Source organism: Crinia signifera, chromosome 5, assembly GCF_055691185.1.
Source record: "Crinia signifera chromosome 5, ASM5569118v1, whole genome shotgun sequence".
NCBI lineage: Eukaryota > Metazoa > Chordata > Amphibia > Anura > Myobatrachidae > Crinia > Crinia signifera.
Window position 1 is genome coordinate 73,669,973 of NC_139221.1, and position 72,089 is coordinate 73,742,061.

At 41.7% G+C, this 72,089-nt stretch overlaps 1 protein-coding gene across 1 annotated transcript; it reads left to right on the forward strand.

The window, feature by feature from the left end:
• The first annotated feature begins 6,061 nt into the window (after positions 1–6,061).
• Positions 6,062–41,062, forward strand: LOC146080323 (beta-1,4-galactosyltransferase 6-like). The gene is made up of 7 exons (XM_083187472.1): positions 6,062–6,469; positions 9,955–10,076; positions 17,247–17,363; positions 30,368–30,555; positions 32,677–32,799; positions 33,676–33,777; positions 36,688–41,062. Exons 1-7 carry the CDS (start codon positions 6,283–6,285, stop codon positions 36,833–36,835), a joined length of 987 nt encoding a protein of 328 aa, XP_083043598.1. The 5' UTR covers positions 6,062–6,282; the 3' UTR covers positions 36,836–41,062.
• Positions 41,063–72,089: the final 31,027 nt, after the last annotated feature.

Genomic DNA, 72,089 nt, shown 5'->3' on the forward strand with positions numbered 1-72,089 from the left:
GGTGTGGACCATTAGACAGACCGCAATTAGGTTGACATGCAGGAAGGACGACAGGGTCATTAGGTCGACATGGGGAATGTTGACATGTTTTTTTTTTACTTTATTTGGTTTAGAATGTCGACAGTTGACATGGACACTAAAACGTAGCACCGCGTCCTCGTGCTTTGGGCACGGCGCCTCGCTACGCTCAGCACACTATTTTATTCTCCCACCATGCCCGGCACATGGTTAAAAAAACACCCCATGTGGACCTAATGACCCTGTCGACCTTCTTCAGTCATGTCAACCTTCCTGCATGTCAACCTAGTGGTGTCGACCCAATGCTTGTAGACTTAGTGACCATATCCCTCTGCAAGCTAGCAGCTTATGTGTAACAAAAAGGCTAAAATGTGAACGTCACAATAATCTCCAACCACTTCCAACGTCACATTTTTTTAAATAAAACTGGCATTTTTCTTGTGAAATGCTGATTTACAGCGCAGATGAATGCTGAAAGTCAGGGTATTTTATTATGTCTGTTGTGTTTTACGTGGGAAGTATTTTATTGCATGACTTGACTTGTGCTTTGAGATTAATTTCTCCAGTGAAGGGCAACACTAGCATGCAAAGTGCACCCCATTTTAAAACCAACGAGAGCCTCTGCGTTTTGGAAAACCAAAGTCCTTCTGATGTCCCTACCTGCCTCATTGTCTCCTTCCTGTAGATTCATTGAACAACATAAAAATCTTCTTTTCAGACTGCTCCACAAACGTAGGCAAATCTCCATTCTTGGTAACCCCAGCCCCCACATCCCCGATCTAAACTTCTGCTTCTCCACATTCTCCAGCACTTGGCTCTGTTTTCCTAATCCGCTTTAGGAAAAGCTTGGCGCGCTGACACAGAACTGGAAGTGCACAAATGAATGTTGTGCTGCACGTTAGTCATTTTCTGCAAGGTTCCTGCGAATGGGATTACTGTAGAGACACTAAATCGCATCTCTGCTGTGGCTGCCTGGAAAACACCATGCTCTGATGAGTAATGGGATAAGCAGGGAGCATGTGGTGCTCGCAGTATTTCCTTAGAAGAAGAACAGACTTTTTTTATATTGTCCTACAGTAGCTACTGTTTAATGCCTTCTCATGAGAAGAGGGGAACTATTCATCTAATGTAATGGTCTATACACACTGGGTGATTTTGCCCAGCGTGTATGCAGTGCCGAATTTCCCATTAGGCACGTGCCTAGGGGCGGCACATGTTTGGGGGCGGCACTTGGATGCTTCTGTTGGTGCTATCAGCCTGAAATGTACCAGTAACTGCACAATATCCACTGTACTGCTCCATATTTCATATTGTATAGAGTGTACATGGATAGGGCATGCAGATACTGACCCTGTAAACTGTCCTACTTACCTATTCTATCAAATGAGGGCTTAATCAATAAAAATAATACAATTAGGCAGGGGTCGGCCATTATTGTTGTGCCTACGTGCGCCCTCACTCCTAAATCCGCCCCTGCGTGCATGGACATCGATGATCGGGAGGGGGGGGGGGTCAGTCTATACACACTGAGCGGCTTTCCCCCTGCCCGGTGCTGTCAGCAGGGGGTGGACGGCTTTCCATAGCGCTCATCGCTGCCATGTACACTCTGGGCGGCTTTCATGGTGAAAACCGTTCAGGCGAGAAACCTGAGCGGCTTCCACATGAGTCGCCCAGTGTGTATGGGCCTTTACTCTCTGCTTAACTTCTCTGTTTTATAAAACAGTGATTAAAACCACTTCAGTTACAGAAGACACATTTATTATTCTGTTATTATTTGTTTTCCACAGCTGAACTTTCAAGAAGACTGGACGCCTACTGTATTTTTCTTGATAGGGATTTTGGTGTTTTTTTATAGGTGTCTTGTAGGGATAAACAGGTGTACAGTATAAACGCTTTGGCCATTAGTGCTGAGATTTGTGCACAGAATAGTATACAAAGCATCACATAAAAAGGTGCCCTTCAAAATGATGTGCCCTCAGCAGAATGCCCTATAAATCCTCCAGTGAACACTGTTCTGCATGTATGCTTTCCTGGTAGTGCCAGCCTAGATTATGATTCATGGTATGTGTTGCCAACTTGTTGAGTGCAAGGTTTTTATGGAGATAAATTAACTTTCCCTGATTAGCATTTACTGCTCCTGCTTACCAGTTGTCCCAGTTTGGCTTCTGTTGTAACCAGTGAAAGCTGAACAAACAGAGGACTCATTCTGATTGTTGTACAGCATGTGAGGCTTTGCTGAATGGAACTACTGAGGCAGAGGGAAATCGGAGATAAACAACCATTGCTGGGGGAACTCTAGGCAAAGAAAATATATATATATTAATGTTACATGCTTGGTTGCTTCCAGTAGTTCTGCATCTTCTCTGTCTGGCTATCGGATGCTCCTTTTTATTTTTGCAGGGTTAAGTTCAAAAGTTGATCTACGACAACCTACCACAACCTTGCCACGACTAGCTGATTTTATAGCACTGGTGCACAGCTTCATGGATTAGACAACAGCCAAACCAAGTGCCAAGTGTAACCAATAATGGTGCTGAGGCGGTCTTTTGTTGTGAGGATGGTAGCATGATTGCGTGTTTGTGATGGGATAGTATTCTAAGTGCTGTACAGTATGCTGGATATGATAGTGAATGCAATGGAAGTGGGGGAGATATATCAAACTTTCTAGTAAATGCAGTGCTCTTGTCCTTATGGCAGAAGAAGTAGATCAGTTGAACTGTGACTGTGTACAACGCATGCTACATACAGGGTTTGTATAAAAATTAATGAAATGTTTATGGTAGATATCGCTACAAACAATTAAAATTCTTCAAAATAAGAACCTTGTGTGTCAACACACTTCTGGCAATGAGTTGTCCATACTTGGAAGGCACCCTGGAATTAATTTTCCGGAACGTCCTTCAAGCAGCCCGTCAAAGCTGCTTTGACCTCTGCTACATTCCCATGGTGATGTCCATTGAGGGCTGTCTTCACTCAGGGAACAGGAAAAAGTCTGCCAGGGCCTGATCGGGACTGTAGACGGGCCAGGGAACAGTTGGATGCCATTTCAGGCCAGGTTGTTGTTGACTACGAATCAGGCGTGGCTAGGTGCAGTGTCATGATGCAGCTTCCAATTAGTGGCAATGCCCTTTCTGGATCATGGCCAACGTCTCCATATTCAATTTTCCGAGTCCCACACAGAATTTAATGGCGTAGCGCTGTTCAATAGAGCGTTGCATTTTTAAGCTTCGAACCGAGCCTAGGAACAGGGGTTCACTAAAACACAATACGAACCACACTGAAGCTCGTAGGCAACTGCCGCTTGGTGCGTGTTGAAGGTGACTTCCCCCTCCATCGAACCCGCCTGGGGCATGCGTGCTGCGACACAGTCGCGTCAGAAAAAATAGGTCTCATTACTTTTTATACAAACCCTGTATTTACCTATGCATCATATTGTATGAAATGCTAAATGTTCTTCTGTGTATGGACTGTCAATACATCACTAAGGCTACTTGTGTTATGAAACACCGCACCAAAGACACACAGGAACCCTGCTCCAAGGCCTTACAGTCAGATAGGAAATACTGCAATTGATAGTTTCCCAAATGCTGCCATTGAAGTTTAGGTTTTAAGGATATCTTTGAGTCATTAAGTCACCTGTGCTCCGTTATGGATATCCTGAAAACCTGTACTCTAATGGCAGTGTTTGGGGGAACTCTGAAGTAAGAGATTGATGTAGAAGTATGAGTGCATGTTTTCTGCAATGGGCCTGTGGTTTATGGGACAAATGTAAGTGCTCAGGAGTAGTAGATAAACGTATAACATCTCTATCCACACATGAGCATTCTAGATTTGGAGAAAGTAATGGAAATTATAGCTTGAATCAATAATGTGATGAGGTTACATAGCAAATACATCTAGTATTCAACATTAATATATAGCAAACGTTTTGGATTACCGAGCTGTTATATAGCTGAAATAATTGAATATGTTGACGTTTCTTTTTTACTCCTCAGCAGCTGTTGTGTGGAGGTTGTGTGGAGGTGCCTCTCCAAGGAAACAGTGACTGACAGTATATTTCTGCACAGCTAATCTGTGGATTGCTTTAGTCAAACGCAGTGGCCAGTGATGTCACAGCAGCTCTAATGCTGCTGCATTTGTGACTCTGTGAATGGTGAACACATTGCAACATTTACCAGCCCACCAGGTCCTATCAGCACTTCATTTTCGATCTGGGACAGGAGTTTTAGTGATACCTGGCTGTGCACAGGTGGATATGTGCTGCAAATGCTGCAGAGGAAGTGGCTGATTACATGCATGAAATGCATCTCTAACAAGCAACCAGAAAGTTTAATGCAGCCTTTAATGGACAAAAAGACTCTAGAACTGAATTCTGTGTTTAAATAAAATGAATACATATTTGTAAATATATGATGGACCATTTGCCACTTATGTGTTTTGCTATGTATTTTCAAATGTACCCATTTTGCAATAGTTATTTTTACTAATAAGCATCAGTGTTCAGGGAATTTTTGTGTTTCCTGCTAGATTGCTCCTCCCTCTCCAGCACCTGCAGTTATTTATCAGTTGACGGCAGAGCTTCCTATTGGAGCAAATTAGGTTACATTACTAAAACTGAATATGCCTATAGAATCCCCACAAGGCATATTTGTAAATCTGATTGAAAGATGACTACTTATCAGCCTATGTGCGCAGTCATTGTCCTGATCTGCTCATGCACCCAATGGCCAGATCTTATTTGTCCATCTACACGTGTTCAGGCACAGAAGCAGCATGGTCCCTGTGTGTTGCTGCCTCTGCATATAACCTGTATCCAACTTAAAATTACATTCTTTCTATTTAACAAATATACACAAAAATATTTGGGTGGATGATGAAAACTTGTAGAGATGCAGGTGGTATTCTTTTTTTTCTAGTTGATCTGTACATTAAATATATCTGAAAGTTTGACAATATATGAAAAGGACATTAATGTGAATGTTTTCAAGGGGGCTTACATTATTTTTAAACTGCTATTTATATAGCAGTACTTTGAGGCAGCAATACTACCAATACTTGGCACTCTGTCATCAGTCAACATAAGATGCAGAATTGAATCGCCGTCTATTGTTTAGGACAGTGGTTCCCAACCCTGGTCCTCAAGTACCCCCAACAGTGCACGTTTTCCAGGTCACCCGGTAGGTGCACTCATTATTCAGACACATTTTAAAAGATCCACAGGTGGAGCTAATTATAGCGCTTGTGATTCTGTGTGGAGACCTGGAAAACGTGCACTGTTGGGGGTACTTGAGGACCAGGGTTGGGAACCACTGGTTTAGGACATTGGGGGAGGGGGGTGAATTCTGTTAGTCCTGTTTTTATGCATGTGAAAAAAAGCAGTAGCCTTGGGATTTAATGCCCAGGCCTATACAATTCGAGCCCCCTTGTTTCACCCAGTAAATTAACTGCTTTCAGGTCTTAACACACAGGTTCAGGAACTTATCCCAGATTCTATTTATTAATTGGTTCCCTGAGCCCGCAAACTGCCAATGACCTCAGACTGCAGGCTGTCTTTAAGGCAATTTGAATGGTCACAGAGTATCGGTTGGCCCGCAGGATAATTATCACCACTAATTGAATTCCCCCCACTGTGTGATATGCTGTTGAGTTATTTCTTGTCCTATATAATTATTATTAACCATTTCTTATATAGTGCAGCAAATTTCCATTGCACTTTACAATTGTAAACACTGAGAAAACAAACTGGGTAATTATAGACAGTCAAAATGGTAGGAAGGCCCTGCTCGCAAGCTTACATCCAATCAATAGCATTTATTACAAAGCATTTACCAACACAAAAGCATGATGAATGATCGCTATGACTAGGACTAAAAGTAGAACTCTGCTTTGCTCTAATAGCAGTTTGGTGGTTCGGTTGAGTATCCCTTATCCAAAATGCTCGGGACCAGGAAAATTTAGCATAACGGATTATTCCGTATTTCGGAATATTTTAATATTTCAATGATGTATCTTGCATTTATGTTGTACATATACATCAAACACTTGAAATAAACACAAATATATTTTATTTGTGCATAAAACAAGGTTTCAAAACATGGAACAAAGTTTGTGTACAATCTCAGCCACTGAATTTAAATGCCAAGCAATCATTGTCTTGCACAGATATAATGGCAGTTACATATCATTCCCTCAGTAGTGCTGTTACAGATGTCCCCAGTAAGTTTTTAGCAAAAAAAAAATTTTTTTGTTCACTTTCTGGAATGTATGGTTTTCGGAATAATTTGGATACGGGATACTCAACCTGTATGTCATTTTAACTTTGACATTTTTTTTCCAGATTATCCAGATGGTACAAATTCTACAGATTTCACTGCGCAGTCAACAATGTATCTGCCTGAAAACTTCACATTCTCACCTCACCACCTCTGTCCAGAAAAGCTGCCTTTTATGCGTAAGTTTTTTTTATTTCTGTATTTAATATTTAGTATTGTAACCTGACCCCTTTAGAAGGATTTTTCAGGAAAATTCCAAAGTTAACATCCTATACTTTCTAACGTAATAATAGACCGTCAATGGGGTATGCTTTTTCCTATGCAGCTTATTGTTTTTGACTACAAACATACATGGCTTGCTAATCACACCGTGGACTATGGTCACGAAGGATGGCCAGTTGCCATAGTCTATAATCAAGTAGCACATAACAAAAGTGTTATCTTATTCTATTCAGTGATTCGTATTTTATCTTTAAAAAAATAAGTTTTGCCAAATCTTTGTTGGTAGACCCATTTATTTTGTATAAATATTTTCCACCCTTTTTTTAAGAATCGGTTGGGGGAATTTAATTCCTAGTATTGCTGCCATTTACAATTCAGAAACAATATATATCTCTCTCCTGGCATGTGTTTTTCCCTTGAATCTCCATAGAGTCCATGAGAAAACATGAGATGATGAAACTACCATATGTGCCTAATATGTACACAGCTGGGCAACATGCCCGATGGCACTTCCTGCACAGATTAATCTAGCCATTCCCATTGCTCATGTTCTGATTACTATGTGTAGCAATAATATGGTAGACAATGTGTTCTGAAACTTTATTTTTTTTTTGTAATTTAGAGGGTATCCCTATTTTTTGACCTAAGCTGTATTGATTTTTTTTATTTGCATTACATTTATTAACAAAAAATGAGAAGACAATTCAAATCAATATTTAAGGTGTGTACACACGGTGCAATTTGGTCGCTGAGCGATTTTGACTTAATGCATCTCGGCGATATATCACTACGCCACAATCTCGCAGTGTACTCATGTCATCAGCGACTATCAATTTAAAAGAATACAAATTTAAGTCCTCTATTCTAGTCCGAGGGAGGCACTGATGACCTTGTTTTGACTAGAAGTCGCTGGTGCACACTTCTCCATGCCTCTTCCCACAGCTTTACTCTAACTGCTGCTTGCCCTTAATCCTGCCCAGCTCTCCCCAAGCTGCCACCTGACCACAGCCCTGTCTCAACTGCTACCTGCCCTTATAACTGCCCTTAGGTATATAAGTGAAAGGAGAAAATCAAAAAGTGGAATAATAAGACTAAAGTCAGAGAGCGGAAGTCTTCTTGAGGGGGACAATGTAATAGCAGATCATATTAATAACTATTTCTTCTCAGTATTCACTGCTGAAAGAGAGGGGAAGGGGCCACATTTAAGTTGCAAGTATAGTCAGAAAACTGGGGGAGAAACCAGTACATTTACAGAGCAGAAAGTCCTCACAGAACTCTGAAAACTGAAAGTGGATAAATCAATGGGGCCAGATGGGATACATCAAAGCATACTAAAAGAGCTTAAAGCGAAGCTGTTAAAACCAACAACAGAATTTTTCAACCAGTCACTAGCTACTGGAATAATCCCAGAGGACTGGAAAGCAGTGAATGTAGTTCCACTGCACAAAAGTGGAAGAAAGGAAGAGGAAATTGATGGAAACATTCTTAAAACAAAGAGTTGTAGAATATCTCAAAACCAGCAATTTACAGGATCCGAAACAGCATGGGTTTACTTGGGGAAGGTCATGTCAAACAAATCTTATTGACTTTTTTGACTGGGTGACTAAAGTAATAGATCAAGGTGGGGCTGTAGATGTAGCTTATCTAGACTTAAGTAAGGCTTTTGACACTGTCCCACATTGCAGACTGTTAAATAAACTTGAATGCTTGGGATTGGATTTTATGATGGTTGAATGGATAAGAGCGTGGTTGCAGGACAGAAAACAGAGTTGTCGTAAACTGAGTACAGTCAAAGGAGGAAAAGGTTACAAGTGGGATACCCCAGGGATCTGCACTTGGACCAGTGCTTTCTAATATCTTCATTGGTGATATTGCAAATGGAATTGAGGATAAAATGTGCCTTTTTGTAGATGACACAAAGGTATGCAACAGGGTAGACACACCAGGAGGGGTAAAACAAATGATTGATGATCTAGGTCAGGGGTGGCCAAACCTGTCCTCAAGATCTACCAACGGTGCATGTTTTCCAGGCAACCTGTGGATCTATAGTAGGAATGAATGCAGCATGTTTGAAAATGTGACCGTTAGTATTGACTACAGCTGTGCACCAGCTAGGTGATCTGGAAAACATGGACCGTTGGTAGATCTCGAGGACCGATTTGACCAGCCCTGATTTAGGTAGATTAACAATATTCAGTGATTGCACTGAGAAAAAAAATTGTGAGTAGTACCCAAGTTTTTTAAAGCGAGTCCCTTCAATTTAGAAACTGGGGTCTTTGGCTACTTTTACTCACATTGGGGGATAAGAAACACTTATCTACTAATCTTTCTGTGAAGTAACAGGGGCACGCTAGTTGGACCAAGTGTTTATTCTCTGCCGTCAAGTTCAATCATTCTATGAAAAAAACATTTGATAACTGTTACCTTCAATTACATTAGGCAAAAAAGGTAAACCCTGTATAGTAATGGCATTTTATTGAATGTCATTAGGGTGATATATAATTAGAATTTCTTAAAGGGGCCTGCGGGAGGGAGGATGGGGAGCCAGTGCTACAGATGTATCGGGGCTTATCCTTGCTGACGATCCGCCAGCAACACGGCGCCTCTATCTGACTGAGACGCGCATGCGTCCCCCACGCACGCGCGTCTCAGTATCCGGGCGGCGGGGCGGACGCAATACTGTCCGCCTCCCGCTCGACAGGGCTGGGGGGGACCTCTGGCCACTGTGGGGGGGGGGGGGGTTGCGGTCGCCCGGTGACCGAGGGCAGCACCTTCGGAAGGGGACGCGCTCCCCCTTCCGGCATACAGATGGCGGCGGGGCAGGGGATGGCGATGCCATCGCCATCCCCTGCTAAGATGAATCCCGCTACATCTGTAACATGAAGAGTGATAACCAACCAATCAGCTACTGTCTGACATTTTTCAAACACAGCCTGTGACATGGCAGGTAGGAGCTGATTGGCTTGCTGTTTATCACTCTCCATTTTATCACTTTTGAAGCTTAGTGCATCTGGCCCAAAATATTACCTTTATGGGACATCTGTGCGGAATGCCTTGTGATGTGTGCCATGTTATCTATGAATGTAATGATCTAGAATTTAAAATATACTGTACAAACTGGGACATTAATACATTACACATGTTCTATGGCTGGCATCTCGGCCTATGAGAGAGCTAGACTTGTCTGTTATTTTTTTTCTCTCTCTCTCTCCATATCCTGTCCTGAATTATCTAATTATTATTATTTTATTTGTCATTACTAGGTTATCTGTTTCCAAATGGTATAATGATTTAGATTTACTGAGCCTTTCAGGAAGTCATTTATTGTGGTTACATGAGGTTAGAAATAGTTTTTTCCCTTTTTTTTTTTTTCACTTTCTTCCTCCTTTAAAAAAAAAAAAAAAAATGATTTAACTGAACTGAGACTGTTGTTTCAATGCAGGCGGGCCTACAGACATTAACATGAGCGAGATCACCCTAGAAGAAATCCACCAGCGATATGCTAATATGAATATTGGGCCAGGAGGTCATTGGAAACCTACAGACTGCACTCCTCGCTGGAAGGTGAGACAGAAGTGTATGCAGTAACTGTGTGAGAGTGAAATGAGTCACTGCCTGGCTGTCTTCATAACACTCGCAGTCATGAGACAAACATTCTTGGGAGTGCCCTTATAATGGACATTTATTTGTATTTCTGTAAATATTGAGCGGAGAACTGTATGCTCCGAAAAGTTCTGCCTACTGAAGGGTGTGGAGGGGAGACTGTACGTGTTCTTTTTTTTTTTTTTATGACTCCAAAAAGCCAAAAAATATTTTATATATATATATATATATATATATATATATATATATATATATATATATATATATATATATATATATATATATATATATATATATATATATATAAAGTAGAGAGCGCTAGAGGTTCTAAACCACCTAGAAAAGTAGTCACCACTATGATTTATGGTGCAAATGGAATAACCAAATACAGTTAATCTTTTATTAAAATTCAATAATTCACATCAGGATTTCATCTTTAGGATGTAGCTTCAATAACCCAACGCGTTTCGTTGTTGGAAATCAACAAATGTGCAGAAACATATGTCCTTAAAATGGATGGTATTTCCGAGATGTTGTAATCCCAAAAAATAAGTGAAAAAACTACGAAACACTCCAGACAGGTTTTTTGTACGCAGGAGATAGCAAGCAACCTTCAAACAGGATGGTACCTGACCCTGTCCATGTGGGATATATATAGATAGATAGATAGATAGATATATAGATAGAGTGTTGGAAATATCACTGTATGGAACATTTGCCTTGACACATTTGTGAGAGACCTGGTATACAGTTGCAGTTATTGTATGGGGATCTTCAGAGAAAAAGATGGTCAGGCTTGTACCTCAGTTTTGAATCAGTACTGGTCCCTAAGCAACACAAGAGTGGCTAGGAAGCTGTATCTAGGAGACCCAAGGTGCATAGTGTTATGTTACTATAGGTAAGAGGGAATTTCCCTGGGTTACTTCCTGCAGTATAAAAACACTTGTCGTTTCCAGTAATAGGCTCTGCCCAATGTTTCCGGAAAAGTAGATTTAAAAAGGAATGTAGTAACACGGGGTCACTGTATTTTATTTACATAGTACTTGACACTTAAAGAAATGCTGTTTAAAAAAAAAAGAAAAACAAACAAAAAAAAAATTACATTTAACTAAACAACTGAGTTTTACTTTTTTTTTTTGCAATGTCTTATGTAAAAGGGGAAAAAGGGACAGCACTTTAAAACAGAACATGACTTAAAAATAATAAAGTAGGCGCCCTGTAATAGAAGTAATATATTTGAATACACTTGGTAAAGTGGGGAGTAAACCCATGTTCTACTAAAGGAATGTTGTTTGGATAAACTGCACATTTGTGTCTATCATAACTGTAACAAGTAGAATAAACAATTTACACCTTGATACAACACACATCTACTTTAACTATTTCATTGTAATCAAACAATAAATTATGTTAATTTAATGGCCAATTTCTGTCTGTCCGTTATACATCTTAAAAGGTTACCTAAATAACACTAGGGGAGATTCAATTATTTGAATGCACCCAATCACCCATCACTTTAGACAGGCGGTGCTCAAGTGTGTGTTCCAGCGTTGGGCTCCTGCTGCTATTCGCACATGAAATAGATCCTATTCACATGGAGCAATGTGTCCATGATCCTACAGTACTGATCGTTATCAGTGGGCTCAAATGACCCGGGGGCACCCACATCGGATAGTCATCGAGCCCACTCAGTCATTTTTTACATTTTTAATTTTTGTAATTTTTCCGATCGGTTGGAAACTGCCATATCATTTTAAAAATCTTACCATGTGTGGGCACTTTTAGTAAAGGGAATGCCCCAGACCCTTCTATGGGATTCCTAAGTGTATTAAACTACTGGCCCCTCATGCAGAACTGCTCAATCTGTTTGTGGTATGTGGAGAATTTTGGAAATGGTTGGGACTTGTGCAGATTGTCTTTGCAATTCAAAATTTCAGGGTCTCGGTAAGTTTCCTTTTTTTAACTGGTTTTAGAGAAGGACTTGGCTGTGTAGATGACAGGTGCAATTTTACATCCTCTTACTAATATTGGAGATATGCAATGTTTTGACACACATTTTCTAAGCAACGCTGTGCAAGAATTTGTGATTGTTTTATACTTGCATTTCATCCTTGCTTTAACTTTAGAAGATATCTTTGCAAAAAATGTCTGTGTCCAATGGAGTTAAATGTTTGCAGATCTCTATGGAAAGGGAAGTGAATATATGTAGTTTCCATATTTGCAGTAATAATGTAGTGTAATGACTTTGAGCAAATGATTATTACTTTGCAAATGCCTAGGGACATGCATTCTAAGCCTGGGGCTGGCTCGGGTTGACAGCAGGCAGTGGCAATTTGTGGGGCACCCAGGGCTGGGGGGGACGACGACAAGTTATTACTTAATGAGCATACAGTATGTATGGCCCATTATCTATCTATCTATCTATCTATCTATCACTATAATATTTCTTATTACAATATTGCCGGCAGCACAATGGACATGGGGTTGTTTTACCAAAGTTCCTACTTACCCCTTCTACTTGGAAAGCAAACAGTTTATTTCTATGCTGCTAATTTAACAATTTTTTAAAAACCTTTCCTTGCATAGTGCCAGATTTTGCTTTGCATATTTTGTAATGTGTGTGATGCCTGTGTGCATTTCTCAGACTGCCTTTTACTGGTGTAAGGTTACTTCCTTATGAAGAGGTTATCTGGAGACTCGCCTTATATGATAACCTATCTCAGACTTAACTATTTATGGAATATCTTTGCAGTTTCTAATTTAACTGCAGTGGTTTTTTATTGCTTTCACAATGGATAAAGGGTAAGGGGGTGTGCGTTGCTGTATGGCATTTTTTATATAAAGGGAGATATTGCTGTGTGGCACTGTGTATAAGGTGCACTTTGTTTTTATATGTAATTAACAAGCGATAAGATGTGTAATGTGAATAGGGAGCAATACAGTGTAGAGCGTTGTGAATAATTTACACTGTGTGATGTATTTGGAATAAGGGACACTATTTACTGTGTAATGTAATTAGAATTTAGGGTACTATTGTGTTTCAGGCCCTTTCCAGCAAGATCTCTCCGTTATTGGGCCGGCATGTGTTAAGCATCCTCTGTATCTACATATTAAAATGAAAGGTGGGGGCACCAATGCTTTTACTGATAAGGGCACCAAAATAAGCATGGCTGTGGTTAAGATAATGCATGATTGTATAATGGAATTTAATGCAACAAATGTTCTTTTATTTTTTTAGCTGTCATAATGGAAAAGATGGTGTTAAATCACACAGTAGATTATCATGTGACTTTTAAAAAGTTCTATAAAGAACTGTTAAAAAGAAGTGTGTAGTTATTGTACCCTACATTATTGCTGCCATCCTGCCTGTACATTAATAGCAACTTTGACTTTCTGTGGACTCTGGGATGAGCTTGGTTGGTGTTCCCATCAAATATATGTCAGAAGAGTGCCCCTGCTAGTATCCGATAGGCAGGGCACCAGGTTTGTGGGGCACACGAAAAGGGGGTGCAACCTGACATGGAGGGGATGACACCCGACTGGTACTACTATTGGGGGAGGTTTAGTCCCTCTATGTCACTGATGGGTGCATGCTCCCGGGGGTGGCGTGCATGATGGGGGTGTGCCTAGCAACTATGGAGGTGCAGAGCTTCCCCCAAGCACTATCTTGTGAAAAGATGCTGTGCTGTTTTAGCAGGGCTCATTTTGCCCTTTAAAAATCGAGCAGATTAATGTGAATACTCTGAAACCTTGTCTCTCCAAAGCTTAGTACAACGGCCCCATATCACCATCCGATCTGCTTCTAATTGCCATTTTTTCCAATCACCACCTGTGGCATGACAGTTAGGAGCTGGTTGGCTGGTACTTTCTCTCTCTCTCTCTCTCTCTAGGGCTTTGTACATCTCCCCACTGACAGCTCAATAAGGTCTATATAGTGAACTTGCAACCACAGGTGCTCTGATATTGTGCATTTGAGGCTGTAGTCGTGGTTTTGTATGGAGTACAGACTACTAAACTGTCTTGCTGCAATAATTGGGAATAGGGGCCAGATGTTAGTAGCCTCCGAGTTTGGCGGCTGTGCAGGATGCCGGCGGAAATCAGACATTTTTTAAAGGGGCAATCCTTTACAAAGCATGGTTTTGACGGTTATGGTAGTGTCTAGGTCAACAGTCAAAAGGGAAACCTCTATTGGTCAACAGGCAGAAGATCGGTGCCTGAAAAATGTCGATACAGAGAAAAGGGTTGACGTGAGCTTTTCAAGTTTTTATGTATGTCGACATTCACACTGTATTAGTGTACCCCTGTGCTCACCATGCTTTGGGCTCGGTGCCTTTCTGCTCTCGGCACTCTATTCTATTCTCCCTCAATGCTCACTGGAATGATAAAGTCGGTTGAAAAAACTCCCTGAGAGAGTCAAGTTGAACGTTTACCATGTCGATCTTTTGATTGTGTTGACCTTTTGACCATGTGGACCTAATTCATGTTTACCTTTTTCATGTGTCGACCTTCTGCCTGTCAACCAATAGTGGTCTACCTTTTGACTGTGTACCTAAAGACCAGATACCGGTTTTACCTGGTTAATGATTGCTCTTTCAAAAAAAAAGTTCCTAGTTCTTCGGCCGGCATCCTGCACCGCTGCCGAACCCGGAGGCGATGACATCTGACCCTAGGAGTTATTTTTATTGGAGAAAATTGCCTTTGCACAGTTTACCATTTATTTGACAAATTCAATTATAATAATCCAGGGAAGATTACTTAAAAAGGTATTTGTATAATTATTTGATCCCTTTGCTTTCATCTGGTTTGATGGCGCAGTCATTGCTGTAAACTGGATTACATCAAATGGATGTGTATGTAGTTTGTAGTGTGATTATTTTACTGCTCCGAGACATTACTTGTGTGATGACTTTTACTGTCTCATCCTCCGCACGTGAGCGAGGCTTGGTTCTCTGCTGCGTTTAGTCTGGGAATTGTTTGAATAATAATAATCTGCAGCGATCTTGGAATTATCTAGACTTCGGCTATTTCGTTTTAAATAAGCAGATGGCTAATTCACTTTACAAAGTGTCTTTTACATTCTGAAGTCATTTCCATTTGACTGTTGTGTGCAGAAATTCTGCTTGGCCATAGACAGACCAGCAGAATTTTCATTGTAGCCAGTATCCAAAGTAGCAACTGTGTTACTTGAACACTGGCATGCTGCTATATTTTTGTTCAGATACGTTTGTTAAATCGCATTTATTTACTTAAACAGTTCTTCTGATCAACCATTGTCTGCTTTCCAGTGTTTGGGAGCAAATGTTCGAATCTCATATGAAAGGATTACCAGCTTTTTCCACCAGACAGATTGGACCGAAATCTTTAGGTGTGTACCCAGCTTTACTCTAAACCAGTGGCGTCAGACTCATGGCCCTCCAGCTGTTGTGGAACTACACGTCCCAACATGCCCTGCCACTGTTTTAGCAATCCACTATATAAAATCTGGGGAAGGGCATGCTGGGACGTGTAGTTCCACAACAGCTGGAGGGCCATGAGTTTGACACCACTGCTCTAAACAAAGCTGGTAGAAATACTATCACTTAATTTTCTGTTGGTGTTTGAAATCCATTTACACAATGCTGTGATAAACCCGATAGTTAACCTGCATTTCCGATGGTCGAGTGGTTATGCATGTGCGTGACACATTGTACGCAAGTGCTAAATCTTTCCTGCATGCTCACACCAAGTGCCCCTAAGACGCTGCTAGCGTTTGGGGCTGGGGAGGGTGGCACATGCCAGCATTCAGAAAAACAAGTATGTATTACCCTAGATTTCTGGGAGTGGTGGTGCGGTCCGGTCCTCCATCTTCAGACACAGATTTCCTGGCGTCTGCAGTGGGAACAACATGACCATACCACTGCTTTTTGCATATTTTTTTCAGGCTCTTAATCTCTATATAGCTTTGACTTACTGAATAGTTCTACAAATGCATGATTGATGTTGTGTACTGCTGCACATGTTTAAAATCTTTAGGTTAATCCATTGGCCGTTTCTGAAGACTAGTGACAGGGAAAAAAGTGTTCGCTATCGATCATATTTGAAGCATTTTCCGAACTCTGTTAGAGAGATTAAACTGGTTGCAACACCTTTTCCTTTGAAGAGATATTCATTAAGATATTCATTAATGTGCCCTCATATAAGAGGAACCTATTTCATGTTCTGTTTAAAAAGCACAGATAATCCTGTCCTACAGCTGGTAAGTAATCGGTTCTACTTACGTGCCACGGCGGTACAATTCTCACTAGAAAGCAGAAGTATTGTTTGGTGAGAAGAACTATCCTGAAATATAGGGGTGTATTCAATGATTTTTGCGAGCTGTGACAGCGAGTGGTGCTGACTGCTTGCTGACACAGCTTGCAGGGTCAGTATTCAACTGACCCCCTGCACACGCCGTTTCCCCCTTGTTAGATTTTTTGTAGCGACGGGAAAATGGCGTAGAAAAATAAAATGTAGTTTTGGATGGAAGCCCTCAATGTCTAACGCTGGCGTACCTTGGCAGCATCTAGGAAAGTTACCTGAAAGTTGGCAGACCTAACGGGTCACTCCTCACATCTGTCTGTACGTTAATTACTTTTTATTCAGAGTGTAGCGAACGCCATTGCCCCACGGGAAATATCACATGGCTTTTGCCAGTATCGGAGGACTTCAGGTTGTAATCTACATAAATTTATGGAAACCAAACAAAGATGAATTTTCACTGCTCATCTCGGTTGTGATGGGCATGGGTGCCGGAAGGGGTCCGACAGTCGGGATCCCGACAGTCATTTACCTGACGTCGGGATCCCGACTTTTTAAACAGACAGACAGACAGTTTCCTGACGGCCACCGGCTATTCTCCCTTGTGGGGGTCCATGACCCCCATAGAGGGAGAATAGAATAGGTGGCGAGCGTAGCGATCCCCTAAGGGGCTTTGTTGTGCTCGCCATGCTGTCTGAGTCCGGCCAGTCAGGATCCGATGTCGGGATCCCAACTGTCAGAACCCTATACCACACCTGATGGGCATTACTGTCTACAAGAACCTATTTTACTAATACTACATTTGTTTCACCTCTGACATAAGTTAATGGTTCTGCTTTTTTCTCATGTTTGCAGGTAGCAATCCTTATTCCATTCCGTAACCGCCATGAACATTTACCGATCTTCTTCAGACATCTTATACCTATGCTTCAGAGACAACGTTTAGAGTTTTCCTTCTATGTAATTGAACAGGTAAGTTATATAATCCTGTTACTACCTCTTACTGCAATTCTACATAATGACCTTCTTTAGTGGACATTTTATAAATCCACAGCAATTTCCTGCTGCTAACAATATTGTTCTGGTTCTATAATTCAGGCGTGCTAGTCTTACTATACAAAAATGATATACAGATGGGTCTTGTCCCATCTTTGCAGGGGATGGCGCTGGCGTCGCCAGCCGCCATCCCCCGCCAGCGCCATGGCGATGGTGAGAAGGGGACGCGCGCGCACGTCCCCTTCCGACGGCGCTTCTATCCGTTCCCCCGGGTCCCCGCCGGCTTGCCGGCGGTAACCCGGGGTCCCCGCCGCCTGCCCGCACCCCCCCTAACCCCCCCTAACCCTGTCCGTCTCCCTGAGGCGGAGACGGACAGGGTTTCCGTCGCGCTAGCGACGGAGACTGAGACGCACGCGCGTCTCAGTCTCCTCGCTGGCGAGGCTGCTGGCGGGTCGCCAGCGCGTACGTTCTGGCGACCCGCCAGCAAGGATGTAATACAGCACATACTGTACAAATGCTGAAATCTCATCACTTTCAGTAATCCAATAGATAGTGCACATTTACAGCATTCTCAAAAAAGTCCGGTATTAGCACGGCGCCCAGCTGTCAGCATAGGCCAACGGCTGCCTAGTGTAGGGACTCCGCGGCAGCCTGGCTCTGTCCTCGGCGTCCATAGCTCTGTCCCCGTCGTCCATGGCAAGCCTAGTGAGCGCCTCTCACACAGCGCCGGGAACAGCCAGATCCCCTGCACTGGCGGACGCCGGCGGAGAGGCGCTCCAGCTGTCAGAGACGCAGGCGCGTCTCAGACACTCCTGCATCTCAGACTCTCTTGCGTCTTAGTAATTATTGCAGCAGGGTACAGCAACCCTGCCCGTGTCCGCAAGTGCGTCTTATGCACAATAAAGGAGGCATTTGCCACTCCTCTATGTTATATACTGACAAATGCCTCCTTTTCAAACCCCCACTATCCACACCAGCCCAAAGCATGGCGAGCGCACGCGTTACGCGTCCTCCCGACTTGTTCATACCCCCACTATCCACGTCGGTGTGGAGTTGATCTTATAAAGTGTGGTGAGCGCAGCGAGCCACTGAGCCCCGCGAGGGGACGCGGAATACATGTGAAGTAATCCGCTGCACTCTCCACACTTTATAAAAACAACTCCACGCTGACGTGGATAGTGGGGGTATGAACAAGTCGGGAGGCCGCGTAACGCGTCCCCTCTCGGGTCTGTCAGCATAGGCTAACGGCTGCCTAGTGTAGTGACTCCGCGGCAGCCCAATGGCTGCCTAGCGTAGGGACTCTGCGGCAGCCCGGCTCTGTCCTCAGCGTCCATAGCTCTGTCCCCGTCGTCCATGGCAAGCCTAGTGAGCGCCTCACACAGCGCTGGTAACAGCCAGATCCCCTGCACTGGCGGCCCCTGGCGGAGAGGCGCTCCAGCTGTCGGAGACGCAGGTGCGTCTCAGACACTCCTGCATCTCAGACTCTCTTGCGTCTTATTAATTATTGCAGCAGGGTACGGCAACCCTGCCCGTGTCCGCAAGTGCGTCTTATGCACAATAAAGGAGGCATTTGCCACTCCTCCATGTTATATACTGACAAATGCCTCCTTTTCAAACCCCCACTATCCACACCAGTCCAAAGCATGGCGAGTGCACGCGTTACGCGTCCTCCCGACTTGTTCATACCCCCACTATCCACGCTGATGTGGATAGTGGGGGTATGAACAAGTCGGGAGGCCGCATAACGCGTCCCCTCTCGGGGCTCACTGCGCTTCTGGCTGGCATGGATAGTGGGGGTGTTTTAGGAACACATTTACACCTGTCATATCATACATCGGAGACAGTAATGACGACATATGTTAACTGGATGTTACTTAACCCCTTCCCGACATATGACGTACATGTACGTCATATGTCGGTTGCGGGGGAATCAAGCCAGCTCACGGAGTGAGCTGGCTTGAAAGAGAGCAGGTAATGGCTGTATATTACAGCCAGGTACCTGCTCTCACGGCCACGAGCGGCGAGTTCGCCGATCGTGGCCGTTTAACCCTTTAAGCACCGCGGGCAAAGCGCCCGCAGTGCTTAAATAGCTGATCGGAGGGGGGGTGCCCCCCTCCGGCGCCGATCGGGGCCCCCCGCGGCGAGATCGGAGGGTGCCGATCGGTTGCCATGGCAGCCAGGGGTCTAATGTAGACCCCTGTGCTGGCCATGTCAGCATTCCTATTACATCCTGCCTGAGGCAGGATGTAATAGGAAGTGCTGAAAATCACTATGTTCAGCCATAGAGCTCTATGGCTGAACCTAGTACAGGCGATCGCGCCCCCTAGTGGTCAAGTACACTAGGGGGCCTTGTAGTAAAAGTAAAAAAAATAAATAAATAAAGTTTAAAAATAAAAAAAAAATAAAAAAATATTAAAAGTTCAAATCACCCCCCTTTCCCCATTTCATAAATAAAAATAAATAAAAAATAAAAAAATAAACATATTTGGTATCGCCGCGTTCCTAAAAGTCCGATCTATTAAAATATAACATTAGTTATCCCGCACGGTTAAAGGTGTAAACGGAAAAAAATTCCCAACGACAAAACTGCGTTTTTTGGTCGCATCGCCTAACCAAAAAAATGTAACTAAAAGAGATCAGAAAGTCGCACATATCCCATAATGGTATTAATTAAAAAGTACACTTCAGCCCGCAAAAAATGAGCCCTCACCCAGGTCCGTAGGTGGAAAAATAAAAAAGTTATAAGCCGCAGAACATGGCGACGCAACGCAAATTAGAAAAACCGTAAAATTTTCTATTTTTTTTTTTAGTGGTAAAACGTAACGAAAACTATATAAGTTTGGTATCACCGGAATCGTAACGACCCATAGAATAAAGATAACCCATCATTTTAAACGAACTATGAACTCCAAAAAACCCGTAACCAGCGCAAAATTGTGGAATTGCGTTTTTTTTTCTTTTTACCCCACATTGAATTATTTCCTGATTCCCCAGAATATTATACGGTATAGTAAATGGTACCATTAAAAAGTACAACTTGTCCCGCAAAAATAAAGCCCTCATGTGTCTATATAGCCGGAAAATTAAAAAAGTTACGCTTATTTGAATGCGAGGAGGAAAAAAAAAAAAAGTTAACAAAAAACGCCCCGTCGGGAAGGGGTTAATAATATAGAAGAAAATATCAAATTAATAAATTACAATAATAACAATTAATCAAGAACAAAGAAAATAATAAGAAAGTCATTCTTCTGATTCTGCATCCGTCTTTGGAAGAAGAGAAAGTGCATAAAGAATACGCTTAAAAGCATTTTCTGCGCTGACAGTCTTTCGCCAGATAAATTACTGTAAGTAGGAGTTGAGATTCTGGCACGCGGTGCCTCTTTGACGCTTGTTGCGCCATTTACAGGATCCCCAAAGGTGCTCAATGTTTTGTGTGTGAACCCCAGTCTCCGGATCTAAGAAATTAAACCGGTGGTTGACCCGAGCATGGTGGTACCCTGCCTGCTCCAGCTGCTCTGTGTTATAGGCACACCAGCAATCGGAGTAGATAGTCGTCACCGGTTCAATGTATTGGTTGATGGCGGCCATCAGGGTACTGGCGTCATGTCTTTGTACAGGTGTCACAAAGCACTCACCGGTGTCTCTTGAAATGTCTCCGAATAGCCACTGTTGAGGCAGCATCCGTCCCACGTGACTTTTCCTCTGTACAAAGAGGCTCTTGTCGACTTCAACGATTTTCCCTGGACCGCCAATACGGCGTTGGGGCTGTGACATTAGGTCAACGGAGCAGGCCTCCCGCATCAAGTTATTATATAGCACCGTTGTTTTATTTGACAACTTAAGTTGCCGCTCACAGAAAGATATACTTGTGAGCTCCTCCACCCATGAATAAATAAACCGTATAAGCATATGAAAAGGCAACCCGGGAACAAATGTGCCGCACGGAGGCTCACCTTCTTACGACACGTTTTAATATGGCAGCGCCACATGCACTTCTTCATATTTAAGCGCATTGGGTGTCCATTAATACAAGTTTGTGTCACTGGCACCAAATGGTGCTGCTGGAAAAAAACGACTGACTCCTCTGTCTGCGGCAAGTTGAACATTGTGACAGGTTCTGCAGCCGATACCCAGTCACTGACATGCACGCTGACTCTCTGGCCGCGGGAACACTACGCTACTTCTGACTGACTACGCTATCTACGCTGGCCGCGTGAACAACTGACAGCGCCGCTATGCTAACTGCGTAACAGGCGCCGTGCTAATACACAAGTACTAAAATTCCCATTTCTGATATATCTGACTAGACACATGCATGGCAGGGTAGGAACAAGCAGACATCACTCTGTCCTCAGTGGTTTTTCACCTGATCTTGTGTCCGCTTCGTGTGCTTATTTATATGGCTTTATTACAGTATAATGTGAAAGGGGTGCAGGGAATGCTTGATTATTTATTTAAATTTTTTTTTTTTTTTAAAGGTTTGCCATGAAGTAGTTTTATAAATTAATATTTCCTTATGGAATACTATAGTTTTCCATTGTTTATATTAAACAGGTTAGTATCCCCGCTTCTCAATTGAAATATACACTATTTAAGAGTGGAGTGGTATGCATGTCCTTATGCAGACAGGAACGGCAGTGATACAATGGGAGACTTCTTCCACCATTGGGAGACTTTTTCTTCTGCCATTACCAATATTATTTTCAAGTACCCCCAACTGGTCTGAAGAGTAATCCCAGGGTGCACTAGTACACCTGGGCCCTTATTCTGATCGATGCGGTTTTTCCCGCTTGCGTACGGGCCGCCGATGTTTATCTTCTGCGCATGTGCAGAGGTCACTCTGCGCATGTGCAGGCGATTTCGCCGCAAGGATTCTCTATACGCCGCACAGGGGGCGTAGAGGGGCGTGAGGGGCTACTTATCCTCATTACCCTATGCATACGCCCCGCGTTTCATGGGCGTTCCCATGCAAACGCGGGGCGTATGCATGGTAATGAGGCCGTGACGCGTGGGTACGGGGCGGGCATCTGACATCGCCGGATGTCAGCTGCCCGCCCCCATACAAGATTTCACACGGACAAGTGTCCGTGTGGTCTTGTGTTGCGGGACCTGGTGGAGCGTGCGGCCCTGCATTCGATGTTCGGCGACCATCGAATGCAGGGGCTGCTCCCACCATGGAGGAGGCGTATCCCCGTCCAATTTCATGCGGATCGCCACATATCCGCGTACGGACGGCAGGTGGCGATCCGTATGGAAGGCGGGGATTCGCCTGCACGGTCGGAGCCGCATATGCGGCTCCGGCCGCACCAACCAGAATAAGGGCCCAGGTTTGGAACCACTGATACAAAGGATTGTCACTTCCTTTAAAATGGTATTGTAAAAGTCATGCCTATTGCTACGCCAGCTAAAGATATTTTTTTTCAAATGCTAAATGAATCCCAGGTATAGTATTGCAAAGCAAAATTTGGTTATTTGAATATAAAATGTATTACATAAAGTACATTGAATGTATGTTCCATATCCTCTTCAACAAAAATGTTTTGTGCAACACCCCAGTCATTCCACATCCAATCAACACAATTTTTGATAAAATTCTACTTAAGCAATCTCTTAATTCAATTCAATTTGGCGTAATAAATGTTGCCATGGGTGTAACCACAAATCTTAAGCTGATAAGCGCACTGTTTTACAGGTTATCGGCTTTAAAGCTGTGTATTTAATATTGCATTTGCAGCTCACCCAATTGCATTCAAAAGGTTATTGTAAACCTATGTTTTATGGCCTTTCATATGATCTATAACAGAATGTTTCAATAAAAATGAAACTTTCAATTCAAATTGATTTTCTCAAAGTTTTTAATTTTGGAAAAAAAATTTCACGGATGTTAAATCCCCAAAGTTGTATATTGAAGTAGTGAATTGAGTCGTCAATAAGTAGTTATTGAGGTACTACAGTGTCAGAGAAAGTCAACGAAGCAATATCTGTCCAGTTCACGTAACTTGATGGGTGCATGTTCCTCTTCAAGGGCTAAATGTAATAGAGTCCGAGATCCGCAGGTGCCGAACTTCTGTGCGAATCTGCCTCAGTTGTGTGTGATTTTTTTTTTTTTTTAAAGAGGCAATCGCAAAAGTTCCGTCACTCCAGAACAGGTCTGTTTGGGGAGGATGCTCTACATATAGTGCCTGATCCGACTTCTGCTTAGGCATGCAAACATAAGTGGAAAGATACTCCACGTAGCAACACATATCATTTATGTTGTATAGGCCGGCCATTTATAGTTCCCTCGGCCACTACAAGTGGTCCAGGAACAGGTTAGGTTTGGGTGGGTCTTAAATAAGTGAAACATTTGGTCATTAATTTAGGCATACCCAAACCTAAACTGTCCCTGGACCATTTGTGTCACATTTAAAAAAGCGAAGTGTATAGCCAATGACCATCGATCAAAATTGTCAATGGTTTCTACCTGATGGTGAATACTTTTATTATTGATAGGTGAGAACCAGATGGTATTTCGCCATCCGTCGTACAAAACAACTCGCTGGCTTCTTTTTTTCCTATAAGGTATGGGAAAAGGACCATAGCTCCATACCTGCCACGCGCAAAGCCTCACAACCAGTCTCTGATTGACCTGCAGCAAGTTAATGGAAAAGTAGGGATGACCATTGGTGGGTGAAACCATTGATGGTACCCTTAAAGATGATTTTATAGCATGGAATGTGACCATTGAGTATCTTTCTACTTAAGTTCTCATTCCTGTGCTGAAGTGGGAGCAAGTGCTGGTGTATAGTCTCATTGTTCGGGGTTGCTAATCATTACACATTGTGAGGCTTACAGGTTTCAACATGTGCCCGTGCTGGTAGAAACATGTTGCTTCATGCCCAAAATTCCCCACTGCTGAACTTGGTTCAGTCTTTTTGCAGTGTTTGGTGTTTACATTGGTTTAGAGCACAGGTAGCCAACTCCAGTCCTCGAGAGCTACCAACAGTTCACATTTTCCAGACAACCTAGCTTCTGCACAGGTGCACTCATTACTGACTGACACATTATAAATGATATACAGGTGGAGCCAATTACTTCACTTGTGATTCTATGAAGAGATCTGGAAAACATTAACTGTTGGTATCTCTCGAGGACTGGAGTTGGCTACCCCAGGCTTAGAGAATTAAAGAATAAGAAAAGGAAATTTGATAGTTACCGTAACTTGCATTGTTTAAACCCATTTAATAAGGTAATGACTGTAGTATGTGGTCTTAAAATATGTGAAAAACACAAAATTGTCAACAAAAGTTTAAAATATTTTAGTATTAAAATACTATGCCATGGTACATAATATACATCAAATGGATTGTTTAAGAGGATACATTGAAAGTAATCAACAGGCCTAGATTGTTCCCATTTTCATTATTTTACTACACAGTCCAAATGGATACCTCTTGTAGCAGACCTAATCCCCACCGCCTGTTCATGCAGGATGATGTTGGACATTAACGAGAGCCATAGCCCCCGCCCCCCCTCGACACCAGACGTCACTCGTCGTAGCTGGTATTGTATTCCACTTGCCGATGCCAGGTCCCCATCGCTGCCGCTCTCGCTTGGGTACACATTGTTTAATGTGTACCCAGCTTGAGATTTTTAAGTTCTCCTCACACCAAAGACATCAATAAATGTTATTACAGTCTGAAACGGTCATTTTAAGGCACTGTATTTTGGTGTGTAATAACCCCCCCTGTAGAACCGTTATACAGCATTTCCGACCAAATTCCCTTTTAAATGCCCATTGTAGTGTGAGATGTTCAATCATACATTATATACATGTTTGATGCTGGTAATGGCAGACTGCTTGCTGTTCCCTACTCTATTTTCAAGAGACAAAATAAGGTGAATGTATTATGTTGCAGAGAGACTGGTTGGTTTTGCCATGGAAGTGATTGCTGCATTACAAATACAGGCATACTTTACAGGAAACCGTCACAGCCTGCATCTTGCCGACTTTTACCTGAGTCCTTAGGTGTCCACCTGATTAATCCAATTTGGGACTTGGTTACACATACAAGTAAAAACCAACTGGCTTGTGTCCCATAGTTTCCCAAACACCACCTATTTCAAACAAGGTTTTAAGGCTATTTATGCTTACACATAGGTGACTTAATTAGTACCTCAGTCAAATGTGATTTACCCATCTGTACTCAAGCATGGATCTTACTAAAACCTGGATTGTAGTAGCAGAGTTTGAGAAACTCTGGGCTAGGCACAACTTGTAAATACATGGGCAGCCTAAGGTTCCAAAGGGCTGACATTCATATTCAAAAGAGCAGTCCGGCTTGTATGAACACATTTGATTACGGCATCACATTTCAGAGATTCCTGCATCACCATATACTGATAACCTGGTGATCCTTGCACACGATCTCCAAGAAGTAAGTTCTCATTGTCAGATGCTGCGTAGGGTGTAGAAATGTTCCAGGTGTCACCTTAATACAGACTGGTTTATGCTGTAATACAGGTTTCTTTGTATCTAGGTTTCTGCCTGTAATTTCAGTCCTCCACATTTTTTTACATCGTGATTGTGAAGTTTGCATATCTTTCCAACTCTTTAATGGGAAACCTATTTGTAATAGTAAATAGTTGGTTTCACGAGCCACATTTTATTTTTCTATAAAGCGTAACTAACCAAGCTCTAATAATAATATTTGTACTTCACAGTTATTTTCCTGTAATTTCCGTTTAGGAATGCTGTTTATAATTTTACCTAAATATGTACCCCTACTGGTTTATTTATTTTTAAATTTACTCGTGAACAATAGAATAGTATGCAAATGTGACTCTTAAATGTCTTCTTAGTCATATCTTTAGCAGAGAGTACCTAGCCATAACGTCTTGTGTTTAGGGGACAACTATGCCATGCCTTCAAGGTATAGCCTGCCCAAACTGCCATGTCATTTTGACAACTTCAGGTATTAAAAATGCTAAGCCAAAAAAACTCCCATAGCTTGATTTAAAGTTCAAGCTGTATACTGCATTTGAGGCGTGTCCTAGCTTAGACTAGAGGATTGGCTGTCCCATCAAACATACTGTATGAGCAGTTCAGTAGAGAACAGCTATAGGTACACCGTACCTAAGAATTATGGGATGGATAGGTGTGATGTTTACAAATGTATTTATTTAAATATCTGATGTATTCATTAAGGACTATACACACTGGTGTTTTTGCCCAGCGTGTATGGATAACGATTACGGGGAAAATCGGTGAGCCCTTTCCTCCCGTTTTATAGATTTTCCCCTGGGTGGACGGCTTTCCGTACTGGGACGCTATGGAAAGCCGTCCACTCCCTCGCTCATCTGCTGGTAATACCAGCAGATGAGCATCCGGGCCAGCGATGATGCGGGAGCGCACATCAGAGCTCACTGCTCATCGCTGCCCCATACACACTGGGCGGCTTTCAAGCTGAAAACTGCTCAAACAAGTAAACTGAGCAGCTTCCGGCTGAAAGTCACCCAGTGTTTATGGGCCTGAAATGATGCAACTTTTGCATATTTGATTTTTATCAGAATCGTCATATTTAAATTTTTGCCAACTTTCTTTTGGTATGTCAGCAATTCTGGAAATATGTACAGACAGAGCAAGCGTTCAACTCCCTATTAGTATTGGGCAGTTACGCTGCAGTAGTGTAGCTCATGTAGTATAATTCTCCAGGATACAGTTGATGGATCGACCTAAAGATGGTCCACAGTCATTAGGTCGACACCATTGGGTTGACATACTGGAAGGTCGACAGATGTTTATGTCGACATGGTTTTTTTTCACTGTTTTATTTTTAGCCGACATGTGCCGACAGGCGGTATTTCATGCCCTACCATCCACTAGGGCGTGGTGGGAGAACGAAGTTTGCTTTGAATGACTGATTCTGTTGCTTGTTATTTTGCTGCAAGTGATTGTTCCCTCTTCTCGGAGCACATCTGTTTCACCAGGGCACCAGGATATTTGTCTCCTTATTTCTTTGGCCCGCCTGTTCTGACAAGTTGCGTTTGTTTTTCTCCACCCAAAATGTTAACATCAAGTTTACTTTGCAATTGCAACTTATTAGACCAATAAAAACGTAACCTGATAATGGACATTTATTTTAGTTTAATACTATGCCGTACGCCCAGTAGTAATGGGTGTTCTATGCTAACACAAGCTAATAAACACATTTCTTATTTGTACCAGTATTCCAGTGAACATTTTACGTGCTAATAGCCGTGATATTCGGGTGTAACTTGCACCTTTTTTATTTTCTAATCTTACAATGCGGAGTCTGGACAGGGGGAGTGCTGAGTGCAGACAAGTTGTTACGTGCAGTGTGACGTGTGCAGCAACAGAATTTCCCTGGAGGAGAGAGGCTACAGTAGGTCAGACAGGTCTTGAAGGCAACTCGCTGAACTGATTCTTGGCTGTCTGTAGCAGGAGCAAGGGATTGGTGGAGACGGAAGTGGGAGCAGGGTCAGCTATATCTCAGGAGACGCTTTTTTCAATTGTGTTCATTTAGAATGCTGAAACTGCACTGTCACTCAGCCAATATGTGCAAGTGTGTGCGTATGTATGTATATAATAATATCTTCTATATAAGCTGTAATGAGCCACGAGTTGTGCTGTCCTGTCAGTAAACGTCAGTATCTACGCTTCCCTTTGAAACTACAATGCCTAGCCTATGTTGTACAAGTAGTTACCTAAACGCTGGCAGTTTATTTGTAAAAAAATGTTTTGGGAAAACGTCCGTTTTTTTATTTGAATAAACACACGGTGCAATGTTTTTTCCTTACAGAATGTCAGTGCATTTACCCTGAATGGTAATGATAGTAAATGATAGCGTAACACTTGCTACAGCTGTGCTCTGATATCTGTATTACTGTGTTTGTAGTGGCCTCTAGTGGCAGAAGTCTAAAAGTGATTTCTAAATATTGCACATGTGTAGTGTTAAGGTGCCCACAGACGCATCAATTATCGAATGCGTTTTGTACTTTTTAAGTACAAAGCGCATCTTATGTACAATTATCGGGTGGTGTTTATGGGCTTGTGCGATGCAATGCGCGTTCCTGGGAGCCTGATATTGTATGTCCAAAAAAGTACGTGCTGCACGTACTTTTTAGACTACATCTGAAAATTAACAGTACAAACATGGGTTCATCGCACCGCATGCATCCAAGTGCACATTGCATAGCAAGCTGGAAGAAAAATTGTATAGAACCATTGTACAGTCAAAAACGCATAGCACAGTAAAATTGATGCGTCTGTGGGCACCTTTAGAAGAGTACACCTGTACGTACATTGGAGGTTGTACAGATGGGGGCTCTCGCGCCCTGTGACAACGGAGCTTCCCCCAGGTCCTCACCGCTGCCGGTCCCCCTCGTGTCCCCCCCCTCCTTAATCCTGCCAGTCTCCCTGAAGTGGAGATGCTCAGGATGCCGCTGGCCCGCCAACGGAGGATTGTGACACGCGTGCGCCCCAGTTCAGTGTAGCCCCTGTCTGGCGAGCCCCGGGCAAGGATAACCGGGGCTACATCTGTATATGTTTCAGTCACATCACTAAGAACAAGGGACCTCCTATGAGGCAATTTGAAGTGTCATGTTCTAATTTTGTAATCTTTGTATAAAATATTGTAAAGTGCAATGTAATATGCTGATGCTACATATGTAATGTTTATCATGTAGGTATGGCGCCAAGGCATATGCATTATATAAATAGGCATTGAGCGTTTTTTTTTTTTTTAATCTATTTCTTATAATATTATTTTAATCCACATGTTTTGGCTCCCTCGGAAAGTATTCAGGCCATTTACTTATAACTCTTTTTGCCCCATTGCATGTCTTCGATGTATCATAGTGAGTCCACTGGTAAAGTAGACGAATCAGGCCCTAAGTAACACCAAATATATGGTTTGGTTGTTTTGGTCCGTTTTTTGTTTTTATTACATGTGTTTTCCTTTTGATACTCTAGCACAGGGGTGGCCAAGCCTGTCCTCAAGATCTACCAACGGTGCATGTTTTCCAGGCAACCTGTGGATCTATAATAGGAATAAATGCAGCAGGTTTTAAAATGTTACAGTTGGTAATGACTACAGCTGTGCACCAGCTAAGTAACCTGGAAAACGTGGACCGTTGGTAGATCTCGAGGACCGATTTGGCCACCCCTGCTCTAGCATCTTCCAGAAAATGTTTAGTATTCTTGTACATTTAAATGGACATTGGGATTTGAGTGGCAACTGTCATCACAATACAGTCTATGCAATACATTTTTTAATAATGTCCATTTAAAAGGAAAAGGGGTCAAAAAGGGTTATAGTATTCATATCTTTGAAAACCCATGCAGTTCCTGTTCCCTGCCTGGGGTGTCACTGTCTGATGTGATGTTTCTAGCACAGGCCTGGTTTGCATATTAGTGCTGATATACAGACCACACTGCTAGAAGCACTACAGCAGACAGCGACACCCCAGGCAGGGAAGAGGAACTGCATGGGTTTTCAAAGATAGCGGGTGCTAGAGTGAACACTAGGGTTAACACTTCAAATGTATTGGCTTTATAATGAGTTATCTTAATACAAAAGCAGAGTACACATAAGTGATTTGCCATCCAGTTTGGTGGATCAGTTCTTCACATCAAACCTGGCAATATCACTGAAGTCATTATGCATTCTAAAGCAGGGCACAACATCAGTGTGTAGTGACAATCCCTGCTGACAGCGATTTTTTTCCAATATCGGAACAAATCCCCAATGCGCAACTGTGTACCGTGCTTTAGATTTACATTGCAGCATATTCAGCGTGAGTATCCTATGCGTTCTAAAGAAAATTATATCCAGTCTCTACATTGTACCTGTTTATAGGAGCCGTAAAACTGTGCTCTTCACACAGTAACAGCCCTCCCTGTATATGGGTGACTTGTACGTGTTACATACATAGAAAGCCAATACCGCTATTCAATCAACATTTTTCTTGTTTTCCAGGCTGGCACTCAGACGTTCAATCGAGCAATGTTGTTTAATGTTGGTTTTAAGGAAGCCATGAAGGACCGGAAATGGGATTGTGTCCTTTTCCACGATGTGGATCACATTCCTGAAAATGATAGGAATTATTATGGATGTGGGGAGATGCCACGCCATTTTGCTGCAAAACTTGACAAATACATGTACATGTAAGTTAATGTTTCTGTTTTTTTTCAAACCCGAAATTCAATCTATTGTTTTGATTTCCTGTTTAATCAATAGTCCAGTCTAATGGTGTGTACACACGTTAGATGTGCCTTAAGATCCTATCCACGATCTGACCAGATAGGATCGTGGATAGGATCTTAAGGCACATCCGATTTGCATCCTATCTTGACTATATAGTGCAGATCTGCACTATATAGACAAGGCAGCCAAGACTTTCTGGCTTCCGATACGTGAACGCGCATCGGGATCGAATCGGGATCGCAAGGGTTAAAACCCTTGCGATCTGCATCCGATGTTGATCCGATGCCGATCCGATGTTGACTATATCGTCAACATCGTAAGGAAATCGGACCGTGTGTACACAGCATAAAACTGCAATTATTTATTTATTTTTTCCTTTATAAAATAGTTCTGTAGTAATGGATAGCTGCTCCTTTGCCTTCCCAACCTTTTGCCATGTACTGTTCAGTCATTTCACATTGTGCAATGGTCAATGTTATCTGCGTACCTCATTACAACCTAGCTACCTCTAGTTTTATGCAGCCTTGCTACCTCAATTCTGATCATGGTTTGTGACGCAAGTGGCAGAAGTTTGATGGAATTAACCTATAGGTTCACGGTGAAATGTACAATATTAGGGTGGTCAAACTGATATAATTAGCTCAATATTAAGTAACTTTATAATGAGATGACATACACTTGGGTCCTTGGTTATCTTTGCTGTAATTGAAACACATCGTGGTAGCGACAATTTGCATCTTCCCGCAATTGCATAATACATTTCCCATGGGACATGTAGCCCCAGCACACGCACCCATTTGCGGGCACTCTTGTCGCACTGCTTTGAGTAGCCGCGGCATTAGGTGAAGATTGCCACATCTGTAGAAACACAAGTACAGCTATGTCGTTTCCACACAAATAGTATGGACTATTGCAGCAGTGTGTTAGCTTCTAAAAACTGCATTGTTGGCTGAAGGGCTTAGGAAATGCCACCATCTCACGATGACGATGTGATGAGGAATTTCTCAGCTGGTGTCCTACATACAGCTGCATACAGAGGGGGGCAGCACGGATGGTGTAACGGTTAGCATTACTGCCTCACAGCGCTGAGGTCATGGGTTCAATTCCCACCATGGCCCTAACTGTGCGGAGTTTGTATATTCTCCCCGTGTTTGCGTGGGTTTACTCCGGGTACTCTGGTTTCCTGCCACAATCCAAAAATATACTGGTATGTCAATTGGCTTCCAACAAAAATTAACCCTAGAATGTCTGTGTGTGTGTGTGTACATGTGGTAGGGAATATAGATTGTAAGCTCCACTGGGGCAGGGACTGATGTGAATGTTCAAATATTCTCTGTAAAGCGCTGCGGAATATGTGTGCGCTATATAAGAAACTGTTAATAAATAAATATAAGCTGCTGAACAGAGCGGGAAACCAGAAAGGAATAAAGCTGCAACAGAATCCAGTCAAGGACCAGAAATCTAGCAATACCTCATTTCTGTCACTGTTCCTTTAATTAGATATAGGGCTACCTTGGTACAATATAAAAGGACACAGTCCTTTCAAATACAAAAAAAATGTGTGACTAAAAAGACAGGAAAAAAATACTCTGGAACGTGTGGCTGATGCTTTACAGCTGGTGTTGTGAGCGTCCTCTGCATGACAAAGGTCCATTGTCTCCGTCCTCCTCAGTAGACTGCAAGCTTGTGCAAGGAGCATCCTCATTTCCCCAAATCTCTTTCAACTGGATTACTCCACATGTACCCTGCACATCTTTTATATTTGGTTATATTATTTGGCATTGATAAATTGTGTTGGGACTTATATATAAATATAGGAAGGGGAGGGAAAAAAGGAAAGCCAAAATCTCTGAGTGCTGAAGATAACTTGCCTTACAGTTACATATTGATCCAAGTTTGTCTTCTGTTTCTTTATGAGCCTTCAATTTCAAGTGTATGGTAAGACTCCATTATTTGCTAAAAGTATATTAGTTGGGATAGTTGGGAAAACTTAGATACTTAAACAATTCTTAGAATTGTCATAAAAATTTGGTGAAACTGCATAATAATTAGTCTTGTACTGTTTGTTTTATGTTTTGTAGTCTACCATACAATGAGTTCTTCGGAGGCGTGAGCGGTTTGACTGTGGAACAGTTTAGAAAGATCAATGGATTTCCTAACGCATTCTGGGGATGGGGCGGGGAGGATGATGACTTGTGGAACAGGTAAGTTTCCAGACATATTCAAAATGGTCAATTTTAAAATCATTTTAGGTCCTGTAATGAGAAATATAGACAAGATAACATTTCCATGGAAGGATGTGTAATACTTTGTCACAACCATTACATAGTTTGATTTCCCATATTTCACTTGACCTAAGCCCTGTAACTTGTTTACTGTATTGCACCTTAGAATGGCTGAAAGACCTATTGGGGTAAATTTATGATTGCATTCTTCCACAGCACGGTATGCTCACCTTGGAGGAGCAGCCCACCAAATCCTATCTGTACAATTCATACTAATCAGTTGTATATTTAGATATCAAATCTGGGCTTTCGGGTATTATTATAATTTATTATGCTGAAAGTAGAGCATTGAGCTTATTTGCAGTGCCACCGCCACCTCTAGCTGCCATCTGTATACCAATCATATAGCCTTGCTGTGCTTCTCAAATTTTTTATTTCAAATTATTGTATGCTATTTTTTGTATGATGGGTCCTTCAATGTACAGCGTAGTGTAATAGATCAGTGCTTTATTTAGTATGATAAACATATTAATGTACACTGGGTGGTATCACAAATCACGGAACACTGCTTATTGCAGTTAACTTCTGTTATATGAAGATACCGTAAATAAAATTGTGAATACAAAAAGAAAACACAACTGTTCCCTCCATCCTTATGATACTCTATGCACGTATGAAAGTAGACTGTTGTCAGGACAATGATAAACTTACACTAGTTCTAAACTGCAGACTTACTGCAGAAACCGTCTTAGTGTGCAATTTACAATAGGTTGAGCCGTTGTATTGCCCTCCAAGATTTGTTGTGGTAGATTATATAAATCTGGTAACATTTATTATTTTCCTTGATCATTTCAGAGTGCATTATGCTGGCTTTAATGTGTCTAGACCAGAAGGAGATCTTGGAAAGTATAAGTCAATTCCTCACCATCACAGGGGAGAGGTCCAGTTCTTAGGCCGGTAAGTGTCATTATTTCCTATGGTTGACACTAATTTGCCAACAGTACATTGAAAACTAAAGAATTAATGGTACTTGGTTCCTAGCACGGCGCCCACAATTTTCATCTTATGCCATCGTTTCGATCGCATCGCATGTGACCCGATCGCATGCGATGCGATCAGACCCGATTTTTTGGCACCCTGATGGGTGATTACTATGTTAAATGCACCTCCATTGTTAACGCCACCCCCACTATGAACGCCAACCCGAAGTGTGGCGAACGCAGCGAGCCTGCGAGGGGTGGCGGTACGCGTCCTCCGACCTTTTCATACCCCCACAATCCACGTCGGCGTGGAATTGATTCTATATAGTGTGGCGAGCCTGAAGCGTGGCGAGCGCACGCTGATTACTTCACATGTATTCCGCGTCCCCTCGCGGGGCTCGCTGCGCTTGCCACGCTTCGGGCTCGGTGGCTCGCCACACTATATAAAATCAACTCCACGCTGACGTGGATAGTGGGGGTATGAAAAGGTCGGAGGGCGCGTACCGCCGCCCCTCGCGGGCTCGCTGCGCTCGCCATGCTTCGGGTTGGCGTTGATAGTGGGGGTGGCGTTAACAATGGAGGTGCATTTAACATAGTAATGACCCATCAGGGTGCCTGTACAATTAAAATTCCCATCGCATGCCATTGTAATGGCATGCGATGCAACGCAATATTAAAATTGTACAGTGCGGGTCTTAGGACCGGAAAATCGGGTCCCATAGCATACCTTAATTAGTGGTATGCGATGGCATACGATAGGCACCGTGCTAGGAAACAAGTACCGAATTAATTGTAGAAAATATTTATCTTGCCTCTGAGCAACTGGGACAAACTTTCGCCAGTAATCCATGTACCAGACCTAAGCTGAGGTCTCAGGTGTCGGTTTTTAGACCCTTATCTCACCACTGCTGATACATTATAAGGGGAATTCTGATTGTGAATGCTGTATATCTATAAGGCAGCAGGACTGAGACTTTAGCCCATTTCCATTGCTACAAGGGCATCCTTGGTACCCACATGGGCTTTGGCTTGGATCAGTAAGGCTCTTGAGCAATAGTCAGAGTAACTGGTAAATGGTCTCCAGTCAGGTAGAGGGGTATCAGCACTGGATCCTGAGGGTGCTGGTTTTCGGGGCACTACAGTCTCAGCATGATGACCTGATCTGGCTTATGCAGAGTCCATATTTAGTTATATCCTTATTAACCTAATAGGGAGAAATATATCCTCTCTACTGCCCTATATGCTCTAGTTTTATTCTTTTGTTAACCTGGTAAGCCAGACATTCTACTTCCCCTCTATCCGCTTCTTCTACCATATGTGAAAGATATTGGTGTATGTATAGGTGCACTCCACTGATAAAACATTCAGTAGGCAGTAGTGTGAACAGCAACATTTCAATCCCTATTTATTGTGGCATTTGCTGATGAAAATGCTGCAATAAATAGGCATTGAAACATTGCTTTCACACTACTGCATACAGAGGTTTTTTTTCCGTGCAGTGCCGCACCTTCTAACTTGTGGTCTATGTCTCTGTGAGGGCACCCCCAGCTGCACGTAAGTTAAGTGGCTGTGCTGGACCTCCCCCTTTGGCAATTTATGAATTATAATTATAGAGATGTGGCATGAAACGTTGATCACTGGCGTCTCTTCACCATATAATTTAAAAACCGTGGAGTGCTGTCTATTTTTGTTTATTCCAAAAACCCCAATGGATATGTATGTGTATATCTAGCAATATATCATAAATAGCCTTCCTTTGGCAATGATTTCATTGTTTCAATTTGTATCTGTAAAATCACGTAAGGGGGGCCACCATTTGCATTTTGTTTTCCCTCCAAATAAAAATGATGCTGGATTGCATTTGAGTACAGTTGATTGAGAGATACTTTATGAGCTACCTGATTGGTATACTGGGGAAGGAAAAGAACATGCAGTTTGCACTGCCATGTACTTTCAGGGGGCGCAGTGGTGTATAGCACAATAATGAGCAATAGATTTTACCCAGTATAAACATTTATTAAAACAATATATAAAAAAAAAAACAATATAATAATGTTCACATATATGTGCACTTTATAGGTTTTTCATAGCAATTGCATAACAAGACGTACAAGACATACAACAATTAACACATAGAGGCTTTTACAAGCATAATAGCTGGTATGAGGCTGGATAAATTGAAAGTTATTAGAGGCATCAATTGATCACTTGTTTTAGCAAGGCTTTATATTTACCAGTCCCGCACAATTGTGAGAGGTGAATCTCAGAGATGGTGTGTCCGGCTCAATTAGTGTCCATATCCTTGGATACAATGTTTCCTCTGCATAATTAAAGGTGCTCTCCTGCTGAGTATGGAGAAGTGATGGGGGCTCTGCAACACCAATCAGTGTAGCGGCTGCTCTGGCATGTATCCGCAGCGGTGAATTGCGGTATCTGGATCAGGATCATCAGTGGTCAGCAGCAAAACGTGTTTCTCCGCCTTATCAGTGGCTTCCTCAGGGGGCAGCAACGGTGCACAGCAGTCCGACCCTTCAAATACATTAAACCAGCGCTCTTTTCTAGCCCTTTGGGCTTTTTTTCCTTTGATTGGTATACTGACTAGGTCAGTGAATGGTAACACAATCATGCCTATACTGTAGCCACCATTCTTCGACTGATATATATATATATATATATATATATATGTATATTGATATATGTATATTGATCTGATGATTGGTTGAAAATTAATTATTGGGCATCGAGGTAATCTTTGAGCCATTCATGATGCGATTTCTGGCCAAGAGAACAAAACCTGGGCAAAACTTAAACACCATTTCCCACTAACCTTGAATCTGCATCAATTACAGATCCTAGATAATAATCTTATTGTCATTTGTTTTGGCAGGTACAAATTGTTACGATACTCCAAAGAACGTCAATATCTAGATGGATTAAATAATTTGATATACGCTCCAAATATCATCATAGACAAGTTGTATAAAAACATCACTGTAAACCTAGTGCCAGAGCTGGCTCCAGTAAAGGACTATTAATGGGAGTCTCGCTGACAAAAAACCAATGTGATGCCTACTGGAGCAGGAACGGAAGTAATGGACCACCTCCAATGGGATCCTAGTGACTGATATCAAATTCCAATTATCTGAATGTGTGACCATGCATTACGTCTGAAGCCAGCAGCTGCTATATATATCAGTGTTTACAGCAGATAACTGCTCATAATGCAAGCCTTGTCTCACCAAATGCTATAGAGTTTCACCTTTCACTCCGCTCTGCAGTGAATTTTTTTTTTTTTCCAAGAACAGAATTTATCATCTTTTTTTTTTTTTTTTTTGCACCAATCTGCAGCTTCTTAAGTTAAATGTGCTTTTTGACCCTGGTTAAAAAAGAAGAAAGAAAAGTTAGGCCTTTTTATTGTTATTTTTGTATTCAGCAGGTGTACATGTTTATGTATATATTAGTTTGATTTTTGTAAATACATTGGTTATATTTGTGTGTATATATGTGTACTTGCATTCATGTATACACACATGGATTGATGTAAAGTTCCTCCCAGCGATTTTTAATGACCCCTGTTTTACACCTTTGCATGTCATTATTCTAGAACTGTATTTTTTTTAATACAGCATTGTCTTCATTTGCATGAAAAAAGGAACATGTACATATTAGAATTTTAAAAATGTTTACGCTTTATGTAAAATGAAGGAAATGTTTATTGTTATTAATGGCCAGCTATGACTGTAAACTGTTATCAAGGTTTGTGAGCTTAAGGCCTTATTGAAAAGTCTGTTAGGGGTTAATTTCTTAATTGTCATCTCTTTAGCTGCAAGAAAAGGGTCCTGTAATAAATTGATCAAATGCAGTCAAAGCTACAGAATGTACAGCTAGTCCCCATATCATTTGTAATGGTATGATTGATTTATTCTATGGCATCTTTAATTGTATCTAAAAAAAAAAAAAAAAAAAAAAAAAATGGTACATATCATTATATACATACAGGTTGTCAAAAAAATTATTTGTGCCAACTTTGTTAAATGTCAGGGAGCTGATGCCAAGAATACATTTTTGTTTTTTGTGTTTTTTTTGTTTTTACGTTGCTAATTTATTTTTAAGGTTTTTTATATACTGTATATTTTTATTTGCAGCACATTACTACTTTGTGAAATTCAGAATGAGCCAAAAAATATGTTCTTGTATTACATATTATATTGGTGATGTTTTTCTAAGAGTACAATATAATTCACATTGCTTCAGAGAATATATTAAGTACTTTATTCTCCATTTTCGGAGGTAAATAATTTGGTGTATTTGCTATGTCTTTTTATGTTAAAGGTATAAAATGAAAATCTGTGTTCAACATTTGATACTTTGTGCTGAAGAATGCAAAAGATATTCCTTTGGAGTTGAGGAGCACTTCATCACACTTCCATGAACATTATGAATACTGATGCACACAAAAAGTGCTGTAACCCATAGCAACTAGGTCAGGGAAATGTAGACAAGTTGTTCTCTGAGTGTTTGTGGTACAGGAAGGTTTAGCTGCAATTCCACTTATATAATGTTAAATAGATGTAAACTGAAAATGTATTTATAGCGAGGGGAACTTGGCAGCCAGGGCAGTTACCTAGGGATAAGGCGTTGATCCTATTAATTTGAAGGGTGCGAGGTGCCGTTCCAATGGCGTTTTAAATGCTGAAAAAGTCTGGAATGTTTACGCAGTTTCGCACCTTTTGCTGATTTCGGTCAGAATTCGCTCAAAATTGTTCGCTACCCTATGAGCAGCGAGCGCTGTTCGGCAAATTCAGTCAGATGTTAAGTGCTTCTGGTGCTGTGATGATTTGCACTAGCAAATGATCCACTGCTAATAGGATCGACCCTTAAGAGGGCATCCATGGTAGGTCAACCATTGTTCTCATGGCACCCTCTTCAGCCAGAAACACCCTGCTCTTAAAGGCTTGCCTCATCAATTGCAATAAGTATTAAGCAGCAACTAGGGGTTCCCCCCGCAGTAGCTCATCTCTAAGGAACAGCGCATTGAACATAGGATTAATCAAATTGTTTCAGTTGACGTTCATCCCCCCCATTTAATTGGACATTCTCGTAGAAAATAAGTGACTGAATGCAGCTCATCCTTATTATACCGCCAGCACTAACACAGTACAATACTGTTCTAGATGAGAATAGTTTGCAAAAACAAATACAAATGGCTCTCTACCTATATACTGTAGCATTTGTCTTAGCAACCAGTTTTCATATATGTGCCCATGCAATAGGAAATGTTAGGTTACTCCGTTTAGTTTACATACAGGATGATACACATTGGATGCATTACTTCATTCTAGCAATTCAGAAAAGCTGACTTTTTTAATTGTACATTTTCCATCTCACTGTACTGTACCTTGAGAATTTAGATTTTTAAAAAAAAATATTGATCTTAACAGTTATTATTAAATGTAGGGTAAGTTCCACGATTATTGCATATGCCAAATTCTGCAAGCCTAACAGTGCAGCACTACTGTGAACCACAGCACTACGTGTGTATAGATTCTACTTTCTGAATGCATATCTATGGCTGACACAAAGTAGATCCTTTCTGTCATTGGTCTGATAGTACAAACAAAAGAACAGGAAAAAGGAAAAACAAAAGTGACCCAAAGCAGTTAAGAACTTTCATGGTGCTTATCTGGATTCAGTATGGTGAAAACTGGACATACTGTCCTTTTGACCAAGGTAACTCCTTCCACAAGATGCTACTTTGTTCAAGTAATGGCCTAATGTGCCTTGTACAGAGATCTCATGTTTAATTTTTTTTCAAAAATACTGTATGTGTGAGGTCTTTAAACCTACTTCCCATTGTTTACAGTATATTAGTAAAGCACTTAATTAGCATGGTTACATACGATGAGTGATGGCAATTGGAAAATAAATCTCAAGTCACTGATAAGTTGAAATTTGTAGCTCTGTAAAGGGCCATCTTAGCATCTTGTAGTAGGAATTATTTTGTGCTAAACGCCATGATATCTTCATCAGAACACTTGGTGGTGTGGTTCACTTAATTGTCAGAAGCCCTTTATATATTTACTTAGATTAATTTACTTCAAAGGAGGCTGCCATTTTGAATCACTTGAGAAGAGGACTCTGTGTACAGCATGGGTCTTCAAACTGCGGCCCTCCAGATGTTGTGAAACTACAAATCCCAGCATACCTTGCCACAGTTTTAACACTCCCTTATAGCAAAACTGTGGCAAGGCATGCTGGGATTTATAGTTTCACAACATCTGGAGGGCCGCAGTTTGAAGGACCCATGGTGTAGAGAGATAATGTGCCATTTTCACTAAAATACACAAAGATAACTTTTTTTGGGGGGAGGGAGGGGGGCGTATCACAATTTTTTCTGTTAAGTTCAAGCACTGTACCTTTTTGAAGTCCATATTTACTAAAATGGACTACAGTTTTTAGGTATACTAGGATTATTTCAATTGTTGCCTGCTAGTTATATAAACACATTTAATTGTGTAAGATTATCAAACAATATGCATTTTTAATGATTCATCGAGAAAAGTAGAAAAACTAAAATTAGACTAACTTTCATAAACTTTTACTTGTGCGTATGTGTGTGACAAAATATCAATGAGCCCTTGTCACTCAGTGATGTGGAAGTGGCCATTTTATGTGCTCAACCAATTCATAGTTTTATGACCTTTATGTGTTGCACTGATTTACTAGTGAAGCGATGAGCCACAAAATGGATGCCTCCACTGTTGATGACTTGAGCGCTTTAACTCTCATTACTGCAGACTTTTCCCTGCACATTGTAAAACACTGCTACACTTAGTCCTCAAGACACTACACTACTAATTTAACATGAAGTGCATTCTTCTCCCAGAGAAAAACTATGATATAGTCCATGTTTACTGTGCCTTGTTTATAAAATACATTGGCTAGTGTTGAAACATTGACATACTGTATGGGATATTGTGAACTGTGTGACATTTTGTAATATCAAGGCATGAAGACTATTTTCTTTTGGTACAGTGCTTTATTTATTAAATAGGCTAATGGTTATGCGGTCTTGGAAGAGAATGTTGCTCTTCAGTACAATAGCAATAATGTCTATGAACTGGGACGCTTACACTCTTTAATTTGTAGTAGACTTAATATGAACAAAAGTGCTTTTCTTTGCATTGCATGTCTCAATGAAGGTCATCCTATTTTGCGATTATTCCACTTTGGTTACATAATAAACTTGAAATAAAATCAAACATGTTTGTTTATATCTTCAGATTACGAGCCTTTTCTCTGACCACACATTCATGTGACTGCGTTTAGGGTTGTGATCTACAGATTTAAGGATCAAAGCCCATATAGAAGGTCTCGGTTCTATATACACGTTTTATGTATTTTATTTGTATTTATTATGCATTTACCTAATGCGTTAGATTATACGTGTAAATTGCAATATTGCTAAGGTGTCTCCCGCTGTTATTATATAAGATAACATCAATAGGACATTGGCGCGTGCACTAAAGTGATCAATCGACAATCATGCACCTTAATTAAAACGTGAGAAAGATAGAAAATACGATTCAAAATAACACTTTCCTTCCCTGTCCGGTGCTTGACTTCTACTTAAAACGGCCACAGGACAAAATGTATTTCAGTATATATATAAGACATCTAAAGGAGAGCATAGCCCCACAATTAAGCAATGTTTTCAAAATATATGCTAAAACACCTATTTCCTCATACAAGATGCATGTAGATCTAAAGCAGCCGGAGGCTATGGAACACCCCAGACCTGGCATCTCATATACCCCTTTTATACCCCATTCTCACTGCTAGGCAAATTCCCAGATCTAGCATGTCGACCCGGTAATTTGCCTTTTAACGCAGGTTTTTTTCAGTGAGAACGGGTCAACCTGTGTCGAAATTCCCGGGTTTCAAGCCCTTCTTTTTACCCGTGTTTGAGATCCGGGTATGCAGACACGGGTTGACCCGTTCACACTGCAAAAAAACCTGTGTTAAAAGGCAAATTACTGGGTAGAGCTGCTTCACCTGGGAATGGCCTTAGCAGTGAGAACCGGGTCTGGCGCCGCAGCTCCCCGAATTAAAATGGCGGATAAAAGCCGTGTTGATCACACTCGCAGTGAACACAGCATTCGACATACTACCCGGGAATTACCTGGCATTTTGACCAGGTGCAGCCTGCACACTTTCACACTTACAGCAGCAAATTACCGGGTGAAGCAATTCTACCTATTAAATTTAATACCCGAGTAGACCCTTTCAGACATACCAAAATCCCAGGTTGATGCGCGTTCATGTGGGATCTATATCCATGTCTTCCCCGGTACTCTGTACCCTGAAGCAGGGAGTGACCTTGCTCTTGGTGCCTATCTCAGAGGTTGAAGCCCCTCACATTCAATATCCAACAGCAGGAAGGCACTTTTTCAATATGGTGAAAAAAACTTTTCTTTGTAAGTCAACGTTTTGTGGACAGCATCCACTTCCTCAGGACTAGTAAATAATATCACACAATGTGCACAATATATACCATACGATAAGTGTATAACTTACCCCCTCCCCTTTTACTGTACCCTGGTGTGCAGCATGTGAGTAGTACGGCCATCCATGGACTTCCCCCGACTTCCGGTCACCCGGAAATGCCATCATCCCGTCAGCTGCAGCTCCTAGGCAATGTTGTAAACAAACTTGTTCAGTATCATACATCACATCAATTCACATCTCGAAAAAATTTTTTAAATATCAACCCCATATCCATGATCCGCTTAAACAAATACCTTAAAACAATTATAGTGTGTGTTAAAACTCATCACCCAATATTTAACCCATTGATCAATGTGCAAAATATTCCTATCCTAAACATTCATTATAAAGACACTCATGTACAGTATATATGGCATGGCTGATATTTTGGCAAGTATTCAATGCTACGGCGAGCGCAAGGCATTTTGGATTTGCTGGGGTCCCCGTTTCGCAGCCAGCCCCTCACTATTTGACTGGTCAGGGGCGAATGGAGGATGGCGGAAGGCAGGGGGCTGGCAGCCTCCCTGCCAGTGCCGCACACAGCAGCGGGGAGGATGGCAGGGAGTCTTCTGCAGCAGAGAGGAGACAGGGAGGTGCGGGGAGCACTGCGCTGGTCCTGCTCCATGCATATGTAATGAGCGGGACCAAGTGCAGTAAATATTAATGAGCGGGTGGAAAAGGTGGTGATAACGAGTTATCAGGTAAGGGCGCAAGAATATGAGTTGCTTTGCCAAGCTGTGGTGTACTGGTATAGGGTTTGTCCCACCCGTCAGGTAAACAATCTAACAAGGAAGAAGGGCATACACTGCACTATAATCTAGTAGACTATTAAACTATGGTGCCACTGGTATTATGATTAAAAAAAAAAAAAACATTTAATGACCTCTACAGTAAAATACATTCAAAACAGTATTTGGAATCAATCAAGACCATATTTAAAAATATATAAAAAAATAACAAAAATGCGGCTAAAAAAGTTTTTTAGTTTGAGAGGTAATATATCAACTTGTATGGTACCGTATCAGTCTTTGATATGGAGATTTTGAGCAGCTCAATTGGCACTATGTTGCACATAATTAAGAAACAAACAAAAACATTTAAAATGTAGTAGGATAACATGAGCAGGAAAAGATCATAAATATTTATTAATTCCTAAAATGAGCATTAGAACACACTAAAGAGCACTTTCTTTCTTTAATCAAGACCGGAAGTGATGTTCCGGAGCTGTGGAATGCACTCTATTTCCTGTTTGGGACATACTTGCGTCTCAATGAGCCGCATATAATTTCCCAGTCGCGGCGCGCATATGCATTAGTGACGCATCCGACGTGGCTGGGTTGTCAACTTATTGGGCCTTATTAGAGTTCACTCTTTCTGACAAAATCCTTCTTAGATGGACAAAACCATGTGCACTGCAGGGGGGCAGATGTAACTTGTGCAGATCTAATTAGATTTGGGTGGGGTTTAACTTCAAAGTGAGATCTATATTGCAGTGTTAAAAAAAAGCAGCCAGTATTTACCCTGCAAAGAATCACCAAAAAAATCACCAAATCTATTTCTATCTGCACGTTACATCTGCCCCCCTGCAGTGCACATGGTTTTGTCCATCTAAGAAGGATTTTGTCAGAAAGAGTGAACTCGAATAAGGCCCATTGTGAGGCATGCATATGACTTCCGGGTCTGCGTTCCATTAAAAATCTGTACTGCACTGATTTATAATATTACCGACAAATGCGGATTTTTGCAACATATTTTAATCGTTTACTCCGTTTTTTAACCCTTTCAGCACCGGGAGTCATAAGCGGCCATTTTGTTTGCTGGAAACACATTATTTTTAGCCCTCATTTGATCCAACATGAGAGAACTTTTGCAAGGATCAGATGTGTATCTATAGATACATATACATATTAATAGACAGATCATTTCTAACATAGAAAGATATGGTTGAATACAATTTGAATGTAACCATATTGCCATTTAGATGTTACCATATATAATAATGGATAAATAGTAAATTATAAATAATAAAAAATAAATAAAAAGTTATTTCCAAGGAGAAAGGCATTCCAGGGGAGGGGAGGGGGGGGGGAGACTGGATGTACAGATCTTAGATTATGATGGCATTTAATTCTATTGCTTCATTTAGCCCCTCAGGGTAAATGGTTCCCAATCTGTACATCCAGTACACCTCCTGTTTGCATAACCTGCCAAACCGGTCCCCTCCTCTGAGTGTTCAAAAAATTCCAAGCATACGCAAGTATACCTGGCCAATAAAGATGATTCTGATTCTGATATTCTCTAGTCCCATTAGGACCAGGCCTTCTGGGTTACCGGCATGAACCTCAAGAAAGTGTTGTGAAACTCTATGATTAATAATTTTTTTTGTAATGTTCCTTCGATGCTGCAGGAAACGAGTTTTAATTTGTCTAGATGTCCGACCAACATATTTTAAATTACATGAACAAATTAGCAGGTAGATCATGTATTCTGTGTTGCAGTTCATAAATGCGTTAGGGGGTATATTTTTACCCTCAATGTCTGTAAGGTTGTTTTCTGGTCGTGTCCTAATATGTCCACATGTCATGCATTTATTTACCCCACATCGGAAGAGACCTTTGGGTTTTGGTCCCAACCATGTTGGGGTTTGTGGTTCGGTTATCTTTTCCAATTCTCGGACCATGCTTGGGGCTAACTTGACTTTTTAGTGTTCTATTTTTCTTGAATATGAAGAGCAGTTTTGGCGGAATAGTGTCTTTTAATACTGTAGGTAATCTGATTTTAGAATGTTATAATTTTTATTAATTATCTTTTAAGATAATTAATAAAAATTAATGAAGGAAACCTTTGACAATTTTTTTTTTCATAAAAATGGTGAGTGCCCTCAATATTTCCTTGTGTATATAAAAGAATATTTTAATGATCCCTCACTTAAGTCTTAAATATATATATATATATATATGAAATGATATAGACACCCTAAAATCAAGCGAAAGTAGATCTGGAAGTTGCTACTGTTTTACATGTACAATCATTCACCACCTCTCTGCAAGCTGTTTTTTGTTTCAAAATAATTTATTGTTTTTTTTGCCAACGTCACAAATGTAAAATGAAAATATAACATTTGACAATTTGATCAAAATACATACACATAGAAGGGAGAGAAACACTTATATAGGAGGACAAAGAACCGGCAAAGGTATGCCAAGGCAGCGCCAATGCCCCGTGGTTTTTCACATCTTGCAGAGAAAGGCCTGGATGTCTCCATAATATTCAAACAAGGTTACACAGTGTGCCCTATAAACTTAACGAGTAATGATCAAGTTCTCATTAAACACAATAAAAAAGAAAACACTTGTAACTTAACTATATATTTTTTTTGGGGGGGGGGGGGGAAGGCGTAGGGAGATGGAGGGGGGGGGGGGGGCTGTCTTCCATACTAACAAAGACTGTTAAGGTATCATGAACATGAATAATAAGAAACCAAGAGGAAGGGTCCCAAGTTCCGTATTGGATCTTTGCACCATTTAACTGAATATATAACTATATAAATATATAACTATATATATCATCTCCATTACCATCAAGGGACACAGTTATAGCAAGATGGTATCTTCGAATGGGCCCCATCTTCGTCTAATGCCAGAAGAATCTGTGAAGTGTATCGATGTGTCCTATTTATCATATGACATGGTTCGTATCAAGAACTGGAGTAGTTCCGTCAGCGATGGTGTTTTATGGACTATCCAGCATTTCATAATCAGTTTCTTTGCTGCCGTCACCAACAGAGTCAGAAAAGGGATAGCATACGTGTACTTGCTCTCTAATTGGCACTCGTCAAAGTTGGCAAACAACAATGGGAGTGAGTGTTAAAAGTGGAGTTAATATCGTTGACAATCTTACACCAGTACTTTTTTATATGTCCGCAGGCTCATGTTATGAAACAGGGTAGCCGGGCTATGGACACATTTCAGACAACGACCCGTTTCTTCCAGAATAAAATGCTGTCTCTGAGCCTGGAACGTATAGGCTTTATGTAAAATTTTGATATGGGTTTCCTATAGCAGGGAGGATCTCAAAATGCGCAGTGTGGTGTGGTAGTATTTAAATAGTGTGATAAGAGCATCTATCAAGGGGATGTCCCTCTTCCACTGGGCATGGGCCTGGTCCCATTGTTTTTGAGTGGTGGGATGAATTAATATATATTAATTTAGTTTTGAATTTGCGTCTCTTGAATTTATGGATTATTGATGTCAATGTATCCTGCATACTGTAGATGCACTAGGGACACTAGGAGGGAAGCCGCATAGTGGAGAAGTTGCTGTATGTAAAAGGTGGCATGGGTAGAGAGACCAAATGCACTGTCCAATTGGCGGAAGGTCAGTAAACGGCCCCCAGGGTCAAAGACCTGTGAGAAGTTTTAGACCCTTGGCATACAAGCTCCCAGAGGAAGGGTTCTCGATGCTTGGGGTGAACGCTGGGTTACCTCAGATTGGTAACCATTCAGTACGTAGAGGAGAACGACCTAGTGACTTACATGTAGTCCACCTTGCTTCATAAGTATCTTTGAAAATAATATGGGATAAGATATGTTTAGGGATTTGTGACTTTTGCATAAGGAATAAGGGTGTAATAGAGCACAATATAGTTCGAACGTGGTATAGTTATCCGATTCCAAAAGCCAATCCATGGCCTTAGAATATAGGCACTTATTCTAGTTCACTCTTTCGGATGTGCGTTCGTTCGGAAATGACCGAACGCAACGCACGTCGGCCCTTCAAAGAACATGTCTATATGTCGTCCGCATCCGTTCGAACGGACTTTCAAAGAAAAGGGAGTGTCTTCGGACTGCATCCACACGTCCGTGTGCGGTCGGAACTCAAAGATTCAGCACGGTCCTACTGCGTCCGAACGGACGGGAAGTTGACCGTATGCACCGAGTTGGCATTTTTTTGCGCCCACCTCACAAATCTATTCGGAAATCATGCTTCACCCATATTACACACTTATCCAATTATGGTACCTCCTAAGATATATATTATTTATATTTGTAATAATTACTTTCTAAATGACACTTAAACACATTACTTCCTATTGAGATTAATCCTTACATCATGTTAAGTTTTATTAGTTCATTGTTGCACCTTTACCTGTCTTAGTGGTTCCAATTGAACCTGTGGAAAGTGTTTAATCAGTAATGTTCAGAGGACTGGATTGTATTGTGCTCAGCTGCGAGTATTTAAGGTTCGGGCATACTAATTGGGCAATCCGAATGCCAAGCCCATGAACCATTGCCTTCCGAGAAGTGAATGCTGCTTGTTTTCACCGAAGATTTCTGCCATGTTGGTTCGCTTGCGCTCGGTGTCTGGTCCGAATGCACGCCTACCACGGTTTGTGCACTCCCACATTAACGCCCAGTTTCGCCCACTTTGAAACCGCGCCCTTATACACGCCCACATGACGCCCATATTACGCCCATCTTTCCTGAGAGTGTTCGGTGGACATTTGTAGACTGTATTGTTGAGAACAAGTGCGGAGACACAGCGTTGCACATGCGCATTGCATTGCTTACGCATGCGCAGCTAGCTAAAAGTCGCCATCCGAAAGAATTCGGAATGGACCGCATCAACCAGAATAAGGCCCATAGTGCCAAATTCGGGAATCCTAGGCCTCACTCGGGCCTCGGGAGCTGTAACTTAGGAAGGGAAATGCGAGGTTTGCCTAATTTCCAAATACATTTTGTGCATAGTTGCATTAGCGAGTAATTGCAAAAGGTATGTGAGCTTTGGGAGGATTATGGTTTTAATAACTTCCACCCTGCCTAAAAGAGACAAAGATAGATCAAGCCAGGAATCCGTAGAATATTTAACTTTGGAAATGGCTGGGGTAAAGTTAAGCATATAGAGAGCGTTGAGTCTGTTGGGGATCTGGATCCCCAAGTACTTAATGTGGGAATGTTAATTTTGATGGATCCTAAATCTGGGGAGGATGAGAAGGTTGGCGTGGTGCCACATAACATAAGTTCGGATTTACTGACATTAATTTTGTAGCCAGAGAAACTTCCGAATCTATGAATTATATCCAGGGCCACGGGTAGAGTGTTCGGGATGTGATAGTAATAGTAACATGTCATCAGCGAACAGGGATACCCTCATGTCCACTCCCCTCACCAAGATACCTGGATATATATAATACGTGGCGAAGCTCGCAGGGCTACCGCCAAAGGCTCTAATGCTAAGGCGAAAAGGAGTGGTGACATGGGGCACCCCTGTTTCATGCCACGTAGGATAGGGAAGGGATCTGATATAATGCCGTTGCATAGAATCCTCGATGAGGAGCCAGTGTAAATAGTTCTGAGCCAGGCAACAAACATAGGGGGAAAGCCAAAGCATTGAAGAACGTGGAATAAGTGGTCCCAGTGCAACATGTCGAAGGCTTTCTCAGCATCTAGAGACAATATGGGGATGCTCGACATAGCTCACTGGGAGTCACACACCACCGCTAGCACTCGTCTTATATTCGTTACTGGGTGTCTGCCCGCCACAAACCCTGTCTGGTCTTTATGTACCAACATTGGCACTAGGCCCTTAAATCTCCCAGCCAGGATTTTATTCAATAATTTATAATCTAGGTTCATCAATGAAATTGGTCTATAAGAGGCTGGGTCTGACAAATGCCTGGCTTGGGTAATATGCGTATGTTTGCCATATTAAAGGTATCTGGGACAGAAGACGATTTTAGCATAGAATTAAAAACCGATACCAGACAGGGTGCTATTTTGGAAGAAAGCAGACGATAATATTCCGACATTAGGCCGTCCGGGCCTGGGGCTTTGTTAGGCTTAAGGGAAGAGGTGACATCAGTCACTTCCTGTAATGTAATATCCCAGATTATGGATGCACTAAGCTCTTAGGGGAGTTGTGGTAAGGGAAGATTATACCAAAATGTCTTCGCCTGACCCAGGTCTGAGGAAGGTTGGGAATATAGTTTACTATAAAAAGTATGTAACACTTTGGCAATGTCTTTATCTGTCTTTGTGAGAGTATCATTCTCTTAAGGGGTGTATAGTAGTTGGCGTTGGCCTTGTAGAAGATTGAATAAAAGTTTTCCAGATTTATTTCCAAATTTGTGGAATCTGAAATCTTTAATAAAAGAGTACCAAGCCTCCATTTGTGAAACTATTTTCTCGTAATCTGCCCTGGCCGTATGGTACTGGGACTTAGAAAGGGGAGTGGGGTTGATCTTGAATGACTGAAAAGAATCTGTGAGGTGTTGTTGGGCCTTTAAGTATTCCCTAGTAGTTTCACATTTTTGAAACGTTGAGAAGGAGATGATCTCTCCACGAATAGTGGCCTTAGAGGCCTGCCAGTAGAGGATGGGGTTGGAGTCTAGGGTGATTTTATTGTGTAGTTGATAAGTCCCAAGCTTTGTGTATCAGTGCTTTGAGTTTTGGGGACGTGGAAAGGGAAGACGGACATCTCCAGGATATAAAGGATGATTTTTCTTTGTTTAGTTTTAATTTTAGCCATGAGACAGCATGGTCTGAAAGTGTGATAGGTTTGATATGTGATACCTCGATCCTGGGGAGGAGAAATGAGGATGCGAGAATGTAGTCTATTCTAGATAGTTTGCCAGTGGAGGCCGAAAGGCACGTAAAGTCTTTCTATTGGATGTAGGACTCTCCAGACATCAAGTAACTGGAGTTGTGATGAAAGGGCTGGGACACCAAATTTAGGTAATTTACGACTTATTATTAGGCATGTCTATGGAGTATAGGTGAAGACATCAAATTCAAGTCCCCGCCTAATATAATGGGCATATAAAGGTAAGGGCTAAGAAAGAAATAGGTGGGGGGAACCTGCACTAGGTGTTGGGAAAAAAAAATTTGGAAAATAATTATGTGTTTGAGATAAGTAGGAAGGGGATAAACTGACAAAAAATGGAGGGTTAATCCAGAATTAACATCACATATTCGGCCTCCGCCATTGGCTATCGCTTAATGTGTGTGATGGTCAGGGGTGCACCCCCGAGATATGGCACGTTTAACAAGGAAAAAGAAAAAAGAATCCCCAAATTTGAAGTTGCTCAATTAAGATGCTTTTTTACTTTTTTTTATATTTTTATTTTAATTTTTTGATGCTAAGTGTAAAAATGTATAAGTTATGTGGCTTTAAAGTCCAGTGTTTTAAAGAAAAATGATTGCCTCTTTCCCTATAAATTTATTTTTTGACAGTTGTCAAGAGACTGTTATCAGCAATATATGTGTGCTTAATTCTGTTTAAAACTGACCGTCATATATCCTTAATGCCCCTGTCCCATTGGCATTATGGGTATTTTCTCAATTGGGTTGAGATAAGGATTATAATCATAGGTCAGCAAAAGTAAAGATTCAGAAAAAGCAAACAAAGTATATGCAACATATATTATTTACATATATACAAATATTCTATACTCTCCTTAGGATTGTTTAGTTCTCCAGTGGCTTTAAAGTTTTTAGTGCTGTTGGCAGTCTAGCAACAATGGGGTAAATTTACTAAAGGAAATTTGTAAAAAATAGGTGTATTTGTATCCATAAATACACTTATTTTTGAAATTTATTATCCCGAAAATACGGCAATTTGTAGTCGTATTGATGTGCTATCAATACGAATACAAATTGCTGTATTTTCGGGATAGTAAACGTCAAAAATAAGTGTATTTATGGATACAAATACACCTATTTTTTACAAATTTCCTTTAGTAAATTTCCCCCAATGTGTCTCTGAGCAAGATTGTGTCAATGCAGTGACTGTGTCTCTGGATTTTTGCAACATATGTTATGAAGTGGAATGGGGGGTAGGGTTCTGCGCTACAGCCGATATGTGTAGTTGCTGCTGAGTAGGGGTATACTACCAATACCTTGTATGGGGTCAGGGGATGGAGCGATGTGTTATACTCTGCGCAAGACTATACATATGCCGAAAAAAACCACTCTATACTACTTCTAGTATTTTAAATAGTATCAGTTTTATTTTGAAAAAATGGCAGTTCAAAAATCAATATAGCAATTCAAATTCAATATAAAAAATTCATTGTGACATTTAACTAGTACCGGTATACACACTGGGGGATGGTTTGACAATACAAGACAGACATACACAAAACATTAATTTCCAAACACTGGGGTCCAATATTTCCTTTTTAAAGTGATATATGCAAATGTCCTTTTAGGGGTAAATTCCCTTTTTAGGGTAAATCTTTACCTTAAGTCCTTTTGTGTACAAAGTTCAACTTGTATCCATAAAGATGATTGCTTACCAGGATGGCTGAGGGTCTGCCGGCAGACTTCCCAGATGGACTGCGTGGTAACCTGCACAGGTCCAATGGGATCCAAACTGTTCCAGATACATCAACTAGTTTCACCTACAAAGGGCTTCGTCAGGATGCTGAATACGTTTGGTGCCTCTGCCACTTCTCCTTATATGCTGGAATACTGGGGCTTGGCGCGCGCTGGCTTCCGCCCTACGTACGGTCGGAACGTCACTTCCGCCCTTAGTTGGTGACGCGGCCGTCTCGTCACTTCCGTTTTTTCCTTTCATTCATATGGCTCTCCCGCTGTCTGTTAGTGCGGGGTGTGTGGTATGCGTCACTTCCGCCCTTTTCCTTTTCGTTTCTCTGTGGGCTGCCAGTCTCTGACATGGTGACTGCGATACGTCACTTCCGGTTCCGCTGTGTGGTGGGGCTTTGCCAGTCGCAGTCATGGTGATTGCGATACGTCACTTACGGTCCCGCTGTATGGTGGGGCTGTTATATACAATGCGATTAGCTGTTCCTTTCGTATGATAACTTATTTCACATATAATGGTTCTTTTCCCTTTGTTTCAGATCTGTAAAAAGTGTCTCATAGGCTCTGTTTCTCTTGTTCTTTGTATTCGGGTTTTTTTGAAGCAAATTCCGCAATCTTGAAATCTGGCATTTAGTAAATTTTGCCAGTGTGTGCTGGGCTTCTTTCCTCTATGGGGATTTTTTCTCTGTTTCTTGCTTTATTTATACACAGACCACATTTAGGGATACAATAGGGTTTAACCAAGTTCTAAAACTATTAATTATTAAAAATTATATATATATATATATATATATAGATAAAAATATTAATAAAATATTGACTATTTTACACTTGTATAGCAGGGCAAATGCAAATATAATCTGGTGTAAAATATATAATAATAAAAGAAAAATTATGTACTAGTAGTAAGTACTATAATTTGAGTGTCGGCATCCAATCTGACTTGTTACAGGCTGGTAAAAAAGGGGGGAATTCTTGTTTCTTCTTGGGGTTTATTTGGGTGTCAATACCCTGACACTTAACTGTTTATCGTGAAAATAGAACGAGATTGGGCTAATTCGGAGTATAGAAAATTCATAATAAATATATTAAATATTAAATTTGTGGTGTAAACATGCATAGAAAAATAATAAAATAACGTTTGAGTGTTCCAGAGTATCTACACATTGTAGATCATGTGGGTAGGTCCATGCCTGTATGGGGTGGGTGATATGGGAAGAGTGGAGTGGAATGATGGGGAAACCAGAAGGGGAGGGGGGTGTTTTGAGGAAAAAAAAAAGGGGGGGGGGGGAGAAAGGGGAGGGCGAGTTATGCTGGGAATCGTCAATACTGTTGTTTTGGTTCCCTTTTCTTTATGAGGTGGTCTTTAGTTTTATTCGGTTCTATTTTAGGAATGGAGTGATTTCCATGTCAATATTCAGGCCCTTAGGGCTCAAGGTCCCCATATTGTAGATCAATCTACTTTCTTCTTTGGTCAGAAGATCATCTCTATCTCCTCCTCTCCATGGTACTTTTATCTTTTTCATTCCGGTGAATTTGAGTGAACTTGGGTCGCTGTTGTGTTTTTCTTTATAATGGATGGGTATACTGTGGTTGTCCTTGTTATTCTGTATATTGCAAATGTGTTCTTGGATTCTGGTGTGTAATTTCCTCTTTGTTTTCCCAATGTACTGTAGGCCGCAGGGGCATTCCAGCATGTAGATGACCCCGGCGGTTTGGCAAGTTATCCTTTCTCTTATGGTGTATTTCTTTTTATTTGTTGTTGATTCAACGCTATATGTTATGAAGGATTCAGCATGAAAAGCCTGCGGTCGGGATCCCGGCGTTCGAAATCCCGACGCCAGAATCCCGAATGCCGAAATCCCGACAAGGGGGGGGGGGGGCGTGGATGGCCCCCCCTTGCGGGCTCGCTGCGCTCGCCACGCAGCGGCCCCGGAGCCTCGCTACGCTCGGCACACTAATTTATTCTCCCTCCGAGGGTGTCGTGGACACCCATGGGGGGAGAAAGTGTCGGGATTTCGGCGTTCGGGATTCCGGCGTCAGGATCCCGACCGCCGGGATTTAAACTGCATCCCGTTATGAAGCCTGTAGTGTTGCAATTTTATGCTCAATTGATCTCTCCAGTGAATTTATGCGGAGATTTAATGTAAATGACTGTCTAAGGTGTTTTACCAATAAATCAGCGCCCTTTATGGCTATATTACAGCACTATCTGTGCTCCAATTTAAACGGTGACTGTTCTGCTGCTACCTGTCGTTTTCAAGCAGCCCCACATTCATCCACACACTTTCAAAGGCAACAATGTGTAACAGTGAATTTATACTTTATTATTAATGGTTTCTTAACAGTTTCCTATATAGTGCAGCAAATTATATTGTGCTTTACAGTTGGAAACAGTGATAAAACTCGGTAATAGACAAAGGTAGGAAGGCCCTGCTCGCAAGCTTACAATCTATGGCGAAATAGGCATTGATTCACTAGGAGAGGTGCTCGAGCAATTAAACTGTGCTTAATAATTAATAGTTACTGCAGTGCTTTATGAAGTGCTAATGTCAAATTAGATGGGTGTGATATGGCTGGCCGGCAATTTGGATCCCAACATCGAAATCCCGACTGCCGGTGCTCTGACACGGGGCGAGCGCAAATAAAGCATTGTGGACTCGGTGGCTCGCTTTGCTCGCCACAGGTTTTATTCTTCCTCTATGGGGGTTGTGGACCCCCACAAAGTAGACTAGCCCCTGTCAGTCGGGATCCCCCTATCGGAGCACCAGCAGTCGGGATTCCGATATCTGTATACTGACTGTCGGGATCCTGATTGTCGAGCAGTCATCCGGCACCCAAATTAGATATCCTGGAGCCTATTCATATTAAAATAGTATAATTATAATAGGCATTTTCATTGAAGATTATATTTCTCCTCCATGGTGTAAAGACTCCAGCTTGTGGATCTTTCACATTTCAGCTTGATTTGGATTCGACTCGTAGTTTCTGTCTCGACAATTGCTTTTTTATTTCTTCTATTGTCATGAATTTGTATTTCGTTTGTACAGCAATAATGTTTTTCTTTGAAGGTATTTGAAAGTGAAGGAGTTCAAAGTCTTGTGTGTGTGTTTGCTGAAGTGTGTTTTTAACGCATTGTTTGTTCTGCCAATATGTAACAGGTTCCAGCTACACTCAATCACATACTGTAGATAACATTCATTGTAAGACACATTGGCCCTTATTCTGATCGGTGCGGCCAGATCCGAATATGCGGCCAGCACCGGGCGTCCTAAACCCCGCCTTCCATACGGATCGCCAACTCCGTCCGTACGCGGTAAGAAGCTGTCCGAACGGACCGCACGTGTATTTCTCATGAATACACCTCCTCCATCTCAGGGAACCTCCCCCATCATTCGATGGTCGCAGACCATCGAATGCAGGACCGAGTGGCCAGGCAGCTCCCGCAACCTCAGACAACACGGGCATTTCTCTGTGCAAAAGCAGGGATCTGGGCGGGCAGCTGACATCCGGCAATGTCATATGTCCGCCCCCCACACGTGCGTCACGGCCGCATTACCATACGTACGCCCAGCGTTTGCATGGGAACGCCCATGAAACGCGGGGTGTAAACATATGATAATGAGCCCAAACAGCCCTTCACACACCTCTCCACCCCCTGTTCGTAGTGTACACATTTCATGCGGAATGTGGCCGTGCGTTCCGCTCGCACATGCGCAGAGACGCCTCTGCACATGCGCAGACACAAAACATCGGCGGCACGAACGCACGCGGATATTACCGCACCAACCAGAATAAGGGCCCTTGTGAGTTGTTTTAATTCATATTTTTTTATTTGCAGTAAATCTACATATTTGTACATATGGCAGCTCCCCCAACTATAAAACCCCCATAGACCTTTATCAGTTGTTTTGCAGTATTTGGTCAGTTTATCATTCATATTAGAGGCTTTCTTGTATAAAAACATTGGGTATCCTGTAATGGTATTTTTCTGAAGAAGGTGACAGTTTTTCTTTATTATATCTCCTATTTTGTTTTTTTATGTTTGTCCCATATATCCTGTGAGTTGAAGATCCTTGATTTTTTCATTATGTTCTTTTTCATCAGTTCTTTTTATCTTCATTACGTCATCTTTGACTTATTTAAGTCTTTCACCATCATATGCTTTCAAATAATAATTTTATGTTCACATTAATTATAATTATAATCCTAATAAGTTTGCCCCAAGCCACATTTTGCCAAATATAATTTTTCCAACAAGCCATAAATAAATTATTGTTAATTTTTGGCAAACATGGTGCCCAAAGCTGTTCCACTTTCTGGATTAAATTTATTTAATTTTATTTTATTTATTTAGTTTTTTTATAGCGCAGCAGATTCTGTTGCGCTTTACAAATGTTGACAACACTGAAAGAACAAACTAGGTAAAACAGACAGACATAGAGGTTGGAGGTCCCTGCTGCAAGCTTATAATCTATAGGGAAATAGGAGGGAAACACAAGGACAGGCACCAGTAATAGCATAGCAGTCCCACCAAGTTACAAGTCCAGAAGGGAAGCTGTATAATACATGAGTGCCTCAGAGGGTTATGTGTATGGATCTTAAATATGATAGCCTTGCCTGAAGAGGTGAGTTTTCAGGGAACGCTTGAAAGTTTGGAGGCTAGTAGAGAGTCTTATCGTGTGTGGAAGGGCATTCCATAGGGTGGGTGCAGCTCTATGAAAGTCCTGTAACAGTGAGTGGGAGCTAGTGATCCATGCAGAAGAGAGAAGCAGATATTGTGCAGAGCGGAGAGAGCGAGTTGGGAGATATTTTGTGATAAGTGAAGAGATATAGGTTGGTGTGGTTTGGTTAAGAGCTGAGAAGAGCAGAGGACCTAAAACTGAGCCCTGCGGTACTCCAACTGACAGAGGTAGTGAAGAGGAGGTGGTATCAAAGAAGCGAACGCTGAAAGAGTGATCAGATAGGTAGGATGAACACCAGGAAAGAACTGTATCATTTAGACTTAGGAAGTGTAGTGTTTGTATGTATGAGGAGAGAGTCAACAGTGTCAAAAGCAGCAGAGAGATCTAGAAGAATAGTGAGTAGTGAGTAATGACCTTTAGAAGTGGCGGTTACCAGATCATTCACCACCACTCAGTGGAGTGTTGGGAACGAAAGCCTGACTGAAGTGGGTCCAATAGGTTGTGGGAGTTAAGAAAGTGTTAGGCGAGCGTAAGCAAGTCTCTCAAGCAGCTTGGAGAGGCATGGGAGCCGAGAGATAGGATGATAGTTAGAGAGAGTTAGGGTCAGAATTGTGTTTTTTGAGAATGGGAGTAATCACTGCATGTTTGAGGAGGAAAGATACCTGTAGCAAGAGAGAGATTGCAGATTTATTTAAGGTTGGTATGAGCACAAGAGAAAGAATTTTACTGACTTTTGAGGGTACAGAATCAAGAGGAGAGGTAGTAGAGTAGGAGGATGAGAAAAATTTTGATACTACTTCTTCATTTGTGAGCTCAAATGAGGAAAAAGTGCCAGAGGGTTCAGGTAAGGAATGGAGTATGTCACTGGTTGCAGAAGAGCAAATCATCTCATACCGGATTTTTACAATCTTGTCCATAAAGTAGGAGGCAAGTTCTTGTGAACTGATGGTAGCTGGTGGAGGGGGTGAGGGAGGTTATAGAAGCAATTTAAATGTATTAAAAAGTTTAAGGTAATCTAGTACCAGCCCTATACAGGGGAGTAAACTAGGAGGAGCGCTTGGTAGAGTGGCTAGCTCAGCAGCTGCTAAAGGATCAGGTTAGTGAGACCTGTACAATAGAAATTGAAAAAAAGGGGGGGGGGGGGGGGGGGAATAGCAGCGCTCTAGGGATGTTACCCAAGATTTTGATCAATGAATGGTGCACCAGATAAACCTTCTCCTGCTACAAAAAGACCAACCATTCTTCAAAAATTTGACAGTGAAACCGGTTATTTGTGCCAACCTTGGGCCGGTCACTTGGACTTATGGACGGTGTCTATAGAAGCAACCAAGCTTAACCAGGAGTGGTAACTATAAATATCCTATCTATAAAGTTTGGGCCTAATAGGAACGGACTCTCCCCCCACCTTGTCGACATAATTGTGGGTATAGGCATTGTTTTTCACTATTGATTTTATCTATTAGGTTTTAAGATATGTATTAACATTGTGCGTTATTATTATTAAATATTTGTAAAGATCATCCAATTTCATTCATTGAGCAAAATCTTGGGTAATATCCCTAGAGCGCTGCTATTCCCCCACCCCCCCTTTAGCCCCATTTGTATTAAAAAGTTGCTTGGGGTTGGAGGCGTGAAAAGAGATAAGAGATTGGAGGTACGTTTGTTTGACGGTGTCCAAAAATTGTTATCAAAATAATTGATTTCCAAGAATAAAATATACTTTCAATGATAAAATAGTTATTTTCTTCATTATTATCTGTCTGCTTTAAGAACCATTGAACCTTTTATTCCTTTATGGTATAGAGTATAATGATGCAATATCAGTCGTGGCTGATATTATCCTTTTTTATCACTTAATATTGGTTCAAGGCAATTTTGACAGATTTTTGGGAATTTTTCGTAACCTGTATCATCATCATCTGCATTGTAAGTTTAGCAAAAATGTATTTTTTGCTGTTACTCCCTTTTCCATGTAGTTATTGAGCTATTTGGTGAAATTATCTTTAATCTTCATTGTTGATCTCCTTATTTATTTCGAAATATACAGTACTGCCTTCTTATAATATTCTGTATTTAAAAACACCAAGCAACTTCTATTATCACTTGGTTATATTATAATGGAGGTGTCCTCACTTAGGTGCTTTTATCATGAAGCTTTAGGGACCGCTAGTATCAGAGATGTCTGGTGGCTTCCCCAAAATCTATAGAACTATGATCTTTAAATATTCTATTATCCAGATTTCAAGGCTTATTGCGGATGCCTTTTAGTGTGCTGGCGGAAAACTTTACTCTTTCTTGTTGAGAATAACCCCCATCCCCCTTCATGTACCTGCAAAGTATTACTAGATTGAATAAGAAGTCATTGTATATCCCAGGTTTTGATACTGTATATTATCTTGGGAATGTGCATTATAAACCTATATAAGCAAATATTCCAGCTATTGTTTTTTATATAATGCTTGACCTGTTCTCACTGAGCATAAGTAGAGGAGGCACCAGGAATTTAATGAGAATGTAAGTAGTGTGTTCTCCAAAGAAGAGCCCATTGAGTGAAATAGGTGCATGTGTTGGAGAAGATTTCATATGAGATAATAATCTGGAGGTTGGCTAAGATGGAAACAGGGTAGGTTCCTTTCAAAAGCTTCTTCTCTGCATGAAACAAAATAATGGCAGTGCTATAGAAAAGTTAACACATATGGGATTGCCTGTAGGTTAATTATTTATTAATACAAATTTAAACACATTGCATGAAACAGTAAAAGAATGTAAAATACACTAGTACCCCTCCCCTGACCAGTCCTCTTTAGGGATAGGACAGTTCTGGCAACAGCTTGGCAGATTGAACAAAAATTGGCAATGGGATGTATAGTCAATTTGAGAGCAATGGGTCTCACCACTTGATGTTAGGGATTTTATCCGGGCTTGGGTCCATGGTCCTCACTATTTCTGCGGTGATGATCTTATTTCCAATTTGCACAGCCGCTGGAGGAATATCAAGGGCCTTGTGGAGCTTCCCTGGTGGTGTCCTTTAGTTATTTTTCTCTCAGATGGAACTTCAATTTATTAGGTGCCAAAAAGATTTTCTTTGTGAATTGCCAGAATTGGTTGCAGAGTCCTATTTTCCTTAGGTGAATGCCAGAGGGGGGTGCAGTGCCCCACCGACGCATTTCGCTGAGAAATCAGCTTTTTTAAGGTGATGCATGGTAGGACTGCAGAATTAAGGAATCACAAAGGTGTAATAGATGGTTATGTACACAGGCTCGGACTGGCCTGGCGGGGAGCCGGGGAATCCCTCGGTGGGCTCCGGTGATTTCTGACCCCGCCCACTTCTTTAGGGGGGCGGGGACTTTACAGGCCATCGCTCATTATCCCCGCCGTCGCTGCCGCCACAATAGCAATAGCTATTGGCTGACCCGGCGGCTGCAAGCAGGGCAGAGGAGCCCTACAAGCAATGGATGCTGTCACGCTGCATCATGACATCAGGCGCATAATGACGTTGCGCAGTGGGCCCGCCGGCACAGCACATGGGAGTGAGTCTGCAGACAACGGGAGCAGTCACTGCTGGGGCCCCAACCACATATCCCTGCCCGCACAGTCACCGCTTCCCCCGGCTGCAGGATGCCACTGGGGCTGCGGAGGAACTAGAAGTCCCGGGAGGTCTCCTCCTGGCTGGTGGAGAGTGAGGTGCTTTTGGACCCCCTCTGCAAACTGGTAGGTAACTAACCATGTGCTGCATTAACTTTTTTATATTCTTTTTTTTTTTGAGGGGTATGTGCTGTATTGAGTGGGGATGTGCCATGTTATCTGTGTAGGGAGGACCTATGTGATGTATTCTATGTGGGGGTACATATGTGCGGTATTATGAGTGGGGGGACCTATGTGCTGTACTAGTATCTGAGTGGTGGGACCTATGTAATGTACTATATAGGGGGGCCTATGTGCTGTACTATCTGAGTGGGTGGACCTATGTAATGTATTATATGGGGGGCTATGTGCTGTACTATTTGAGTGGGGGGACCTATGCAATGTATTATATGGGGGGGGGGGGCGGCGTATGTGCTGTACTATTATCTGAGTGAGGGGACCTATGTAATGTATTATATGGGGGTGCCTATGTGCTGTACTATTTGAGTGGGGGGACCTATGTAATGTATTATATGGGTGGGCCTATGTGCTGTACTATTATCTGTGTGTGGAGGACCTATTTGCTGTAATATCTGGGGGGGGGGGGGGGCGGCTATGTGCTGTATTATTATCTGTGGGGCCTGTGTGCATTATTATCATGGTGAGGGATTTATGGATCAGATGTCACACACCTGCGATTTTGGGCTGATTTCGCCCAATAATTGTCCCAAAGTGCCGAAATCGGATGAAATTGGCCCAAAATCGCATAGTGTATAGCCACTCCTCTCTGGTCAGGTGGCCACACTCCTTGAAAAGACCACACCCCTTGGCGGGCCCCTGTGAGTGCATTTCCCTGGTGGGCCCTTCATGCCCCAGTCCGACACTGTATGTACATGTTACTAATGATGTAGCATTATTCAGCCAGCGGTGGAGATGTGTATTGCATGCTCTGTTTGCCTTGCCTCAATGCGACTGAGCGTGCTCCAACAGTGGCGCTTTGTCGGGGTGAATAAGCCTGACTCTATCTGTATATCCATTATGGAACAGTGCAAACTCTTTCGTCTGCTAGGAAAGACATTTGGTCAGGTAAGATCCTCTGTATTCTCCTCCAGATGTTTTGCTTGATCAGAAGTCGGAGGATGTCAGGATTCGATCATTTAGCAATGGGTTAAAGAACGTGTGCAAGCAGGCCGATACAAAGGATTTGCCAGTCATGACCATGGGTTAAGTGTCCTTTCACATCATGGTATGTTTTGTCAGCAATTATTTATTCGATAAGCAAGTAGCTGATAATATATGCCAGACTCTGACTCACTCAAGATACACTTTTATTAAAGTTGTACAGGTTTAAATGGTAAGTGCACAAAAACTTTTAGTTTAGGAAATGTACTTGTACTTGTTTAGAACATGTGCGGTATAGTTAAGATTTTGTAGTGATTACTCTGTTATAGTACAATGATAACTATGGGAAATTCCCAGTTAACTCTGTTTAGAAATTACAGTGAGATAAAGAAAGGTCAAGTTGTTACATGTAAAGAATTATGTAAAATCTTTAAATTCTAAAACAGTCATACTCGTAGGTTTACTTCTGACCTTCTTGCCTCGCCTTGTCTTTGACAATCGCTCCTCAGACTTGAAATGTGTAAAAGTGGTTTGATAACTATTCCATTCAGTACAGCTAGACCTGATGAAGTAGAACGGTCATAAGAAGGGCCGGTGCAAGGATTAGTGGCACCCTAGGCAAAATGTCAGCCTATTGCCCCCTTCAACTAGTTATCCCCTTTCCAGACAGTAAGGTGAAAGTGTATATATAGTGTATGTATATATATATATATATATATATATATATATATATATATATGTCTGTAATTTCCAATGCACTCACGGTTCAGTTTGTTCTTATCCGGAGGTGCTCCCGCCAGTCACACAAGCACAGCTTATGGTCCAAATGTAAAGTCACTTAGAATCAGGGCACTCACCAAGCAGCTATAAGGCAATGCTTCTTTTTATTATTAATCCATCAGATATGACAAATAAGCCGACGTTTCGGACCCAACTGGGCCCTTAATCATGGCGTCCTGGATCTCACAGAAAAGGCAACTGATCTCATGCTACATGCTGCTCCCTTTTATCTAGTGTTAATTACAACAATCAGCCCCACATGTGGGGATCAGAGGTCAATCATAGCAAATGTGTACCGCTCAGTGCTGCTTACATTACAGCAAATCATCCCTATAGCTTTCAATATCTAGGGCTGTCAAAACACCTTATTATAAACTCAACAAAGTAATATATAAGTCACAAACTCACCCATGTCTGATGTAAGCTGTTAAAACACATTTGGAACGCACGCCGCCATTGTAGGCGGTCCCTTCGTGCGTGTCATCTCCCCAGCCAATCACTAACATATTCTCCAACCACGTGTATCGCCTCCGGGTAGCGCATTATACACAGCGCGCTACTTCCGTTTATAGACTAATGGAACGCACGCCGCCATTATAGGCGGTCCAACGTGCGTATCAAGTCACCTTCTTTTCATTGTAGCGCACGTCCTCTTCTCTATAGGACGTCGCTACGTGTTCAGCGTCAGTGTTCTAAATGGTGGCCAATCCCTGCCTGTTGCTAGGGGACGCGTATCTGTAACTAAGCGCATCATCTGTATACAATAACAGCGTCAGTGTTCTAAGTGGTGGCCAATCCCTGCCCGTTGCTAGGGGACGCGTATCTGTAACTAAGCGCGTCATCTGTATACACTAATAGCGCTAGTCTAGTTATCTTATTGCACTATGTTGATACATCGATCTAACCTACAAATGCTGAGTCTATCATTATAGGAGAGCACATACCATAGATCTATATATAAAGAGAGTTAAGAGGTGTTATTTTGGATGGATACGATTAGTTAGCAGCATATAGCAGGATCTCAGTCACCTGACAAACAACAATAAAGCACATAATATATTTTTTTTAAAAAGCCTAATGGTAACCTAGGTACAACAACCAATAGTCTCAAAGCTAGTCCCTATCTTTTATAAAGACCCAGTTTTTGATGTGGTATGCGACCATGGTTACCCAAGCTTATTATGTCACTATAATGAATTTAGTGTCAAATAGCCAACACAGAGAATTCCATCAAAGAACATCATTTACATAAAAAATATATAGCAGATATTTGAAAAAATATGAAAAAATTCTTTTGAGAGAATTTGGAAAAAAGTGTTAATCTCATAGAAAACATTTAAATGAATTATATTCATTTAAGCCCCTAGGGCTGATGGTGTCCAGGGAGTATATCCATCTTGTCTCCCTTTGCAGGAGTAGTTTTGCTCGATCCCCTCCACGACTCAATGTCGGTATCTGGTCGATTATGATACTTCTCAATGAGGAGAGAGCATGTTTTTTCTCTAGAAAATGGCGCGCCACTGGTTTATCACTTGTTTTTGACGTCAGTGCTGCCCTGATGCTGGATCGGTGATTAGCCATCCGTTCTTTAAAGGCGCAGACGGTCTTCCCGACATACGTCAGGCCACATGGGCATTTTAACAAGTAGATAACGTGGTCAGATGTGCAACTCAATCTGTGCCGAATCCTGATTTTCTGCCCATTATGTGGGTGGTTGAAGAATTGACCAGTGTTCATAGACTGACACGTGGTGCACCCTGTGCATCTGTAGCAACCCAATCGTGTGGGTCTCAGCCACTCAGTGCCAGAGGAACCGTCAAAATTTAGTGTAGGTCTCATCAGCATGTCATGTAAATTTTGACCTCGGCGATAGGCTATCATCGGTTGTTTTTTCATCTTCAGCTTGGGGTCAGATGCTACTATCCCCCAATGCTGCTTGATGCTTTTTCTGAAAGATGATGCCCTTGTGTCATGGGTCGTTGTGACTATCAAGCGATCATTTGGCTTCAGTCGCTTGTCTTTATTGTCACTTGAGTGTATTGCCTTGGCCCGTTTTAAGCTGCTTTTTATAATCTGCGGTGAGTAGCCCCTATCAAGAAATTTCTCTCGCATTTCATCAATCTGACATCTCGTATTTTCTGCATCAGTATTGGTGCGAAGATCCCTTAAGAACTGGGATATAGGCAGTCCATTTTTCAAATTTGTTGGATGGTAACTCGTGTAGTGCAATAATGAGTTACGGTCTGATGGTTTCTTATATAATTTTGTACCAATCTTATTACCATCCTTATAGACTGTCACATCGAGGAAGTCTATCGATGTGAGACTCGCTGTGTGTGTGAAGCGAATTGGGGACCGTAATTCATTCAATTCATGGACCATTCTTTCAAAAGTTACCATGCCTCCCTGCCACACCAAAAAGATGTCGTCAATGAAACGATAATAATGCATAATACATGCTCTGTATGGAATCAGAATGTTCTTCTCTTCATACTCCGCCATAAAAATGTTGGCGTATACAGGGGCCAGGTTAGAGCCCATGGCCGTACCTTTGCGTTGGACATAGTACTTAGTACCATACAAAAAATGATTATTGATTAGGACCTGTTCAATAAGATTACAGATAAATTCAATCGGAGGAATGGTATGGTTAGACTTCAACAATCTATTTCTCACTGCGTCTATCCCTTCTACATGCGGGATCACCGTGTAGAGGGATGAGACGTCCATGGTCGCTAATACCACATCATCCCCCGTGAACCTGATATCACTGATCTTCATAAGAAAATCAGGGGTATCACGTATAAAACTTGAAGTTGCCATCACCACAGGTTGCAATATCTGGTCCACAAATTGCGCCATAGGCTGCATTACAGACCCCCTGGCAGAGATGATGGGTCTGCCAGGAGGCCTGTCCAGCCTTTTGTGGACCTTAGGCAAGGTATACATGATAGGACAAATTGGGCAATCTACTGTCAGGAAGTTTGCTATCCCCGTATCAATCCAGCCTGATGTTGTTGCCTGGCTGATGAGGATATCTACTTTGCTTTTGATTAAATGCATCGGATTTTTAGGAACACATTCATAAACAGAGGTGTCTTTCAATTGCTCGCAGATGTCCTGATGGTAATCAGAATAATTCATCACGACAACTGCTCCCCCCTTATCAGCGGGGCGTACCACTATCTGTTTGTTGTTTTTCAGAGTTTTTACCGCCTCCCGCTGAGCAGGGGTGAGGTTGTCGTGTACATTTTTGTCTTTATCATCCTTCAAATCTACATCAATCATTCTGAGAAATACTTTAATGTTAGGGTTGGTTGTGGGTGGGTCATAAGTGCTGGTTTTTTTTAGGACTTGATTAAGTACCTCACTAGACACTTCTTCCGTATCACAGAAGTGGTCCTTCAATCGCAGTTTACGCCCCAATTTGTATTGATCTACTACTGTATCGAATTTAGGCCTTGAAAAAATCGGTACAAATCCCAATCCCATACTGAGCAACTCTTCCTCACCCGGAGTTAGAGTATACCCAGATATATTTATGACCGGGTTCACCTCTGTTGACCTCTTCCCTTTCTTCTTGTATCCGCCCCGCCGCGTTGGCGTCCTGGGGCGTTTCTGGTTTGTCGGTCTCTGGGAGGACCACTCCCTTCGCCTAAAAAATGTGGCTGTCTACTGCCGCTAGGGGGAAGTCTTTCAGAGGTCTCGTTATCTGTTGATGACTGTGAAGAACAGGTATCAACAGTGTATATCGGCCTCCGTCTATAATTCCTGCGTGGTTTATTATGCGTGTCGCCCATCAACCAACGGTAGACAGTATGCTGTTTATAATCCAAATTTACCGATTCCAATTTTCTTCTCTTGAAGCTTATCAACTCATTTTTATACTTTTCTATGGCACTATTGAGTTTATCTAACCATTTTTCTGATTTGTCCTCAATAAGGATTGAGTTGGCCACTTTCTTAGTCTCATTAAGTTCAATTCTCACTTTGGTCAATTCCTGTCCCACCTCCTCCACCACTAATAAAACTAAGTCAAGGGAACATTTATTCAATACCCCACACCATTTAGAACAAAAAGTGGGGTTTGTACGTCCTATGGTGGGGGTATTGGCAATCCTGAATCCCCTTGGGATTCTCTTATTGCGGTAGTAGTCAGACAGGAATTGACCATGTAAGACTAAATCCGTTTCTTTTTTAGTGAGTCTTAGCAGTTTATGGTACTGATCAACAGGTGTCTCAGCCGGAAGGCTGTTAAAATCATCCTGCTGAAAAAGCACCTTAGCTGCATCATCCTCAGATAAGGAAATTACACCTGTTTCTGCTTCATGCAATAACACTTCATCCACTATTGATCTCTGTGACATCTTATATCAAATGATTCTTTCTTAGTGGCTAGACTGTGTTGGCAAACATTAAATCACAAATAATGAACCATAATCTCTAAAAACAAACCATATACTTAATAGGTACCATAGTAACTTTAGCAGAAAACATATGACACTCTATGTATAGGAAAAAATGTTGTTAAATCCAAGTGAGATAATAGACTCCAAAAATTTTTTTTTCAAAGGTATCTCATACCAAAAAAGACTTCATAAGTCCAGGTGCAAAATCTTGTATATGTCCATCCATGGGTTGATATACAACAATAAATCTGTAATTTCCAATGCACTCACGGTTCAGTTTGTTCTTATCCGGAGGTGCTCCCGCCAGTCACACAAGCACAGCTTATGGTCCAAATGTAAAGTCACTTAGAATCAGGGCACTCACCAAGCAGCTATAAGGCAATGCTTCTTTTTATTATTAATCCATCAGATATGACAAATAAGCCGACGTTTCGGACCCAACTGGGCCCTTAATCATGGCGTCCTGGATCTCACAGAAAAGGCAACTGATCTCATGCTACATGCTGCTCCCTTTTATCTAGTGTTAATTACAACAATCAGCCCCACATGTGGGGATCAGAGGTCAATCATAGCAAATGTGTACCGCTCAGTGCTGCTTACATTACAGCAAATCATCCCTATAGCTTTCACTATCTAGGGCTGTCAAAACACCTTATTATAAACTCAACAAAGTAATATATAAGTCACAAACTCACCCATGTCTGATGTAAGCTGTTAAAACACATTTGGAACGCACGCCGCCATTGTAGGCGGTCCCTTCGTGCGTGTCATCTCCCCAGCCAATCACTAACATATTCTCCAACCACGTGTATCGCCTCCGGGTAGGGCATTATACACAGCGCGCTACTTCCGTTTATAGACTAATGGAACGCACGCCGCCATTATAGGCGGTCCAACGTGCGTATCAAGTCACCTTCTTTTCATTGTAGCGCACGTCCTCTTCTCTATAGGACGTCGCTACGTGTTCAGCGTCAGTGTTCTAAATGGTGGCCAATCCCTGCCTGTTGCTAGGGGACGCGTATCTGTAACTAAGCGCGTCATCTGTATACAATAACAGCGTCAGTGTTCTAAGTGGTGGCCAATCCCTGCCCGTTGCTAGGGGACGCGTATCTGTAACTAAGCGCGTCATCTGTATACACTAATAGCGCTAGTCTAGTTATCTTATTGCACTATGTTGATACATCGATCTAACCTACAAATGCTGAGTCTATCATTATAGGAGAGCACATACCATAGATCTATATATAAAGAGAGTTAAGAGGTGTTATTTTGGATGGATACGATTAGTTAGCAGCATATAGCAGGATCTCAGTCACCTGACAAACAACAATAAAGCACATAATATATTTTTTTTAAAAAGCCTAATGGTAACCTAGGTACAACAACCAATAGTCTCAAAGCTAGTCCCTATCTTTTATAAAGACCCAGTTTTTGATGTGGTATGCGACCATGGTTACCCAAGCTTATTATGTCACTATAATGAATTTAGTGTCAAATAGCCAACACAGAGAATTCCATCAAAGAACATCATTTACATAAAAAATATATAGCAGATATTTGAAAAAATATGAAAAAATTCTTTTGAGAGAATTTGGAAAAAAGTGTTAATCTCATAGAAAACATTTAAATGAATTATATTCATTTAAGCCCCTAGGGCTGATGGTGTCCAGGGAGTATATCCATCTTGTCTCCCTTTGCAGGAGTAGTTTTGCTCGATCCCCTCCACGACTCAATGTCGGTATCTGGTCGATTATGATACTTCTCAATGAGGAGAGAGCATGTTTTTTCTCTAGAAAATGGCGCGCCACTGGTTTATCACTTGTTTTTGACGTCAGTGCTGCCCTGATGCTGGATCGGTGATTAGCCATCCGTTCTTTAAAGGCGCAGACGGTCTTCCCGACATACGTCAGGCCACATGGGCATTTTAACAAGTAGATAACGTGGTCAGATGTGCAACTCAATCTGTGCCGAATCCTGATTTTCTGCCCATTATGCGGGTGGTTGAAGAATTGACCAGTGTTCATAGACTGACACGTAGTGCACCCTGTGCATCTGTAGCAACCCAATCGTGTGGGTCTCAGCCACTCAGTGCCAGAGGAACCGTCAAAATTTAGTGTAGGTCTCATCAGCATGTCACGTAAATTTTGACCTCGGCGATAGGCTATCATCGGTTGTTTTTTCATCTTCAGCTTGGGGTCAGATGCTACTATCCCCCAATGCTGCTTGATGCTTTTTCTGAAAGATGATGCCCTTGTGTCATGGGTCGTTGTGACTATCAAGCGATCATTTGGCTTCAGTCGCTTGTCTTTATTGTCACTTGAGTGTATTGCCTTGGCCCGTTTTAAGCTGCTTTTTATAATCTGCGGTGAGTAGCCCCTATCAAGAAATTTCTCTCGCATTTCATCAATCTGACATCTCGTATTTTCTGCATCAGTATTGGTGCGAAGGACCCTTAAGAACTGGGATATAGGCAGTCCATTTTTCAAATTTGTTGGATGGTAACTCGTGTAGTGCAATAATGAGTTACGGTCTGATGGTTTCTTATATAATTTTGTACCAATCTTATTACCATCCTTATAGACTGTCACATCGAGGAAGTCTATCGATGTGAGACTCGCTGTGTGTGTGAAGCGAATTGGGGACCGTAATTCATTCAATTCATGGACCATTCTTTCAAAAGTTACCATGCCTCCCTGCCACACCAAAAAGATGTCGTCAATGAAACGATAATAATGCATAATACATGCTCTGTATGGAATCAGAATGTTCTTCTCTTTATACTCCGCCATAAAAATGTTGGCGTATACAGGGGCCAGGTTAGAGCCCATGGCCGTACCTTTGCGTTGGACATAGTACTTAGTACCATACAAAAAATGATTATTGATTAGGACCTGTTCAATAAGATTACAGATAAATTCAATCGGAGGAATGGTATGGTTAGACTTCAACAATCTATTTCTCACTGCGTCTATCCCTTCTACATGCGGGATTACCGTGTAGAGGGATGAGACGTCCATGGTCGCTAATACCACATCATCCCCCGTGAACCTGATATCACTGATCTTCATAAGAAAATCAGGGGTATCACGTATAAAACTTGAAGTTGCCATCACCACAGGTTGCAATATCTGGTCCACAAATTGCGCCATAGGCTGCATTACAGACCCCCTGGCAGAGATGATGGGTCTGCCAGGAGGCCTGTCCAGCCTTTTGTGGACCTTAGGCAAGGTATACATGATAGGACAAATTGGGCAATCTACTGTCAGGAAGTTTGCTATCCCCGTATCAATCCAGCCTGATGTTGTTGCCTGGCTGATGAGGATATCTACTTTGCTTTTGATTAAATGCATCGGATTTTTAGGAACACATTCATAAACAGAGGTGTCTTTCAATTGCTCGCAGATGTCCTGATGGTAATCAGAATAATTCATCACGACAACTGCTCCCCCCTTATCAGCGGGGCGTACCACTATCTGTTTGTTGTTTTTCAGAGTTTTTACCGCCTCCCGCTGAGCAGGGGTGAGGTTGTCGTGTACATTTTTGTCTTTATCCTCCTTCAAATCTACATCAATCATTCTGAGAAATACTTTAATGTTAGGGTTGGTTGTGGGTGGGTCATAAGTGCTGTTTTTTTTTAGGACTTGATTAAGTACCTCACTAGACACTTCTTCCGTATCACAGAAGTGGTCCTTCAATCGCAGTTTACGCCCCAATTTGTATTGATCTACTACTGTATCGAATTTAGGCCTTGAAAAAATCGGTACAAATCCCAATCCCATACTGAGCAACTCTTCCTCACCCGGAGTTAGAGTATACCCAGATATATTTATGACCGGGTTCACCTCTGTTGACCTCTTCCCTTTCTTCTTGTATCCGCCCCGCCGCGTTGGCGTCCTGGGGCGTTTCTGGTTTGTCGGTCTCTGGGAGGACCACTCCCTTCGCCTAAAAAATGTGGCTGTCTACTGCCGCTAGGGGGAAGTCTTTCAGAGGTCTCGTTATCTGTTGATGACTGTGAAGAACAGGTATCAACAGTGTATATCGGCCTCCGTCTATAATTCCTGCGTGGTTTATTATGCGTGTCGCCCATCAACCAACGGTAGACAGTATGCTGTTTATAATCCAAATTTACCGATTCCAATTTTCTTCTCTTGAAGCTTATCAACTCATTTTTATACTTTTCTATGGCACTATTGAGTTTATCTAACCATTTTTCTGATTTGTCCTCAATAAGGATTGAGTTGGCCACTTTCTTAGTCTCATTAAGTTCAATTCTCACTTTGGTCAATTCCTGTCCCACCTCCTCCACCACTAATAAAACTAAGTCAAGGGAACATTTATTCAATACCCCACACCATTTAGAACAAAAAGTGGGGTTTGTACGTCCTATGGTGGGGGTATTGGCAATCCTGAATCCCCTTGGGATTCTCTTATTGCGGTAGTAGTCAGACAGGAATTGACCATGTAAGACTAAATCCGTTTATTTTTTAGTGAGTCTTAGCAGTTTATGGTACTGATCAACAGGTGTCTCAGCCGGAAGGCTGTTAAAATCATCCTGCTGAAAAAGCACCTTAGCTGCATCATCCTCAGATAAGGAAATTACACCTGTTTCTGCTTCATGCAATAACACTTCATCCACTATTGATCTCTGTGACATCTTATATCAAATGATTCTTTCTTAGTGGCTAGACTGTGTTGGCAAACATTAAATCACAAATAATGAACCATAATCTCTAAAAACAAACCATATACTTAATAGGTACCATAGTAACTTTAGCAGAAAACATATGACACTCTATGTATAGGAAAAAATGTTGTTAAATCCAAGTGAGATAATAGACTCACAACATAGTGCAATAAGATAACTAGACTAGCGCTATTAGTGTATACAGATGACGCGCTTAGTTACAGATACGCGTCCCCTAGCAACGGGCAGGGATTGGCCACCACTTAGAACACTGACGCTGTTATTGTATACAGATGACGCGCTTAGTTACAGATACGCGTCCCCTAGCAACAGGCAGGGATTGGCCACCATTTAGAACACTGACGCTGAACACGTAGCGACGTCCTATAGAGAAGAGGACGTGCGCTACAATGAAAAGAAGGTGACTTGATACGCACGTTGGACCGCCTATAATGGCGGCGTGCGTTCCATTAGTCTATAAACGGAAGTAGCGCGCTGTGTATAATGCGCTACCCGGAGGCGATACACGTGGTTGGAGAATATGTTAGTGATTGGCTGGGGAGATGACACGCACGAAGGGACCGCCTACAATGGCGGCGTGCGTTCCAAATGTGTTTTAACAGCTTACATCAGACATGGGTGAGTTTGTGACTTATATATTACTTTGTTGAGTTTATAATAAGGTGTTTTGACAGCCCTAGATAGTGAAAGCTATAGGGATGATTTGCTGTAATGTAAGCAGCACTGAGCGGTACACATTTGCTATGATTGACCTCTGATCCCCACATGTGGGGCTGATTGTTGTAATTAACACTAGATAAAAGGGAGCAGCATGTAGCATGAGATCAGTTGCCTTTTCTGTGAGATCCAGGACGCCATGATTAAGGGCCCAGTTGGGTCCGAAACGTCGGCTTATTTGTCATATCTGATGGATTAATAATAAAAAGAAGCATTGCCTTATAGCTGCTTGGTGAGTGCCCTGATTCTAAGTGACTTTATATATATATATGTATATATATATATAGTTTGCAGAAGAAGAAGCGGCACTCGGAGGTCTTTTTTCAAAGTGTATTTGCAAAAAAGAAGTGACTGACGTTTCGGAGCTTGCGCTCCTTT

Bases quoted from the DNA above. Each gene is read 5' to 3' on its own strand.
- LOC146080323 (XM_083187472.1), top strand. From the start codon at position 6,283: ATGGTTTTCGGAATAATTTGGATACGGGATACTCAACCTGTATGTCAT. The intron at 10,077-17,246 runs GTGAGACAGAAG...TCATGTTTGCAG, and splicing joins ACTGCACTCCTCGCTGGAAG to GTAGCAATCCTTATTCCATT. The intron at 33,778-36,687 runs GTAAGTGTCATT...TTGTTTTGGCAG, and splicing joins GAGGTCCAGTTCTTAGGCCG to GTACAAATTGTTACGATACT.